This window comes from Dipteris shenzhenensis, chromosome 27 (assembly GCF_047967505.1).
Source record: "Dipteris shenzhenensis isolate YYH24624 ecotype China chromosome 27, Dip_SZ_1.0, whole genome shotgun sequence".
Lineage (NCBI taxonomy): Eukaryota > Viridiplantae > Streptophyta > Polypodiopsida > Gleicheniales > Dipteridaceae > Dipteris > Dipteris shenzhenensis.
In genome coordinates, this window is record NC_141622.1 from 25,421,502 (window position 1) to 25,493,590 (window position 72,089).

General features: G+C 43.1%; 2 protein-coding genes across 4 annotated transcripts in view; one reads left to right on the plus strand and one right to left on the minus strand.

Annotated features, from left to right (window-relative positions):
• Positions 1-22,686: 22,686 nt before the first annotated feature.
• Positions 22,687-49,765, plus strand: LOC147884085 (uncharacterized). Of its 3 annotated transcripts, none has more exons than XR_015543683.1 (9): positions 22,687-23,305; positions 34,704-34,769; positions 47,364-47,430; positions 47,555-47,655; positions 48,007-48,051; positions 48,196-48,699; positions 48,820-48,922; positions 49,098-49,258; positions 49,363-49,764. XR_015543683.1 is itself a non-coding variant. In XM_087398975.1 (9 exons), exons 2-9 carry the CDS (start codon positions 30,763-30,765, stop codon positions 49,178-49,180), a joined length of 1,011 nt encoding a protein of 336 aa, XP_087255101.1. In that variant the 5' UTR covers positions 23,167-23,305; positions 30,721-30,762; the 3' UTR covers positions 49,181-49,765. The 3 variants fall into 3 exon arrangements, 2 of the variants coding, with proteins under 2 accessions (XP_087255100.1, XP_087255101.1); XM_087398975.1 differs by adding an exon at positions 30,721-30,804 and having other exon boundaries at positions 23,167-23,305; positions 49,098-49,765; XM_087398974.1 differs by having other exon boundaries at positions 49,098-49,764.
• Positions 49,766-60,234: 10,469 nt separating this feature from the next.
• The window catches only part of LOC147884086 (ATP-dependent zinc metalloprotease FTSH 9, chloroplastic-like), a 16,854-nt gene continuing 4,999 nt past the window's right edge, over positions 60,235-72,089 (minus strand). Inside the window, exons 7-14 of the mRNA XM_087398326.1 lie at positions 71,984-72,089; positions 71,752-71,876; positions 71,517-71,625; positions 64,713-64,838; positions 64,291-64,614; positions 63,995-64,118; positions 61,136-61,284; positions 60,235-60,900 (exon numbers count right to left, since the gene is read on the minus strand). The exon at positions 71,984-72,089 is cut by the window's right edge and continues 8 nt beyond it. Coding sequence (XP_087254452.1) covers positions 61,166-61,284; positions 63,995-64,118; positions 64,291-64,614; positions 64,713-64,838; positions 71,517-71,625; positions 71,752-71,876; positions 71,984-72,089 — 1,033 coding nt within the window. The 3' untranslated portion in view covers positions 60,235-60,900; positions 61,136-61,165. The remainder of the gene's footprint in view (positions 60,901-61,135; positions 61,285-63,994; positions 64,119-64,290; positions 64,615-64,712; positions 64,839-71,516; positions 71,626-71,751; positions 71,877-71,983) is intronic.

The window sequence follows — 72,089 nt, forward strand, 5'->3', positions numbered from 1 at the left end:
TTTTATAGTATTGCAAAATTCCTTAAGGATCAAAAGTTATGGAAATTTGAAAATCTTTCAAAAAAATTCCAAGGAGTCATCAAATGATGATGTTGCATGCATGGCGATGTGACATTTGTGTGCATAATCTTGCATGCAAATGTGTACCTAGGGAATATAGCATGCTTAGGTGGTAGATGATGATGCTAAATGTTGTATAGTTGATGTCACCCAATGCTGATGTGGTCGAAGATGCGGCCATGTTGATGTGGTAAGTTTACTAAATTGAAGATATGGCGCTACCATGTCTCAAGCACGTGGCTATTGATATGGAACCACCACATGGCTGATGATGTGGCTACCAACTTTGTAGACTAATGTGGATGACACATGGTAGATGTGATGATGTGGCCAATGACCTATCTACCACATGGCCTCTATGGTAAAGAGCCTATGTGGGACAAAAATGAGGCATCAATGGCAATGAAGAAGATGGAGATGAATGAACTTATTGGTGAGCAATGTTAGTTGTGTTGTTTGTTGGATTGGTCTCTTACTACTATCATCTTTTTATATTGTTAGGGTCACGTATTCTATAGTCAACTTATTGTTTTGAGTTCCTCTAGCCTTTTGCATGACATTGTGTGCTTTCTGGTTATTATGTCTTGATAGGTAGTCGAGTCACTCTTGTTGTCTTGCATATGCTTGTTGAGATTGCCTTGCTTGCAATTCAGTGAGCTTAATCTTGTGCTATTTGCCTTTGCTTGATGTGTAATGTGTGATGAGTAGTTATGCCACTATTTTGGTGCCTTCCTTCTATAGTTGCAATTGTTTGTAGCTTGCTTGGTTGATGTAGTATGTTTTGTTGTTATAGTAGTCATTAGTTTTCTATCACATAGGCACTTGCATTGTGTATTTGCTCATGCGTTGGATGCTCTATTGTTTTGAAATTGATGCTCTATGTGCATAAGACTCTTGTTGGTCTTCTCACTTTGCTTGCCATCTTTGGCTACTATTGATGTCATTCATTGTGTTTACCTTGCTATGAGTTACTTCTTTGCTTTGGTGAAAGTACCCCAATATGATCTTCTAGCACTTCATTCATAGTTACAAACATGCTAGAGTGATGGAATAGTCGTGGTAGTCAAACAAAAGGGGTATCAAAGAGGCAAAGAGAAATCATCTCTCTCTCTCTCTCTCTCTCTCTCTCTCTCTCTCTCTCTCATATCTTCTATGGAAAATGAAAGACCTCCTTCACAAGGCTATTGTAGTCATCCAATGGGAAGATGACATATAGAAATCATAGAACCTTCCTCCTCCTCAAAACTAAAATGAAGATAATTAAGGCTCCATAAAGCAAATTTGAGAGCTTTCCAAATCATATTGTAGATGCGAAGAAGCTCTACAACAGGAGATCTTTAAAAATGAAGATGCATCAAGAAGGAGGGCTTGTGCCATGACTAAAGCAATGGCTTGCACCTTGACAAAGCAAGGGCTTGTGCATTGATGAAGCAAGGGCTTGAACTTTCTCACACAAGATAGAGCATGAGTGGCTCTGATATTTGTTGGAGTATTAGAGGGAGAGAGAGTAGAATGCACAAGAGCTTACAAACCATACACTATGTTGTACTAAACATGATAATGAATATATAAATCTTTGGCCTAGGCCCTTGTAGTCCTCTTTAGAATAGTGAAATTTATTCTATCCTTTAAATAACATAGTAAATTGTAGAGACCTTAAAGTAGAATATTTTTTATTAATGCATTATGTTATTTGAGAGACAATGGAGCAAATTTTTTTATGTTAACTTAAAGGTCATATGGTCCTTCAAACTATTATCAAACTATATCATGTCAAGATACACATCACAAATCAATATATTACATATAAATGCCTCATTATAGGAGGTATCCCATCAACTTTTTACTTGCACATATAGAAAGAGCTCATTTTAACATCAAGTACTATAAATTCATTGCATAAGTCATTTGGAAAAAATACCCACCATAGGTATAGAGATTGTTTCCACAAATCCGATTGGGGAAAAATAATTTCAAAAAATTGTCATATCATCATAAGTGCAACTTTACGTATTATTTCCAAATGTGAATGCCGAACCAACTATTTATGATTGGTGCAAGGTAATATACAATAACTCTCATACGCTAGCCAACATCTAGATGGAAACTATCATAATGACAATTTTCACAAGTTACAAATTTTCAACCAAGCAAATGTTAAGCCTCAAGGTAAATTGGGTTAGTCATTGTCATCACAATTTATGACAAGAGACCACATTTATATCCATGGTAAGAACACCAATGCTCATGTATGTATTGTACATAAATAATCATTGCTATATTAAATTGTTTGTCTAGTCTTTCATACATTGATAATCATTGCTATAATAAATTGTTTTTTTGTGCATCAATGATCATTACTTTCAAAGTACCTTCTTGACATTGATAGCTTTTACCATCAGCCCAATAATAGGTGTTTATGTTCATGCAAAAGCACTTTTGACGAAGTTTCCTTCCTTACATTTGTCAACAGTATTTTTAGACCTTATGCTTGCTTTGCATTGGACTAAGCATCAATCATAGATATTCTCATTAAAGTAGCTTCAATGCTTATTGCATGGATTATTTTAGTTCCCTCTTTGGTTTTGAAACTATCATGTACATATCACTTTGTTAAAACCCATGTGGTAGTGATGAGCAAGTGTTTAAAACACTCTATCTTTAGCCTTTCATGTATTTTAGCATAACTGTTTGCCCTTATGCAAGTATACATGTTGGGATGACAAATTGAAGAGTCCCTACATACATCCATATAAATTGATCACATTGGGTAAGTAATTATTCAACCCCTCTCATGTACTTACATGTCACATACCTCTATTTAACAAATTACATCTTATACTCTTAGGTGCTATGTTATATACTTGGAAAGTGGCACCTTTAGTTATCAAATTTAAGTCCCTTAACATGGAATATGGTGAGATAATTAATGTAGGAAGGATTCCACAAACCATCCAATAAGTCAACAGAAATGAAAAAGTAACTTGAAAAGAAAATTATGGGCTATGTAAAAGCAACATGGGAATGCACCTAGATGATTTACAAGTTAAATGAAATGAAAGTGTAGCTATCAAAATGTATGTGCTTATTGCATAGTGGCATAGCTCTTGCTTTGTAATAAATTGGATCTATTGGGATATTTAGTAGATAAGATAGTAATAACATGACTAGGACACTCTCCAAAGAACATAAGGATACCTCTCCAAAAATTTGGTTCCATCTGAATTGATTTGTCCTTGGAAGTTGCATTTCTTTGCTTCCTATACCTACACCCTATGATTATATTGAGGACATGATTGCCGGAAGAGGAGATTTTGCTATATTTGTCATGCTTAAGGATGTTTGGACAAATGCAAAGGGGATGAGGATTGGGAAAGGCGATGGCAAGTGCTGATGCTATCCAGGATCTCAAGAGGATGTTTTTCATGTATTCATGGCATGCCCATCTAAAGTCAAGCATACACGATGGATACGAGCACACACATTGTGGTCTGTTTGGATTTCTAGAAATGAATTTCAATTTAATGTGAATCTTACTAATGCTGAATATATGTTTTCTGAATGGTTAGTAGGTATCTCAGATCTATGATAGTGATCTTGAACTATTCTTCGCGGAGATCAAGAGCCACGAATAGGAGCACCTCAAGACCTTCAACCAAGAATGCAACTTCAAGGGATCCATCTATTATGAGATGATCTAGTTATGGAGTACCATTTGGAAGTTTTGAGTTGTGCAAATTTACTGTTATAACTATAATTTTGTGAGCACAAATGTATATCTTATGAACTGCTTATAATATTAAAAAAATTTCTCCAAACAAAATTTTTGCTTCCATATTCTAGAGAGAACATTTCTCACTATGGGTCAATAGAAAAAGGATGAGATCTCTCTAACCAAATTCCATTTTCATTTTGGTATAATGGATGACCCATTATAAATCAACACATCAAAGCCAAGCATATTTTGATATTGAAAAACTAAGTCTAGAGAGAGTGACCTCTTGAGTGCTCTCTAATACCATATAAAGGTGATCCAAGATATTTTCCTTTTGACCTCGAATTTGACTTTGTTTTATTCAAGGCTAATACTAGGGACAAGATGGAGATATCTATAATCATTAATATGGTTGTCCAATACTAAGGTGGCAAGAATTAGGCTTTGATGTCTTTGATTAACTACACCCAATCGTAGTGATCTATCTCTAAGACGTCATTGTAATACTCTATGCACCACATGTGCCACCAAATGATGGCTTTGCCTAACAAGTGCATGGAATACAAGATGCAATTCGCATTTGCACAATGAAAAGTAGCTCTTGAATTGGTTAGGCCAAGACAAGAGAACTAATTGTTCTAGCTTTATGTCGTATCCACAATCAAAGGTAAACTTCCCTATAAAAAAAGGTGGAATGGTTAGTCACACTCTATTGCTTTGGTCTACAGCCAATAAAAATAGCAAAGCTTAATCCCATTCCTCCTTTTCTACTTGCATTGCTTTGAGGCAATCTTCTTTGGATTCTCTATTCTAAGCAAAGATGTCCTTCTCTGGCCTCTTGGGCCACATGGGCACGACTATCCCTCAATTGTGAGCAATGAGATTCTTTGACTATTGAGCTTGCATCTACATCATGGCTTGTACTATTCCCCAGTTTGTGAGCAAGGAGATTCTTGGACTGCTAAGCTTGCATCTACATCATGGCTTGTACTATACCTCTGTTGTGAGCAAGGAGATTCTTGGATTGCTGAATCATGACTTGTAGCAGAGCAACCGTGTTTAGAGGAGATACTTATGCCTCTATTGAAGAGTTATTGATTATAGAGGATCTGCCTAAGTGGAATCTGTCTTAGCCTCCATGTTAGCATCATCATGTTCTACGGGGTTCATTGTTATCTTGTTGGAGTGGGTCATCACCATGCATTCAAGGCTGTGCTCTTTGGATCTTGGCTATCTCCTAGTGAGATTGAACGATGAAGGGAAAACGTGGAGAGGTGGAAGGTACTCATTGCACAGGATCCAATTGAGTGGAATCTATCTCGCCTTCCATTTTGAGATCAACATATTCACCGAAACATGGTCTTGCCGGAGCGTATTGTCACCATGCATTGGTTGTGCTATTTGGATTTTGGGTATCTCACAATGAGACCAAAGGATGAAGGGAAGACATGGAGAGGCTATCTACTATAGAATATAGTAGGGGTGTCCTACTTCCACACCCTATCCCCTCTACTAGTCACTCATATGTACAAAGACCCAATATTCAACCTCATTGGTTGCCCATCAATTCATGGAAAATGAATTCAAGCTACATGGCTTGCCCCAAGAAATTGTGAGTGACCATGATGCCAAGTTTATGTGATAAGTTTAGTAGAAGCTTTTCAGGTCTATGGGTATAATTATTACCCATCCTACAAGTGGTCCCACAAAATGAAGAAAGCTAAATAAGATAACATTAGGAACCATTAGAAAGGTGGCATAACTTCATTCAAGGTGGCAATAAAAGGGTGGTCAGTGAAAGTTAAACACGTCTACATGATAAAGGATTGTTTTTTAACCCTATAATAAAACCACCACTACAAGCATATAGTAAGTATCGTGATGCAATCTACAACTATGGAGCTTGTATTGTGTGCATTCGTTCCCTAGCTAATGGTTTTAGTGCAATCTTCTTATTTATAAACGTGTTTCTATCAGCATGTGCTGAATGGCAACCTATCAAGTGCTAGGTGGTACTTTGAGGATAAGAGTAGACAATTCATAGTATTTCAAGCAAATAGCATTGAAGCCTACGAGGAGATTAATACACCTATGTGGTCTTTCAATGTCTAGATCATGTTATAATTTTGGTATGTTCTCATCTCCATCAAGGCTTCATACACCCTAACATTGGACTACCCAATTTTTATGTGGGATTAAGCACTTGCACACATTTTCAATGTCAATACTAGGTGAGGTTCTATCAAGCCTCTCCCTTCTTATATTTATGCACTCACTCATGATTGCACACATTCTAACAACCACCCTCAATGATTATTTGGATTCTAACTATCATCAAAGTATATCCTCACATGATCCTTTTGCAATCTATGGGTTGTCATCAGCTTCATCATGTGCAATCTCCTTGTTGCAGGTTGTTAAATTGATTGAGACATTCTTGTAGGGGCATTTGCTCTTTGGAGGATTTTGTATCACATTCATTATGGGTGATTTTTAATTTTTGGAAGAGGGCTTATTTCAAATATATGGTAACATAGTTTTTCACCCAGGTAGTACTCAAATTTGAACTTTGTCTAGCATGCTTGAAAATAAAAAATGATTTCAATGAGACATAATTTCTACAAAGTATTTATAAGTATATAAAACACCTATGAGTGATAGATTTTTTTAAAAATTAATTTTGACAAGATTGATTTAGCAATGTTAGCCTAGTGGGTTGCATTGTAAGTCGCATTTCATAAATAAACATCTTTATATACTACACATAATAGCCACAAGTGTCATATCTTAATAGTACAAAAATTATATCATAGGAAAAAGTAACCACATTATAATAGAGGCTACAACTAAAATAGATTAAGTGCTCTTCATCTCAACTATCAAAACAGATTGTGCATTAAATCTCACTTTATGGTTTTGAATCATCCCATATATAAGTAGTGTTCTACATATAATTTTTGTTTTGCTGGTATGAGTAATTTAAACATTTGAAAGTTATTATGATATCAATTAACTCTTGTATCTTGAAACTAGCATAAATTGCAGCATAATGAACAATCAAAATAAGGTTTGAATTTGGTATTCTACATGATATTAGGTTCCCTAAAAACTCATACCACTCCATAATATCCTATTGAAGATAGATAAAAAGTATGCTTGAGTTTGGAACTCGTTAAACATGTCAAAGAATGTGCAAAAGATCAAATTTTGCCTCATTGGCAGCATTCTTGAGGCCATAGATCATAATAAGTATGATTCTATAGCTTCAAAGAAATCTAAACTATGTGTTATAGTTATCCTTAGATTTTAGGACTTACAAACTTTTAAAAAAACTCATTCTAATAAAGGTGTATGGCCATTTTATCTAAGAATTGAGAAAACAACTTGAAATTTTAGTGTTAGGTTGACCTTAAAACTTAAGGTAGAACTCACACTAATATATGCGAGTTCCAATCCATAATAATTCCAAGTCTTATTCAGTACATAAGATATTATGACAAATAATCAAAACCCCAAAAAACCTTGTCAATGTCTTTGAATAATTCGAGGAAGTGACTAAGGTAAAGAACATAAAAGTGTCCTGGGTTATCTCTCATTCTTGCAAACTAGTGTTAACAATATCTACATAAGATATTTACAAGATGTTGATATTATTATCCTTAACAACTCTATCCCTAGTTGTTACTCATGTTGCAGCTTTAAAAGTAAATAATTTGAAAATTTTGAAATGCATTGCAATGGGATAGGAGGCACTCTTCTTGCAAGATCATAAGTATATTGAATTCATCTTACAAGTCTATCTTGAAAATGGTTTTTAAACCTTAATCAATGGTCATGAATTAAAATTGTTATAAAAGAGAGATAAACATTAACTCATTGACCTAATAAATAGAAATATAATAGAGAGACGAATGTTAACTTATTAGAACTTTCAAACATAAACTTATAACAATTCATTGAGAAAAGAAGTGAGAAGTGCATGCAGGTAAGAATAGCCAACCCCATATTTTTAAAACTTTATAATTAAGCAAACTTTTAAAAAGCAAGAATTCCTAACTTTTATTACCACCCTAAGCAAGAAAGGGCCATTAAAAATAATCAAATCTTGGTCTTGATTAAATAAAGTGAGCTAGAAGAATGCCTATGGTGTCAAAATAGGTCAAGTCACTTGGCCATAAGATTGAATCAATCTTGAGCAAGGAAAGTAAGACAAGACCATTCCAATAGTTAGTTTTTTGGTGACATGCTCTAGTAGGATGAGTAACAAAAGGAAGGGGCGAGCAAAGTGAATAAATGCTCAATTATAGAAAGAAATACTTGGTAAAATCCATCAACCAAGCTAAGCTTCTAGTTGGAGAAAGCATAGGAAGCTTCAATGTGGCACTACATAGGAGTAGCCAACTGTAATGATTGCATGAGAAAAGCAAGCACTTATTGAAAAAGCAAAGAATACTCAGCAAAGACCCTAAGAAACTTAGCCTAGTAGAAACAAAAGGGCTAATAGAAGCACTATTAGAAAGCTCTAGAATAGAACAAGTGATGCTAAGTCTAGTGTGCTACGACACGTGGTTGTCACTTGATCTTGGCTCATAATCACATAAAGTGAGCTCCATTAACTGCCCTTGTAGAGTGCAGTGGCACATGTCTAGTAGGGCTTGGGCAACAAGCTCTTCAAGAAAAAACATCCATTGAGGTTAACATGGGCAAGCTATACAATGTTTATAAGAGGTTTCCAAATGTTGCAAATGGCTCAAGAATTTAGTCATGACTGCATGTGCAGTGATTGGTTTCACTCTTTTGGGTAAGAGAATAGTGCACAAAATGGCTATAAGGGGTTGGCCAACCTACAACTATAGAATTGTTAGATATCAATGCTCCACTCTTGTGTAACTACACGGGAACCAGCTACGGCATTTGAGTAGCTCGGTTATCCGATAGGTCCTAGTTTGGACACCAGATGGGAGCCATGTGTGGCCTGATGGCTGGACGGCTTTAGATGGAGTTGGCACACTACCAACTAGGCTACATGCAAGTGTGGGAAGGCATTTCATGACTGACCGCACTGAGGATAGATGGAGCATTTCCCGGAGCAGCCCACTCTCGAGTTGCGGGGCCTGTTTGGAGCCCCAGATGATCCCGGATGGCTCTGGGCAGAACGAAGCCCGTAGGTTAGTTGCTCTATTCTGTGCCACGGTTCTAACATGTGGTTAGTGGCCTATTTTGACATCGACCTCTAGTCGGCCTCCAATCGGCCATTTTGTGTGGACTAGGTCGGCGATCTCCCAATTGGGTCTAACCGACTGCAACTGGTGGCTATATAAGAATAAGCCCGTGAAGCCCATATTCATCACTGGCTATAGCAACCCTGGTTCCTTAGCATCTAGCCTCCGTCCTCTACTATTTCCAGCATGCCATCGAAGCTTCTCATACAGGAGCACACAGCTGGGAGGCAGCGCCGTCTATTGTATCAGTTTTACAGTAATCAAATTTTTGATTCTCCATACTATCTGCTTTTCTCTCTTGCATACGAGATCCTGTTATCTGTTGAGCACAGACATTGTATTACTTTCTTACATGGTATCAGAGCTTGGGCTCTAGCAAGAAGATTTGGTAGTGTGTTTCTGTTTGCGAGCAGATTGTGAGAGATGGCCCAGCCCGCAAGACTGCGAATCCCACCTTTCGGCAAAAGCGGAATGTTGGACGGCACTAACTATCCACTCTGGAAGTTTAAGATGAAGACCATCCTAAGCACATACGAGCTTTGGGATACTGCTATAAGGGTGTGGACCTGAAGCTTGGTTCTGAGACCAAATCCGACCAATGCAGCACAATAGATAGTACCAACTGTGGATGAGATTCTCGCGTGGACAAGAAGAAATGCAGATGTACTGTGTTCTATTGTTTGCAGTGTAAGTGATTCTATCATGGCGTTAATTCAACATCTTACCACAACGAAGGAGGCATGGATGGTCTTGAAAAATCAGTACGAGATCACGAATCAGACACAGATTCAGAATCTGGAGACTTAACTCACAAACAAGAAATTGTCTAAGTCTGAGATGGTAGAGAAGTTCATCACCAGGGTGAAGAATTTGGGCGAACAAATGACTGCAATTGGCATCACCATCACCAACGAGAATCTAGCACGAAGGTGCATACGGATTCTCCCACCAAAGTATGATGGTCTTGTTATGGTGCTGAATACACAGAATAGAAATCTGCCCCTCAACTTTGAGGATTTCAGTGCAATGCTTCTGAAGGAGGAGATGCGTCAAAAGATGAGGACTGGAGAAGATTCGGCTTTCTGGTCTGGATCAAAGAAAGGTAAGGGAAAGGACTCTGGTAACCCATCTTCTTCTGATGATAAAAAGAGAAAGAAGAAGATCAAGTGCTTCTATTGCAACAAGGCAGAGACAAGGAGAATGAGTGCCAGAAGAAGATTGTAGATGAGAAGAACGGAGTGAAGAAAGAGTCTAGCAATAGCACGCAGGCAGTACTAGTAGAGCTGTTCATGGCAATTCAGGAGATTTGCATGGAGGCAATTCATGTACCTGCAGATGAACCTTGGATTATTGATAGTGGTGCATCATGCCACATGACTAGTTAGAAGGATTAGTATACCTCTCCATATCCGATAGGGAATGACATCCTGATAGCAGTCGGCAATGATGCAAAATGTCCAACAAAAGGAAAAGTTCAATTCGATAAGAATGGCATATAGATTTTGGATCTTCAAGGGAAGGTCATTGGGAAAGGTACACGGCGCAACAACATCTATGAACTCTCAGCTTTTAGTGCTCAAGCTAATGTGAGCAACACTAAGCTGTGCCATGAGAGGTTTGGTCATCTAAACCTTAGTTCTTTAAAGGAGATGCATAAAAGTGGAATGATTGCAGACCTACCAGAAATTTTAGATCTGCCCGATGTATGTGAAGCTTGCATGATGGGCAAGTAGCATCGGTAGCCCTTTCCTAAAGAGGCCAGCAGGGCAAAGGCTCCTCTAGAGCTCGTTCACACAGACCTCTGCGGAAAGATGGAGACGGAAGCTTTGGGTGGTTCCTACTACTTCATGACGTTGATTGACAACCAAGACCAGGATATTGATCCAATACAACCACCAATAGTAGACCGAGCTCCCCCAACACTGCTTGGGAGGATTCAAGATAAAGAAGAGGAAGAAGAGCCTGCAGAACCACAATGGCAACAGCCATTCCCGAAGTGGGTAAAGTAGCTTTTGGACAGCAGAGAACCTCTAGCCATTGAGGAGAAACCATTCGAACACCGCTAGTCCAAGAGATTAGAGGAGCAAAGAAGGGCGCAGGAACACTTGGTCAACTATGCTTTGATGACAGAGGTGATCCGTGCTAAAGAACCCAAGTGTCTTAAAGAGGCACAGGGTGATGATAGGTGGATGGAGGCTATGCAGTCGGAGTATGGCTCCATAATGAAGAACAACACTTGGGACCATGTGGATCGTCGACCACCAAAACATAAGGTAATCGGCACCAAGTGGGTGTACAAGGCCAAGTATAAGTCCGATGGCACGTTGGATAAGTACAAGGCTCAGCTCATGGCAAAAGGATTCGCACAGGTACATGGTTTTGATTATCAGGATACCTTTACTTCCATAGCTCGACTAACCACAATTCATATTGTTTTGGCTTTAGCAGCACAGGGAAGTTGGCCCGTGTTTTATATGGATGTAAAATCCACCTTTTTGAATGGCGATCTCAAGGAGGAGGTTTACGTGGAACAACCACCAGGTTTTGTGATCCCCGGTTCAGAAGGTAAAGTCTGTAAACTGAAGAAGGCACTTTACAGGTTGAAATAGGCCCCATGAGCATGGTACCAGCGGTTGATGCCTACTTTCTACAAAATGGGTTTAGGAGGAGCCCATCTGATGCAAATTTGTATATCTATAGAGAAGGAGGCAGGTGTATGATCGTGGTCCTTTATGTGGACGACCTTGTCATAACAGGGAACTATGAAGAAAAGATCTCACAGACAAAGCAGTTGCTAGGAAGAGAGTTTGAAATGACAGACTCAGACTAATGCATTTCTATTTGGGGATTGAAGTTTGGCAAGAGCCAAAATAGATCTTCATCTCATAGCTGAAGTATGCTTGAGAGATACTGAAGGCATTTGGCATGGCTAAGTGCAAGACAGTTGGTACCCCTATGGAGGTTGACGTGAAGCTCTCAAACGAGGATTCATCACCACTGGTGGACGAAGCGAAGTACAGAAGTCTTGTGGGCAGTTTGATTTACTTATGCAACACACCACTGGACATCAGCTTTGCGACTGGTGTAATAAGCAAGTTTTCCAATGAGCCCCGAGAGAACCATTGGAGGGCAGTGATGCGGGTGCTAAAATACATCAAAGACACACTTGATTATAGTATCACCTATACCAAGGGCAACACCTTGACCGAATTCTATGACTCGGAGACGTGGACAGCAAGAGATCAGTGACAGGTTACTATTTCTCACTTGGATCTAGAGCTGTGTCATGGGTTAGTACAGTTGCTCTTTCTTCTACCGAGGCTAAATCAGCATGTTTTGCTTCTTGTGAGGCAGTATGGTTGAGGAGGATTTTAGGGGACATGGGTGCAATGCAGAACAAGCCTACACAGTTATCATGTGACAATTAGAGTTGCATGGCAATTGCAAAGAACCCTGTGTTCCACGCTCGCACAAAACACATTGAGATTCAATATCACTTTGTACGCGAGCTCATCATGGATGGAGAGGTCAACTTGGTGTACTGTCTGACTATAGAGAATGCTACGAACATCTTCATGAAGTCTCTTGGAAGAGACTTGCTAGAGAGGCATCTTCATTGACTTGGCATTGGGCCGAAAAAGTAAGTTCACTTGCGGGTGGACATTGAGGGGGGGTGTTAGATATCAATGCTCCACTCTCGTGTAACTAGGCAGGAACCAGCTAACTCTACTTGTAAGCCCCCCATATGAGAAGGCATTTGAGTAGCTCGGTTATCTAGTAGGTCCTAGTTTGGACACCAGATGGGGGCCATGTGTGGCCTAATGGGTGGACAGCTTCAGATAGAGTTGGCACACTGCCAACTAGGCTACATGCAAGTGCGGGAAGGCATTCCATGACTGATCGCACTGAGGGTAGATGGAGCATTTCCCGGGGCAGCCCACTCTCGGGTTGCAGGGCTCGTTTGAAGCCCCAGATGATCCCGGATGGCTCTGGGTAGAACGGTGTCCATAGGTCAATTGCTCTATTCTGCGCCATGGTTCTAACGTGTGGTTGACCCAATCAGGACTGAGTCAACCATTTTGGGAGACCGACCCAATCAGGACTGGGTCGGTCTCCCATTTGGGTCTAACCGACTACAACTGGTGGCTATATAAGAGCAAGCCCGTAAAGCCCATATTCACCACTGGCTATAGCAACCCTGATTCCTTAGCATTCAGCCTCCGTCCTCTACTGTTTCCAGCATGCCATCAAAGCTTCTCACATAGGAGCGCACGGTTGGGAGGTAGCGCCATCTATTGTATCAGTTTTATCGTAATCAAATTTTTGATTCTCCATACTATTTGCTTTTCTCTCTTGCATACGAGATCATGTTATCTGTTGAGCATAGACGTTGTATTATTTTCTTACAAGAACATGGTGGTTAACCTTTTCACTAAAGTTAGCCTTTGTATTATGATTAATTTTTTCTACATGGGTACAAGACTTGCTTTTGCAATCTATATTGTTGCTATGAAAACTTTAAAATTTTCTTGAATTGTGAAAAAGTTGATAATATGGGATGAGGCACCTACAACTCATCGATTCGCATTTGAGGCATTGGACAGGATGCTGCAAGATATCATGTCAAATGACCAACTGTTTGGTGGAAAGGTGGTGTTGTTAAGGGGGGATTTTAGGCAGGTCTTGCCAGTTATTCCCAAGGCAAGACGAGAAGATATTGTCAATTCTACATTGTGCCACTCAAGGATTTGGAGATGCATCAAGGTATTGAAGTTGGTACAGAATATGCGGGTTATTCAGGAAGGTGATAATTCAATAGAGCAAGAATTCATACAATGAGTGTTAGATATTGGAAATGGAACTAGCAGGCATATAAGAGAAGACACTGTTGCAATCCCATCAAAGATGCTTTTAAGGACAATCTCTATGGAAGGTCTGATTGAGTGGGTGTATACAAGACTTGCAAGGGTTGTGGATTATGCATCGTATTTTCGAGACCACACTATTCTTGCACCTCGAAATCTTGAAGTTGATGTAGTCAATGCTACTGCACTAAAGGCAATGCCTGGCGAGGAAAAGGAGTATCTAAGTGTAGACTTAGTACAGAGCTCATGTGGAGATTCTTTTTTGTATGTAGTAGAGTATCTTAATATGCTCGATCTTGGTGGTGGATACTGACCTTATCAGCTGGTTTTGAAACAAAATGCTCCCCTCATTTTATTGCACAATCTAAATCCTCGATAGGGATTATGCAATGGGACTTGGCTGATATGCAAAGAGTTCCATAGAAGGTATTGGAAATTGAGATTATCACTGGTACCAATGCTGGAGATAGGATGTTCATTCCAAGAGTAACTTTCATTCCCAGTAACTTGAAACTTCCATTCGATATGAGAAGAAGGCAATTTCCTCTTCGGCTAGCATTTGGCATGACGATAAACAAGGAACATGGCCAAACAATGTCTATCCTAGGCTTATACTTGGCGACACCAGTGTTTAGTCATGGGCAATTATACGTGGCTTTCTCGCATGTTCGATCATCAAATGCAGTCAAAGTATTCCTTCCAGAGAGTGCGGATCGGGTTAGTGATGAGGATGCTGAAATGAGTTGTACCACAAATGTTGTATATAAAGAGGTTTTACAATTGGCATCAAGAAGAACCTAGCAGTATGCCAATGCTCTTTGAAAGCCTCTTCAGACTTTGTTGGGTGACACATTTTCACAGTCTTTTTTGTATCGTTATGTTCTTTTAGGTGATCGAAGGTCTATCAATTGTAAGCCTTTGAAGTGTGGATAAAAAATTGGTGATGACTATTTTTGTATAATTTTCATGAGCTCATTCCATATTCCATTCAAACAATGTCGTCTCTAGAATTTTGACAATGTATGATTTTTGTGAGTTTTATGGGTTCACACATTGTTATTTTTTCTTCAAATTATGGATTATCAAATGTACTATAACTGATGTTCTTTTTAATTTGTGGCTTGGTAAAGCCTTTTAATTTCTTCTCCATATATACGTTGACACATCTATTGTTACTGTAATATGATATGTATTGTTATCATAATATGATATGATAGGATCGCAGCATCATTTACATTCACCACCGAGACAACTGTATGGGTAGCAGGTACATAATTGTGTAGTAGTCAGTTGCTAAGTTGACTTATTTAATAGTATAGTCATTTACCTTTAGGAATATACAAATCCCGATGGTTGGAGAGCTGGGGTGCGCGCCCAGCTGTTGGTTGACATCTTGGAGTTGGAGAGCTTTATTGGGTAGATAACCTATATTTTTTTTAATTTTGTTTTTTTCATATAGGTGAAAGCTACTTAGGTTACATATATAAGTGAATAAACATGATATTATTTTCCTTTAGGGTGGTTCCTGACTCAAGTTTTGCAATGAATCTCCTCAGTCCCAGCATATGATGGGGTGGAACGTCTCAATCTTGGATATTTTGCCGTGAGTTCTTGTTGGGAATAGACCAACTATGTGCGCTTCATTGGGTACCTGGAGCCGATGGGAACTGATGTATTTTATCAAGGGGCAAACAGAGACTTTGTATATGCATTTATGTACCACATACACACTCCTGTGCGCCAGCGTAAGCATTCTAATTAATGTGTTGAGTATTATTAAGACACAATTCTAAATTTTCCTTGATTTAATGATTATAATTCTTAAATGATCTTTTTGCCTTACGTAGGTCGACGCCGCGCGTGTGTGGTGATGCGTGGGGTGGGACATAGACGTAGTTTGTTTTCTTAGGGGTGCTGATATAGACACTCTGTATGTAGATATATGAATTTGTAAGATTTTGTAGTACTCTTTTATAGAGCATATATTTTGTTAAGTATGCTATTTTTAAGTAAATCTTCTTTTGTTGTGTTTATTGAAGCATGCACATATACGTTTATACTCAAACAAATTCATAAATTCTATTTATTTATATTCAAACATGTTTATTTTAAAAAAATTCATGAATTCTATTTATTTATACTCAAACTAATGTATCCCCATAGACCAAGATTGATTGTGTTACAATCTAGCACTACATTGGCATACAATGCATTACGCACGTAATCTTGCAAAATTCCATATATGAAAGGAGAGAGGGGATATGCATACAAACATGTTTAATTCAAACAAATTCATGAATTTTATTTATTTATACTCAAACTAATGTATCCCATAAACCAAGATTGATTGTGTTGCAATCTAGCACTACATTGGCATACAATGCATTACGCATGTAATCTTGCAAAGTTCCATGTATGAAAGCAAAGAGAGGATATGCATACAAACGTGTTTAATTCAAATAAATTCATGAATTTTATTTATTTACACTCAAATTAATGTATCCCATAAACCAAAATTGATTGTGTTACAATCTAGCACTACATTGGCATACAATGCATTACGCACTCAATCTTGCAAAATTCCATGTATGAAAGCAGAGAGGGGATATGCATACAAACATGTTTAATTCAAACAAATTCATGAATTTTATGCACGTAATCTTGCAAAATTTTATGTATGAAAGCAGAGAGGGGGTTTAGGAAAGTTGTTGGACAAAATTACACTGAGTGAGCCAAGCCAAGCTGTTCTAGTGTTGGAACTTCAGAATTTCTCTTTTGAAATTAAAGATCCCACCTTGAGACCCAGCAGAGCGGGTCTGCAACCTGTCGTAGATGGGTCAGGCTACTCGTCTCACATAAAGCATGGACTCACAAGTCTTGTTATGCTTCTTCACTTCTCCACTTTTCTACATGTGGTTCCTTGTTCCCCCCCCCCCTCCCTCTCCCCTCTTTCCCCTTGTATATATATCCTTTATGTTTTCTTTTCCCCCCCTTTTTTTTAAATTTCATCCTCCTCCCCCCTGCGATTCCTTTTTCTTTCCACTCCATTATAATTAAACAAATTAAATCTCACCTTTTAATTCTCCCCCCTTGTCTTTATATTCATTTTCCTTTCTCTTTTTTATTTAGTTCCTTTTCCCTTTCCTTTGTCTGGTGTTCCCCTCTCCCTTCTCTTATATATATATATATATTTCTCTTCCCCTCTTTTGTTTTTCCCTTCCCCTTCTCTGTCTATATAATTTTCCTTTAGGTCTTTTTTAAAATTTCCCCTTTAAAAATTTCGCTCTAGAATTTCCCTCATGTACTTCCTCCCACCCTCCATGCTCTTTATTTTGGTCAATTTTTTCTTGTACACCTATTGCTCCCCTCCACACTTACCTCAAGTTGGTTCATTCCACTCCACAAGCTATAAACCCATCTTTTTTACATCTATAATGCTACATTGAGGTGTTTAATTCTATGGTTAAGTGCCTATTTTATTGTGACCCCGATAACAAGGGAGGAGTGTTTATGACACCTGTCTTGCCAATCATAGTTAAGCTAGTTCTTACCATGTTTTCTTGTTGGATGGTGGCAGGTAGGCAGACTCTCCTCTTTAGTAAAAGTGATGCTTGCTAGGACTTATCCAAGCTTAACTTCTTTACAGTTTCCACAAAGTCATTTCTACAAAATAGCCCACTGTTGGTTTCCTTTATAAACAGGGTTTCACCGACTTGTACAAACTTTTTCGTTAATGCAATTAGTCCTAGTCCATTGTCTAACTTCGCTCTTTTGTCTTTTCACTATGCAAAGGGGTGTTATCAAGTCTTCCACACACACACACACACACACACACATGGCCCTTTAGTTACTAACTTCTCTAACCTTGGATTCTTGAGTCTCCAATATGCAAGTGCCTGCCTCATAGAATTCCATCACATTTCTTTCTTAAGGTAAGCTACACCTTCTCCCTCTAGTACAATGACCATGCCATCTCACTCTTCTACCTTGCACAAACATACACTACCTACCCAACCCATGCTCATGGACCAAGGATGAACCATCCTTGTTTGAATTATGTTTGCATATTGCACGACTTCTTTGCTTTTGTGAGAAGGTGGCAGCCTTGATTGCAACAATGGCACCAAGTAGTACTAGTGCCCAATGCTCCCAATAATCAAGGATGATACCATATAACCATTAATCATCACACTCAAAGGAACATACTTTACCTCCATAAGCCTAATTCTTGCAATACATGTAAGCATTTGGTCATTAAAGACTGATGATACAAACCATGGTCAACAATTATAACCAAAGCTTAACACATTTAAAGAAAAAACCATTACATGCACACCTCATAAAACTAATTATAAGCAAAGTTAACACGTTTAAACGTCTACTTAGGACTTGAAAACAAAACCAAAGTTTTCTCTAATATCTCTTTACTTAAGAGTGACTTTATGTTCAAGCTCTTTAAACACGTGTTAATGTATGATATATTTCTAGGAATCAACATATTGTAGTTATGCCCATGATGCACAAAAAGCAACCCTTCTAACGTGCATGTCTAAGTGTGCTAGCCTATGCTATCAAACTAGTCCCCCTGGTGGTACTTAAGGGCAACAAGGAGGGAAAGTGGGAACCTAAAGTCCATGTCACAAATATCATATGTGATCCCCGTCAACCATTGTTTTTGGTACATTAGTCAAAAAACTAAAAGTTCATTTGTACACATGCGAGTGTCATAATGACATGTGAATAATACTTGATGGACACCTGGTTTCTTGAAAAAAAACATACAACTTGATCGGGGATGTTCAATGTTCATTAACACAAAAATATTGCAATCTCAAGGGGCACATTTTGAGAACCACAAATTTGAAAGCCCCCCCCCCCCCCCCCCCCCCCTCTCTCTCTCTCTCTCTCTCTCTCACACACACACACACACACACACACGCACGCACGCATGCACGCACGCACGCACCTAGAAATTACATAGGATTTTTGGACCAATGACAATTTGCTATTTGTGATTAAATTTTAAGAAGAAGGATGTTGCTGAAATTTTGTGTTCATGTTAGTTTGTGCGCGTGTGTGGGCCATTCTTATTTCACAAAAGAAGTGTGAAGGACATTCTTTTACAAGGGCCTAAGCTCATGGATGGGACTAGTATGGGTTTCAGATAGAAATCTATTTGTGACCATTACTCCCATCTTGAATCAAGTGGTCTAGTATGGGTTTAGGCATTTTCTCCCAGCTTGACCAAGACCCTGACCACAATGGCATGCCCTTTTTTAGGGATGGAATGATGATATGTGTCCTTGTCCCCACCTTGGTTCTCTTGAAAAGCACATGGTGGGGACATAAATACATTTGCATATGGATGGGAAACAAAATATTCCCTGTTCCCTCACAAGTGGTAAGACACTTAGTAATAACTATGAATGTGTGTATAAAGCAAGCAATCACATTTTTGGTGTGTGTGTGCACATGTGAGGGGAACGTGGGCTATTGGGTTTGGTGGTTTTAGGATCTTTTTGAAGGAATTGAACACGGGTAGTGAGCTTAGACGTGGAAGCCAAGGCCAAGACACCACATTTTATGGGATGCTCGGCTGGAATGGCAATGTTCCTCTTGCAATATGCGAGATACGTTGTCGAAAGAAGATCTTGCGGCTCAACATGACATGAACTGATATACATCGAGGAGTTTGAAGGGGCTGATTGGGTCGGATGGGTAGATTCCGAGGAAACATTGCACCTCCTTCATAGACACCTTTACACTTAGCTCAAAACACTCTACAAACTATCATTAGACACAGAGGCCTATAACTTTCAGTAGAGACATGATATCAGAGATTCAAGCAAATAAAGAGATGCGTCTTGAGATGGGCTTCGCGCTGATATAAGTTTCATTGAAAACAGACAGACGGTTGAAGAGATATGGACAGTTTACTGGAAGGGGGTAAAAACTATCATAAAAACAGACTGTCAAACACAGAGACCCATAACATTTTGCAGCAGTATCTGATTCAAGATCTGAGAATATAGCAACATGCGTCTTAAAGAGAGCTTCGCGCTGATATATGTTTTGTAAGAAACAAAGAAGCGGCCAAAAAGTTATGGACAGTTTACTAGACGGGGTAAAAACTATCATGAAAACAGACTATCAGACACAGAGACTCATAACTTTTTGCAGCAGTATCTGATTCAAGATTTGATCATATATAAACATGTGCCTTGAAGAGAGCTTCGTGCTGATATAAATTTCATTACAATCGGACTACCGAGCAGAAAGTTATGAGCAAAACACTAACAGGGGGTCAAACTGTCATGAAAACTGCCCTCCACCCAGGCTAATCTCGCCTGAGCAGGATGCTCCCTCAAGACTCCACCTTCACCAATGATCCATCCCTCATAGATTTAGCCTAGAAGAGGGGAAGAAGTTTGCATGGTGGCTCGGGAAACAGATGGACCATGTATGCACAGTGAGCGACCGAATAGAAAGAACTTTCAAGGCTTTAAAAGAGAAAAGGGACGAGACACTCAAGAGAGAAAGAACCTGAAGTGACCTTTATTACAAATAGAGTGAGAATCCACTCCAACACTACAAACACAAGGGAGAAGAAGAGGTTTCATACATACAAGAGGGAGCAGAAGCTCCAAGACTACTCATAGAGAGAGATGGAGTCAAGAGTCTACATAAGAGAATATCTACAAGAGGGAGAGAAGGCTCATGGAAGAGGCTTGGGGAGACTAGAGCTACAACAACATGAGGCCTAATGGTGGAAGAAATTCTGATGAAAAAGGGAGAGGAGGGCTCCTTTTATAGAGATTTTGTTACCCTCCTTCACCCATTTACAATTGCTGCCTGTAGATTCCTTTCCCCATCAATCACATAAGCACGTATGTCACCATCCATGTCCTTTTTGGCTACTCTTGCCATGTGTCCCATCACAAGATGCTCAAGACTCTTAAAATATTGAGAAAGTTAAGAGTCTTCTCACATGGAGCCCATAGGGACCCTCTCTTTTCCACATGTTCACATCCTCCTTATTCCACATAGAAGTTCTAGAAGGATTTCTCTTGACTTCACACTCCTCCACCTGCCTTCCACACGCTTGGCATGTGATCTCTCTTATATTATTGGAACACATGGACATGAGCCCACCTCTTTATATGACTCACTCTTCCTATTTTCTAAAAACTCCATAATATCCAATACACAAATAACTCTCACCCCATACCAAGGTATTTATAATTCATACCTATGGTATTTACAATGAGCCATTCCACTCATCCTCTCCATCCCATACAATATCATAGAAAATAGAAATAAGTGAGAGCCACTAGGCTATCACTTGATACTCAAACTCTTATCAAACATAGAGAAAACAATACCAATGCCAAATTAAAAATATCAATTTTTGGCGTCACAAGTGTCAAAGAAGAAAAAGAAGAAAAGTGCCATTCCTGTTGTTCAAAAGGTAGACATAGATGTTGGTGATGATGTACCTATGGTTGATGTGATCATTGATAGTCAAGTGATTTCTAATGTGTACATTGATGGAGGTGCATCGATTAATGTCATGAGTGAGAAGACCATGATAGATGCTGATTTAAAATACTCTAGTACTACCTCTCCTTATCGCATCAAATTGGCTGATAACACTAGGGTTAAGACCTTGGGAGTTGTGAAGAATCTAGAAGTGGATGTATGTGGAATTTCTGTGCCGACTACTTTTTAGGTGATCCCTACCAAGCCAGATGCATGTGCCTATCCATTGATTTTGGGAAGGCCTTGGCTACGCAAGGTGAAGGCAGTTCAAAAGTGGGATACTGGAGAATTGATTTTGCAGGGAAATGATAAGAAGGTGTGCTACAACATCAGAAGCCGCAAAAAGGAAGTTGTCAAGGAGGAGTCTTCAACATTAGAGAGTTTAAGCTCTGACTTAACCGATGAAGAAGAAGAAACAGGGTGTAGCTCCGAGGAGTCCAACTCAGAGGGTGAGGTGGAAGGAGTGGCCTTTGGTCTTTGTCTTGGTGCTGATTGGGATGAGTCAGGAAGGAACAAGGTGGTGGTGCAAGAAGATCCTATAGAGACACTTCATGTGGAGGATGTGGAGCACACTAAACGATGCCAATGCAATGAAGAGCTTCTTGGTGATTCTCTATCAGGTAGTGAGAAGCTCCAATACTTGGATATGCTAGATGATTTTCCATGTCTCTTTGCAACAAGCTATTCACAGGTTCGACCAGTCTCTCTTGTGGAGCACAAGATTGAGTTGAAGCCAGAAAGCAAGCCAGTTGTGCAACGCTTAAGGCGATTGGGGGTGATCCAAGCTGAGGCACCAAACAAAGAGGTAACACAACTACTTGAGGCGGGATTCATCTTTCCTGTTGATGATTCAGAATGGATATCTCCTGTAGTTGTCACACCAAAGAAAGGAAATAAGTGGCGAGCTTGTGTGGACTTTCGTCCTTTGAATGCATGCACTAAGAGGGATCATTTTCCTTTGCCATTTCAAGATGAAATACTAGACCAAGTAGCAAGGCATGAGATGTATTCTGTATGTGATGGGTATTTTGGGTACTTTCAAATTCATCCTCACCCAGAGCTCTAGCCTTGCATGGGGGTGCGATACTATGCTGCTAGTGGTGCAGGGTGAGCGGAAAGAGACTAAGCGAGGAAGTGCTGTAAGGTGGAGGAAAGCCAAGAGAGAGAGAGAGTGAGAGAGTGCCCCCCATGGAACGAATTTATATATGAATGTGTGTTTATGAAGTTCCCCTGTGTATATGTCTACCAAGCTCCTTTGAGTCTCAACATGCTACTTAATACATTGTTGGAAACTTATTGTCGGTCATAGTGAAGACTTCTGAGCAGTGGTGACTTTGGCGATGGCTATGGCTATGGCTATGGCTATGGCGTTGCTCTAAAAGCTCCCATCACCGCTCCTAATCCAAGCCTCCCATCATTTTGCTAGACCCCAACCTTGATCTTTCGCCCCAATCCACAATCAGCAATTCCTGTTTCAGAGTTTCCCAGAGCTCACGCTCGCTGTTGCCATACACATTTGTGGTTCGCAGCGCCTTTACAAGCTTAGAAGAAGGCGGCGTGTCTCCCTTTTGCGGATTGTTGATGAGCCTCACTAAAGTTTGATTCTCAATCATCTCTTTTGGTATCCCAGAGGTCCAGATACAATTTGCATTCAGCAGGGCCTCTGAAGCTCATCGGATACTGCCTCAGTGCTGGAAATTTGGACCCTTTCAGTTGGCTGAGCTTGTGTCGCTCCCAGCCCCCAAAAACCCGTCAATGAAATGAAGTCTCACTCGCTATTTGCTTGTCTGCCTGGACCCCATTGTTTGCTTAGCAATGGTGACAAGGGTCAGGGGCTGTATGGATTGACTGAAGACGTGGACATTCCTCCCCCGCCACCGGCAGTCGAAGTTTTTACTTCAGATGTGAGTCCTACGCAATCCTTTCTGCTCATATAAAAGCGTTGCTGATGATATTGGACGTGGACAAGCTGGGCCTTGATATTTCCTCCCGCTCTGCAGAGGACGAACTGGTGTTTGATTGCAAACAGATTTGGTATTCGAATACAGAAGTGAAGGATAGCGTGTGTAGGATTGAGCAAATGCTTTCGCTTTAGGTGATATGTTTGGTTGTCACTCACGAGTCATGCCTCCCTGTCGAGCTACCTTCCATGCTCAGTTTGCTAAAGCAGATTCTGCAGCACTGTCTTGTGTCCACGAAAGATTAGATAGCAAATTTTAAACCTTTGCACAAAGACAGTTACAAGGCCGAATTCACAAATGGTGCGTACACGAAAAGTTTGCAACGGTAGGCAGTGAATGAGAAGAGCAGCATGAAGAGCAGACTTAGCTGTTCATTGATAGTTACCTTATAGAACGTGTTGATGGAAGAAAGGAGCGTGCTTTCAAGCCTTTTGGGGTAAGTGCCAACGATTTTTAATCTGGAAATACATCTAGTGGAATGTCGACTCAGATGAGGCTTGCAGAACTAGGCAAGTGACAGTTGCATATCTTGTGAAAATCTAGCCCTAAAGATTTAAGAATATACATCATTGCATCTCGTTTACTTTGCATACGTAATTAGGGATTTCTAGAAAGAAACACCCACAGAAGGGCTTAGATTGGTTCGTTTCAGCACTCCTTAAACAATGGTTATCACAGAGGGAGTGTAAGGAGCAGCTGCTTATGCAAGAGTGGCCGTCAGCTTTATCTCAATCCGGAGGTCACATTAGAATGGAGACTACCTGGATCTCAGGTACCAGAATTTGCCAGGCCATTGTTTGTTGTGGGGTCTCATTTCAGTGGGTGAAATCCAGGTCATCTTTGTGCTGATGGCCAATTTTAGGATTTGAAGACAACGCGAACTTAAGAACACTGGTAGAGGAGGGTGTGACATTTGCAACTAGCGATGGCGTGATTGCTCTCTTCCCACACACTCTCTCTACATCGCTCTCAATTTTTAAGTCTTTCACTGTTCATTAGCTTAGTGGCTAGTAAGGATGTAAACGTTAGTATGGCTCTAGAGTCATAAGTTTGGGATCTAGTGGCCATTCTTGTATCAATTCACAGGCACACCCACTCGATTTGGATCATTTCTGATAGACATGAAGTCTCATTGTTTTTCTGTGCCTATTGGGCTGAACCATTTCTCCCTGTTGGATTTATATATTTTGTATGTACTGTGGTCTCTAGATGATTGTACCTCTCTCTCTCTCTCTCTCTCTCTCTCTCACAAAACATTAAGCGCCACGATTCTTTTCACGGTACTCGATATCACCGAGTGTAAGGCCCGCACAAAGTGAGTGTAAGGCCCGCACAAAGTATCATGCCCATCGGCTGAAATAAGTGAACTGTGTTTTATGCCGTTCTTAGAGGTTCAAAACGTTTAATTACGAATGCAACACAGAACTGGCACTCAACTTGCCTTGTCTCAAGTTTCAGCTTCTCTATCTCAAGTTTCATGCAAGCATACTGTTTTTCATGTTTCAGAGTCTTCACCTTTTTTTTTTGCGTTTCCTGGTCCTAATGGACATCAGCTGCTATATGGCTCTTTTCATGTACCTGAAAGAAATTTTGGGTTTGCGAAACTCTGGCCCAAATTTTGAAATATTTTGAAATTTGGAACTTTAAAGCTTTGAATCATCTGGTAACTATGGCATTGTCAGTTTTCCAGAGTTTGCCATGACACCCATGAAAAGCGAGATGCAGACACCCATTTGACAATCCTAGGCATATCAACAACCAAGCAGCCTCTATCATTGAGTGTGTGATAAGTCGAGTGCTGGCCAAGAGAGCTCGTCTTTCGTTAAAGTTCTCCATGCTGTTTCCTAGCAGGGGATATACCGAATTTTCGCTACAGCCTGGATATCCCAGGGGCCAACAAGCTCTCCAAACATGACTTGAATTACCTCATCAAATAGAATGTCTTGCAGCTAGAGGTGACAAAGACAGAGAGTCCACCCACTTTGCGGGAGAAGTCCAAGCTCTACCGAGAGCACTTTTCTTCATCTCAGTCTTCGGACTGGATACCAATTATGCATTTAAATGTACTTGAGTGAGAAACGCTTCATGCTTAGATGCACACAGTACTGTCACTTTTCCATATAGATGACTGCTTGACATGTTTCATCCATCATCGGGGCTAGACATCTCAATATAGCTGACGACCTCTTGTAGAAAGTATATCCTCAAATGCTGGATTCCACCATTAGGCGGATAAATCTCAACCTCAAACACTTGTTTTCTTATCAGCTCAAAGCTTGAAGATCAAATGTTCGCCTCACACACCGAGCAAGTCTAGAGACAATTGTGATCAATGAGCCACGAGGGAAGCTGGAGAATCATGCCAAGTTAGTGGGGGTTAGAACTAGGGGTACAATTAGCTAGAGAAGGCTAAATAGGATGATTCGGGAAAAGGACTATGAAAGCCCCACCTCCACTCATTTGTTCTCATGTATCGATTTGACTCCTTATCCTTAATCTACTTCGAGATCCTACCTTCCCCTTTTGAGCCTCAACTTTCATCTCTCCATCTTTGTCTTTCTCTTTCCCTTTTCTCACTCTTCTTGCCTTCCGTTCCGCTTTTCTATCCTCCTTTGTTCCCTTCCACACCTGTTCTTCCTTACATTTCCTATTAGAGAGCCCTTTCTGGGTTCTTTCGCATTCACCCACGTCAGCCCAACTCCTTATGCAACAAAACCTTTGAGCAAGGCAATGAAGGCATTGGAGCACAAGTGTGGAAGCTTCTGCTTGCAAGGTGGATCTCGTACCGGACAAGGATTGATATCTTTCACTATTGTGATTCTGATTGGGTGGGAGATGGGGACACTCAACATTCCATGACCAGATATTGTTTTCTACTAGGGTCAGGAGTCATTTCCTGGCTTAGGAAGAAGCAAGCCACTGCTGCTCTTTCATCTACAGGGGCTTGCGACCATACGGATAGTCATTGCTTTGATTGGCCTTCATGGATGGTCCATTTTTCAAATGATTTGTGAAGAACTGATTTCTCAAGAATGCTAATGTGTGCAATGCATGCAGAATTTGAATGCCAATTGGCCCTCCAATAGGGAAGAGCGCCCTTGTGAGAGTATTGGTTTCTATTTCGACCTACATGCAAGGTGGGAGAGAGAAGGTGGATGAATGCAATGTGGTAGAGAGAATGCTATGTGAGATTCACAATGAAAGGGTGATACCCTTTCATTAATGTCCCTTGAGATCACTCAAGTTCCATCTTCGCATTTCCTCCTACCCTTAGCCTATGACCCATGCATCTACCATTCAATGCACCTTAATGCACCCTTCCCTTCCTATTGCCCCTAGGACCTAGACACGTGTGTGCACATTTTTATTTGCCTCGAACGCCAACCGTCTGGCTGCACCAAAGTGCGAAGTACCTATGATGTTGCCATCTGAAGCAGTGGCTCCAACTCAACTAGTCCTATCTACTGAGATGATCCACCGCCATAACAAATTGGTCGGTGTCCATCATAAATACAAATACGTGTTACACCATTTTCCAACTCTTCTATTTCAGCCCTATTCATCCTACAAGACGCTCTACATGGAGGAGGAGATTCTTTTTTCTCTGTCCATACTCTATAATAAATATGCCTACTCTCTATTCAGTTCGCACATCCATACACCAGTGTTGGCTGAATGGATAGCATTTACTCTTGGTTCTATGTTTACCGTAGAGTCTTGGGATGAGGAGGCAGAAGCCTCACCCTCTTGCTTGGATGCTTTGCCTTTCCATTTTACAGAATTGGCAATTTTGGCTAATAGAGTAGGACATTGATGCCATGGATGCCCTTGCTTATGTTTCTTACATCCAAAACATTTATCCTCCTTAATTAGCTTTTTCTTCTCATCGTCAGTCATGGAAGGAAATGGTATCCATCCAGGACGTGATTGGCTGTTAACATTTTGTACAATAGCTTTTTCTTTTCCTTTGTTGAAAGGTTTTCAAGGATTCAATTTCCTCTCAGCAATCTTAGCCAATTCAGTGAGGTCTTTCAAGGTGGTTGGGTTGAACATTTCAACCTCATACCTCACTTTCGGGGTTAGGGCTGTTAAGTACTTCTTCATTCTATCATCCTCACTCTTTTCAGGTAACTCGAAAGAGAGTTTCTAGAACTTGGCTGTAAATTCAGCGTTACTCTCGTTATCGGATTACCTGAACCTTTCCCAGCAGAAGGTCAATTCTTCTTCATGCCTCGGAGGCATGAAGTGGCCTTAAGCTGCTCTACAAACTTGGACCATTGAAGAATAGGCTCTTTCCCCGTTTGTAATAAGGACCACCACATCAAAACATCCTTTTGTAGATGCAATGTGGCAAGAGCAAGCTTCTCGTGGTCGATCTTATCTTGATGGACAAAATATAGCTCAAAATGGCGAATGCAATTGAGGATTTTATCTGCCTCTCTTGCTTCATCATACTTTGGGAACTCTTTTCTCTGTCGAGGTTGAAATTTGGCTCTCTTTGAGGGGTTACCTAAATCTTCATCAAAATTTAGCACTCTCTTAGTCCCAAAGTTTGTCATAATGGCCTGTTCAATCATATGGCTAAGCTGAGAAACTAGCTTATCAACGGGAGACTCCTTTCTTCCTCTTACTTGGATTATAATCCATGTATACGGGATTTTGAGTTAAAGGCGTAAACTTAGCACCTTGCTCTTGGATGGACTCGTTTCTCCCTTCATTTCTAAAGGAAAACTCCTTATCAAGAGATTCTTGAAGGAGAGATGAAGGTAATTCTATATGGGGGTTATCATACTCAATATGTGTGTAACTCTCATCTACATTATCCTCTTTAGGAGGTGATGGTGTTCTCTCCCCATCTCTTTCTGGTAGTGGAGAAAAAATGACAAGTTTATTGTTAAATATCCCTTCTCCTTCCATTCTTGCCTTTTAGTAATACAAAAGAGAAAATGACTTGCTGTAATTTCAGAAAAGGGGTTTATTTTACAGCAAAAGTCAAATGTTATAGAGTTGGTGGTACTTATCTGACTCCCGCTTTGTTTGTGTTGAAAAAAACACTTAATTTGACCTCTTCTTCCTTCTCTTTTAAGCTTTTCTTCTTGTATTTCTGCTGCAAACTGGTACGCTCCATTTGGGCTACTTATTTTGAGTGGATTGGAGCTCTAGATACCGTTATAGGGGGTACTTGGTGGGTGGATCACCCCCTTAAAATCTTGTTCCGATCGGACTTTCCGTTGGTTTCGTTGGGAAGAACGGGGGGTCTTTTTTCCTCACGGTTTAAGGGTCTATTCGCACAGGGCGGGTCATCCCGTTAGGACACCCCGTTCCCTGTCCAAATAAAGAAAAAAAAAATTCAAAGAAAGCCCTTATCTCAAGGGTTCCAACAAGCTTCTGTGTTTGCAAGAATCGTATAGTGCCTTTTCTCCAACGCTGTTTTCCCAACCGGGGCTTTGTCGGCCCACGGTCCTTCCACAAGGGCTAGATAAATGGCTGTTTCACTTGTGGTTATGCAGTCCTCTCGTCGCTGTCACCTCGGGGATTCGTCGCGTCTCTCTGTCCGGGCCTTTCCACGCGTGACCACCTTGCACGTCGCTCTTCCGCTGCATTTCCCGTGCGGGTTTCTCCTGCGCATCGCCTCCCTAGTGCGGCTCCCTTCCGTTCGGTCTTCTACTCTGGCACTTGTTGCCCATATCTATGTCCCGCGAGCTTTCGCCTTGCGTCCCGCGAGCTTTCGCCTTGCGCCCCGCACGTTCTGCTGTCCCGGTCGTGGATTGTCGTAGCTTTGATACCAAATGTGAAGAACTGATTTCTCAAGGACGCTAATGTGTGCAATGCATGCAGAATTGAATGCAATTGGTCTTGCAATGGGGAAGAGCACCCTCGTGAGAGTACGTGTTTCTATTTTGACCTACATGCAAGGTGGGAGAGAGAAGGCGGATGAATGCAATGTGGTAGAGAGAATGCTACGTGAGATTCACAATGAAACGGTGATACCCTTTATTAATATCCCTTGAGATCACTCAAGTTCCATCTTCCCATTTACACCTACCCTTAGCTTATGATCCATGCTTCTACTATTCAATGCACCTTAATGCACCCTTCCCTTCCTATTGCCCCTAGGACCTAGACACGTGTGTGCACATTTTTATTAATAGAATAAGTGTCACATATCCAAATTTGATGCCAACTTGAAGCAGTGGATCCAACTCGACTAGTCCTATCTACTGAGATGATCCACCGTCATAACAAATCGGTCGGTGTCCATCATAAATACAAATACATGTTACACCATTGGCGTATAATATATAATAATGTTTTAATGTCTACTAATCACGGATTAGTGATTTGTAGTGTCATGACATGATCTGCGCTTTAGCCGGATGGATTTCATGTTCTAGGTTCAAGTGACAAGGTGTGCAGGCAAAGAAAAATGGTTGAAACAGGCACTGAGGGCGTGGTACCACGGTATCGATGACTTCTCAAATAATCTTGGAGTCTATTGGATGCAAACTTTTACCTCCTTTTAGAGTGGAACGGATGAATATTTTCTTGCATGTTGTTGATTTTGATTATTAGAGGTGATCACTAGGGAAAGATTGTATAGATCAAGGGATTCTTGATGCCGGAGGTCGAGATGACTGATTGCAGACTTCTCCACTATTTCCACGGGATAGAACTCAGGCAAAGGCAACATAGAATCTTCATTTCACAAGAGAAGTATTGCTGTGAGATCTTGAAGCGGCTCCAGACGGAGGACTGCAAGGAAAGCATTGACACCGATGAAGTCCGGGAGCTGATCATCGAGGAGATCGTGGAGGTGATATACTGTCCAACTTCTGACAAGCTCGTAGATGAGTTCACAAAGTCTCCTCTCAGAGATCAGTTGGAGTACCTCATACAAGGCATGGATGTAGGCCTGCGGTGAGTTAGTGAGGGGGATTGTTACAGATCACTATCACACTTGTGAGCCCCACATGAGGACTTGGTGGCAGTGGATCTTAGGGTAGATTCAGGGCATAAAAGGGGAGGAGAGTCTTTTGTAAGAAGCACTGACAGATGGCAGCTGTTCTCGGTATCTTCTCTGTTGTTTTCTGAGTGGTGATCAGTGTATGTGCATCTTTTTTTGCATGTGATCCAAGAGAGCTTCATAGTTCTGTTTGATGCAGTTGAGGTGTGAACTTTCAAAGCCGATATTTTTCTAACACTCCTCACATAATTTGCTCCGGTCAATAAAATTCCTTTCTTCAACGGATTACAGCTGGCAATTTGGAGAGCCCTTTGATATGCACTTCTTGCACATATGGTGCATTTGAGAGATTTTGTTCAATGATATTCATTCTTGTTTGATATGTTGCATGCAGATTCATTGTGGGAATGCATGCCACAAGAGAGTTTAATTGAGTATGGATGCGCTTTCTAAGTTAGGAATGCAATTTTGCATCAGTGTAAGTGGTTCCTTTAGTTTTTTATGTTTTAAATAATTGATTTGTTCTGTAAATTCTCTTTCATTTATACATGTGAGAGAGAGAGAGAGAGAGAGAGAGAGAGAGAGATTTTATTCCTGTTTTTGGTTGATTTTGTTTCTTATGATTATTATTATTTTTTGCTTTCTCACCTTCTTCCTTTCTTCTTTATTTCTCGTTATCTTTCTCTTTTGTTTAATTGACGTATTTTAGTAAGCTCTGGGTAGACTCCATGGGTCTTTAAAAACCCAATATAACTGCTTATGCTTGGGCACTGATGACGGCATAAGTGTTGCTTTGCTTGCTAGGTATGTCGACCTTTTGTTTTTCAAAAAAGAAATTTGTTACCTCGTTTTTCTTCTCTTTCGTTTTCTCTTTTATTTTCTTTGTAGATTTTTGGACTTCAGAACAACAAAAATCTGATTTTGTATGATTGGATGTATTCTAGTCTTACAAAGGTAATATGTGTGCCACAAGACCATGCACATCAACAAATGCCATATACAGATGGGACCACATTTTAGAAGGGCAGCGTCCACATTTGCAGCTGCCCATAGAGAACACTTAGTTCATAACAGGGCCTACCTGAAGATGTCAGATTGATGAGATTCGAGGACACTTCTATTGTCTCTTCAGAGACAGTTCTAGGATATTGTCCCGCTTTCTCTCCTTTCCAGACCAGAGCTGCCTAGCTGCCTTCATTCACGAGGCAGTCAGACACCGGGAGTGTCTACTTTGATCACGGACACAGGCCTTCGAAGCAAGTATGAGAAGATATGAGAGAGAGAGAGCTCAACAAGGTTGAAGATATCAGCCTACTACTGCTGCTGAACTCTCATGTCAGGCGTGATAAGAGGCTTATTCTTCACACCTATGCTTTGGTCCATGTAAAGACACAAGTGGGGGTGAAGACCACCTTAACACCGCCTATGGTCAAACCCCCCTTGCTCTAAGCAGGGTATAGAAGGTATCATGAAGCCTTTAGAGGACAAGGCGCACGTACGATTATTTTTGGGGGACTACCCAAGGCTTAGTACCATTATTGACACATACACTTACATTCATTTTATGCTAATGCAAGGGCAGAGGACCCATTATTGACATTCATTTTATGCTAATGCATATCTTATAAATTTGCTGCTTGAGAAAGAGTTTGGAATTATTAAGATCTTCTCCAAAAAGAGCATTCAGATTGTCCCATGCTTCTTCTGCTGTACTATCAAGATTAAGATTATGAATATAATTGTCTGCAAGACCCAGACCAATAATGGCAAGAGCTCGATTATTTTTGTCATTCCATGCAATCATGCAGCTGAATTTCTTTCAGGCTTGGGATTGGCTCCCCTGACGAGTTTCCACACACTGTACTGCATAAGGACTTGGCCTGCCAATATGAAAAGTTTGTACCAGAGAATTTCTTGATCTGAGAAGCAAGACGGGAAAGTTCCATTGGTGGAGACTGATGGTAAGTCCGTGAACTTAAAGTGTCTTCCTCAGTATCCCCTGGGCCATCATTGGATGAGACTTCACTCATAGATTAGGAATGAAGTTGGCAGCAAGCGTAAATATTACTTCCAAAGAATTAGACCAATTTTCGGAGTGACACAGTCGAAGTCTCCAAAAAAATTAGGTCAAAACCTCTGGTTGACTGCACATTAGAGAACCTTATGACCAAGGAGATAAGGGGGGTCTTATTCAACTACCATGTAGAAAAAATTGAATCTTTGGACATTAGAGAAGCAAAGAAAACGTTTCCTGAGAAGAAAATGAAGATGAATCTGTCTCTCAGAATTGTCAAGAGCCGATTGCTTCTGCATCTTAGTTGGATCAGAGATTATCAGAACAGATCTTTCGAGACAAAGATGCCTGGCTCAAAGCAAGCAAGCGCAGGAGATGGTTATGCTGAACGTAGAGGCACACAGAGACTATCGTGAATTTGGAGGCATTAAGGTATGGATCGTTCGCACCTTGGCAGAGACCTTCTTGAGTAAGCTGATCAGAGGAGCAGAGTTTTTTCATGATGCCTAAGCTAAAGCATCGGCAGATGCAGCAAGTTCACGGTACCAGTGCCCAATTTGGTACTAGAGATTGGCAAAAACCAGTCACCTCAAAACAACTGCTACAGATCTGCTAATAAGGGCCTCTGTGACAGATCAGTAGACAGAAGGGAGAATCGACCATGATATATTGAAGAAGAAAAACTCATCGACGGAGTAATAACAATGGGAAGAGGTACCAGCAGGTAAAGGATCGCCCAAAGCTGTATATTATGCTCCCATACTCTCCAATCTCTCAGCTGGAATGTACATAAGAAGAAATTAAACGGTTTGCTTTCGAACAAAGAAAGCAAACGGTTCTGTTGACCACTAGCAGAAAACGTTCTGCGAGTGAAGGGACCGGTGATGAATAAGCGAGATGGGCTTCCTCTGGTAAAGAGAAGCGACAGCCTTCAATTAGAAATGGGCACAAGATTAGAACGTAAGAAACTGCAGGTCCGGTCTGCACTGTAGAAGAAGCAACACGTTCAAAGAATGTGAATCCGGGGTAGAACTCGATGGCACATATCTCTGCTAGAATTGAGACTGGAATAGGCAATCATACAGATCAATGTCTTCATCAAGAGGAGTCACCAAGAGTGGAATCACGCAGCAATGGTGTTGATCAATCGGGAAATCCCTGCTCTGATACCATGTTGTGACATATGGGAGAGGGAGAGGGAGTGAGAAGCAAGGGTGAAGGGACACATTAATAGACTCTCTCTCTCTCTCTCTCTCTTTGTGTGGTCAAGTTAACCTAGGGTTGTGTAACCTAACCCTATGACAATTAAGACCTTGGTATATTTAGGGTAGTCTTAGAGTTGAGACACTATATAAGTGTGAGCCTCAGTGCATTCTTGGGAGTGGTGTCCTGAGAATACCCAGCTAGGATGGAGACCGTCTAGGCCTATGATTCCCTAGTGACATCTCTGCACATATAGGGCTGCATAGTTTGGGTGGTGATGCACTAGCCTACACCGAGTGTGTCCCTGTGTCTGTGTCCTACTTCAGATGGTGTTTGTACGTAGCCCATGGATAGAGGATTGTGTAGATCCCCTAGTAAGTTGTGGCTAACTTGTAAGGGGTGTCTCTCGCCCTACTACTCCCCCTTCTTTGCTCTTTTTGTTCCGCCTCATCTTTGTTCTTGAATGATTTAGATTTTGTAAGGTTAGATCAAATTTAGTCTCATGAAGTATACATATGAAATTGTATGTAAAGTTTTTGGAAGGTTATAGCTTAAAGGTTAAGGAAGCTTCATCGAAATTGACTGTATATATATATATATATATATATAGGGCTGCATTGTTTGGGTGGTGATGCACTAGCCTACACCGAGTATGTCCCTGTGTGTGTGTCCTACTTCAGATCATATTTGTACGTAGCCCGTGGATAGAGGATTGTGTAGATCCCCTAGTAAGTTGTGGCTAACTTGTAAGGGGTGTCTCTCGCCCTACTACTCCCCCTTCTTTGCTTTTTTTGCTTTTATCTTTGTTCTTGAATGATTTAGATTTTGTAAGGTTAGATTGAATTTAGTCTCATGAAGTATACATACGAAATTGTATGTAAAGTTTTTGGAAGGTTATATATATATATATATATATATATATATATAAAATACATTAAAGATTTATCATGCTCTTTATTAAAAAAGGTTTTATCATCTAATTATGTCTGAATATTTAAGAGAGGTGAACATGGTCAGTCCTTATCCGTCAAAACAAGGAAAGCTTCTTCTATGCACATCGACTCCTTATTCAGCATTCTTCAGCATTCTTTAATACTAGCACACATGCTCAGAAAGATTTCTATGTTAGCCATGTGGACTCATTTATTTGATCTTGGCAGGTTGTGAAATCCAAGGCTTTTGTAACAGAGCCTGTCAAGCTACATGGTGGGCTCATTCTACTGAAGGTATGCTTAATCAAGGCAGGAATTTTAGTAACTGTATAGTTAATGTTGAAATCTTTCAGCTTGCTGAAAAATGTTTGCTCTTCGTTTGTGGACCTTGAACCCCAATATACGATTGTATTAGGGATTCATGAGGTGATGATAGAGTGAGAGATGTTGCTCCAACAATGTTTCAAAAGTAAAAGTGACAGATAATTATTTCTGTTCCACTATGCAGTCTGTATTTTGCTGCTGATTGGTTTAGTTGTATCTGTGGAAGCTTTGTGAGCTTTGTCATATCGCAACTTCTATCCTCTTGAAACAGGTTTTGTCTATTGTGTAAGGAGAAAGAGAATGTTAAGATCATCAGAGGTTACAGCTGAGAGCATACGACTCTGCAAAACAGAAAGATAGAGCAAGCGGAGGGTACTTTCATCAGAAGATGAACATAAGACAACAAGCTACCCTTGGGCCAGGTGGGCATTATCCTGAGGCCAAACAATGTCCGTGGGAAATGGAGTGGCCAACAAAGCAATGTTGATGCCTATCTATGAAACGGCTGTACATGTTATTCTCAGTACAGTAGGCATTAACAGTTTTCTAACTTACATGGAGGAAAGAGGCATGTGGACTACTTTTTGATTAGCCTTCTCCTTTAGTGCTAGCCTTTGTCACGGCTGAGTCTGCCCTTCATCTCCGGAGTGCTGATAGAAACTCAGTACGAAAACCTTTGTATAAATGGATGTTCAAGTATGTGTGGGTGTGTGGATTTGTATGTGTGAGAGCATATTTTTATACTATGGTCTACACCCATTGTTGGGCGCTGATGGCGTCAGTTGGGATGTCATAGTAGGTAGTCCCTACTATGTGTGATGGAGTTTATGATTTTTAACCTTTTGAGTGACTATCATGAGATTGAAATTGCACTTTGTGTTGTATTTTTAGAGGATGAGTTTGGGCATGTTCTTGGATTCATCGAGTTATATGGAGGAAAGAGGCATGTACGATAAGGGCAATCAGATAGGCCCTGGCAGAAGTGTGTGGCACAAGGTAGGGTGAGTCACGCATCACGAGCCTAGTCAGCCTCTGCATTTAAAGAAGAGTCAGTTGTTGCCTTCCAATCATGTTGGCCCATTCTAAGGTGTTCTCAAGTAGACCATAGCGTGATCCGCCCTAGTAGAAGGCAACATTTAAGTGTGTAATGAAGGGGGCAGTCTCTCTACCTCATCTTCAGGGGTCAGCAGGATATTTATGGGCTGAAGAGGAGTAATGGGTGGTTTAGCTCATCAACGTAGAGGGCGTGGCTTTTATCGATTCGTTGTCCAAGTCTAATGAGGCATATGATGTGTGTTTACATCAGCATTGTAGTTGTGCCACTAGCATTCTAGGAAATGCAAATACTCGGCTGGAGTTGAGCCTTAGGGTCCATCCACTCTTTGTGCCTCAAGTGTTGAGCTGCCCAGTGGAGCTCTCGAGCAGCCTGTTTGTGCAAAGGTTTTCCCCAGTTGTAGCGGGGCTTTTCCCAGAGATCACTTGCAGTTCTCTTGTGTCTTTCTCTCCTACTCCTACTTCGACCTCCTTGAGTCCTCCTCCTCTACCCTTTTCTCTCTCCGCTCAGCCTACCCTCCCTCCGCTCAGCCTACCCCCCCCGCTCAGCCTCTCCTCCCTCCGCTCCGCTCAGCCTACTACCCCCCTGCTCAGCCTACCCCTCCGCTCCGCGCAGCCTCTCCTTCGCTCAACCTACCTACCCACCCCGCTCAGCCTCCCTTCGCTCAGCCTACCTACCCACCCCACTCTGCCCACCCCCGCTCTGCCCCACCCGCTTGCACTGCACTTCCTCCGCTGGCGCTGCTCCTCCCCCTCCAGCTCCTCCCCGGGCGCTGCTGCAGCTCCTGCTGCCGCCCCTGCTGCCGCTTCTGCTGCGCCTCCCCCTTTGCCGCTGCTGCACACTGGCCCTCCCGCTGGCAGCCTCCCTCCACCTAGGCTCCTTGCCTAGGCCTAGGCCCTCCGCCCTCTTCATTTCACCTCCCCCCCCCTTCCGCCACCTCAGCTTCTCCACCTCCTGGCTGCCTCTTCTTGTTCCCGATCGGACACTAAGACCTGCACCAAAGAAGAAGAAAAATTAGTCCAAGAGAAATGGGGGACAGCCAAGAAAGACAACAAGAAAGACGACAACAACAACAACAACAAAAAAAAAAAAAGGCAAATGACACAACCGAAACTTGAGGATGTGAACACACGTTACAACCGAAGTGGACTCGCAAAGCAAAGGCAGGACCCGCCTGAGCCTCAGTCTCTATCTCTACCTCGACCTCAGCCCCCGCTACAGTTTCAGTTTCAGTTCCAGCCTCAGCTCCCTCTATCTCTACTTTGGCTTCAGCCCCCGCTCCAGTCTCAGCTCTAGTTCTAGTCTCCGCTCCCTCTACATCTCCACTTTCGACTTCAGCTTACACTTCAGCACTAGTTTCAGCTACAGCCCCCACATCCCTAGCTAAAGCTACAACCACGATCAGCTACGTACTCATGCTCGTGGCGCCGGTTGTCTCCTTTCCTTCCTCTCTTGTTACAGCTCTTGTTGGGGTAAAGGCACATTGCCACCCTTTTATTAAAGATATGACACCTATGACTGTCTAGGGTGAAAAACCTAATCCTAATAAAACCTATGAGTTTGTGGTGTGGCTCAACACTTCACACCCACATCTTTTGTGTCTCCCCTCTCTCTCACTGTCTCAGACAGAAAAGAGGGTGGGAAATTCACCTTCATGTGCTGAAGTGCTGAAGTGAGAAAGAGAGAGAAATCCTGGGTATATAAATAGTTAGGAAGGGCCATCAAAAGCTAGGTGAATTTAGTGCTGGATTTAGAGCAAGTGCTTTCCTTGCTAGGGAAAAACAAAAAAGCAACCTTAAAAAAAAAAAAACCAAAAAACAGTCTCGCTTTTAATAGATCTGGTCCCGCTTTTCTCCAGCCAGCCAAAAATAGCCAAAACGCGCTAGATTTAGAGCAAGTGCTTTCCTTGCTAGAGAAAAACAAAAATGCAACCTGCTTTTAAAAAAAAACCAAAAAACAGTCTCGCTTTTAATAGATCTGGTCCCGCTTTTCTCGAGCCGGCCAAAAATAGCCAAAACGCGCTAGATTTAGAGCAAGTGCTTTCCTTGCTAGAGAGAAACAAAAAAGCAACCTGCTTTTTAACCAAAAAACAGTCTCGCTTTTAATAGATCCTGTCCCGCTTTTCTCCAGCCAGCCAAAAATAGCCAAAACGCGCTAAAATCAGGCCATACGCTCCTTCCCAAAGCCAAGCGCCTGCCCCCAATCATATCGCCCCTGTCTCTAATGCCCGAATCTCCTAGACAAGCCGCTTTCTAGGCTTATGAACGCTCTCTCTTTCCTCCTACTTCTCAACTGCAGCAAATCTAGGTCTCTAAGGTAGGAATCTCATCCTTGAGAACCTAGAGCGAATTCTTTCCCTAACCAGCCTACTCTTCCCCACACAGCCAATCACATTAACGACCCAAGCGTGGGAAGTTATAGGTAAAAAACGATCCATCCTCATATCTCTTGCTGAAAGCATCAAGTCTTCTCATCGCCTACCCTTCTCAGGGAATCACGATTTCCAAACACGTAGCAACCGAGAGAGAGCACACAGCCTATGGACTTCTATTTCTTCCACAACTCTCCCAATCATGAGTGCACATCATCAGCCAACGATTCAGCCCATACATGAGCGGAAATTCAGATTTGCAAGAGCAATCTCAAAAAGCGTACCTGGAAGACATCTTTTCTGCATACCTCGCATTGAATTCAATTGTGATAAGACGGCTCTAAAATACCAGATGACACGACCCCGCAGGATTTGACCCTATCACTGACCTAGAATCTCGTCCTCGATACAACCAGAATCATAGCGTAGGTGCCTCGATCCTCCTGACCACCCTCGAGCACGTGGGCTACAGCTCGACTCATCCATAGGTCCGTATCTAACCCAGGCGTCCCATACCACCTGAGCCCGTCCAGAGGACCTTCGATACACCACCTATGATCCGCCATGTAGATGGCCAGAGTCCCGGCCTGGGTCCAAGCCCCATCCATCAGTTGAGGAGTGCTCAAGTGATCTACACAATAGCACTGGCCCTCCCTCTATATAGAAGGAAACCCGCTATAGATAGCACAATGCTATGACCTCCATATAAAGCGAGCACTATATATGAATCAATCTTTATATATAGCAATCTCGGCTAAAAATAGCCATCCAGTCCTATGCTATCCCGTAACCCACGTTCACCTGATATCCAACCCTAGGTACACCATGCACATGACAGTCATACACTGTCCCGCATTACGCTTCACTCTCTCCTCTCCCTCTCAGTCAGCCTCCCACGCTCCCACATCCCATTAGGATTGCGTCATCCATCCCACTGTCATCTCCGTTCCTCACCCAGTTCACTCAGTCACCGTCCAGCTTTCGGACTTAGTCCCACACTTTCATGCCACAACCATCACAGTTTCAGCTTGGACATGGGTGGGCTGATACACCAAAGGTCTGGGAGACGTTGCTCATGGAGATACATAGTTTCCGTGAGCGTGAGATGGAGCTGACTCGCTTCACACAGGAGCAGGTCCACTTCAACCAGGAGTAGAGCCGCATCATACAGGAGCAGGCTCGGGCCATTCGGGAGTAGACTGGTCTCATTCAGGGACTCAGATAGGATATGCAGCTCCGACAGGAGGTCATAGCCATACACACAGTCTCAGGGAGTACCCTAGTGGTCAAGGCACAGATTGCGAGCATGCAATCTGCTATCGAGGAGACATCCAGATGGGTTGACGTGGCCAAACAGGAACCCGCAAGGGTAACCGTTTCGGCTACCCACATGGAGTAGCAACAGAGCCAGTAAGGCTCTCAACATCAGAGTACGCGGGATCCCATGCAATGAGGCTACACCGATGGCAGATGCGATTGCTTTCGTGGCCACTACGCTAGGTGTGGCTGAGCACATGATAGAGAGGGCATGGCAGGTGGGGAGAGATCCCAACCGAGAGCATCCCCTGATCATTATGATTGGACATGTCATGTCCAAGGTTTATGCATCAGTACTTGACTCCGAGGTTAGCAGATTTGCAGAGTGTCAAGGACTTAGAGCAGCAGGACAGGTCGGATTTCAGCGTGATCATGGAACCATGGACCACATTCTCACGCTCAGATGTATCATCGAGGAAGCAAGTGCACGAAAGCAGATGGTTTATTGTTGCTTTGTGGCTTTCCGCAAGGCATTTGACACGGTTTTGAGAGCCCATCTCATACAACGCCTACAGGACTTGCGTTATGACCAAGAGATCATTTGGATTGTCATGGCACTTCATGAGAGAGTTTTAGGCAGAGTTCGGGCAAGATCCGGATGGACAGACGAGATCATGAGCACTATTGGGATCAAACAAGGGTGTCCTTTATCGCCTACCGTATTTGGTCTCTATGTTGATGAGCTTGAGACAGTGATGCATACACAGGGTGGGTAGGTTGCTCTCTTGCGAGCACGCTGATCCAGATATTGCTCTACTCAAATGACATGGCTCTCCTGTCTTCCTTTGCAGAGGAGCTCCAGAGACACCTAGACCCACTACAGTCCTTTTGTGAGTCTCATGATTTGAAGGTCAACCTGGGCAAAACCAAGGTCATGATCTTCAATACATCTCGAGCGATCATGCGCCAAGAGCAGTTCACATTTGAGGGTTCACTTGTTGAGATAGTTTCATCATACACTTATCTTGGGGTTATCTTTTTTGGACCTAGCTTCACTAAGAGATCTGCGATGCATGCACGCTTGAGCAGAGGGTATGCTTCATTGGCCACAGTAGAGAGACAGTGCTTCCGCTTGCACTTTCAGGATCCACATACCAAGGGGTTGCTCTTTGACTCCTTGGTTCGCCCAACGGCGATGTACGGCAGCCCATGTTGAGAGCCAGACTTGTTGGACACAGAGTGGGTCTTGTGAAGCGGCTACAGGTTCTCATGTTATCACAGATGATTCGTGGTGAGCCTTCTGCTCCTCACCAGATCATTCAGGCTGAGTTTGGGTCACCCCCTTTACATCTAGATGTTGCATTTCAGGTCATCACGTATCTGTACCAAGTCAGGGAGTATGAGGATTATACCTCTGGGCGTAGCAGGCTACCATGGATAGCTCTGTCCTCTTCTATGGCACTTGCAACAGGAGGGGACCAGAGATGCTTGTATGCACGTACAGAGAGATGGTTTGAGCGACTGGGGCTCCACATGGATAGCTCTGTCCATGTGGAGCGACCGGGGATTACACCTCTGGGTGTAGTAGGCTACCATGGATACCTTTGTCCTCTTCTATGGCACTTGCAGCAGGGCCAGAGGTGTTGGTATGCACATAGAGAGAGATGGTTTGAGCGACCGGGGCTCCACATGGATAGACTACCTCCCTTCCAGTACAGCATGGATGCTCTGTTTTCTCCCCTCCTATCACACGAGGTCAACCAGGTTATCCGTGAGGATCTACTATAGCTACATGCATTTCGGACCTGGTTGGGACCGAGTGAACTCCTAGTGAAGCTTAGTTTCTACAGAGATCACTTCTTACATATCACAGCGAGGGTTTCATCGATCCATCGGGATACACACAGATTCACCTACCCCACTCACTCAGGATCTCTCTTGGGCAGTCTTGGGTCTCTTCACACAGACTTTGCATCGAGAGCGACAGAGCAGAGCGACTACCCAGGGGAGGCGCATATGCACACTGTGTGACATGTCGGAGGTTGAGACAAAAGAGCATTTCATCTTCAGGTGTCCTGTTTAGTATGAGATCCGAGGGCGTGGCAGATATATGATCGTGGTTCTTTATGTGGACGACCTTGTCATAACAGGGAACCATGAAGAGGAGATCTCGCAGACGAAGCATTTGCTAGGAAGAGAGTTTGAAATGACAGACCTCGGACTGATGCATTTCTGTTTGGGGATTGCAGTTTGGTAGGAGCCGAAACAGATCTTCATTTCACATTTCATTTGACCACACACTGGACACCCTTGCTCTGGAAGTCTGGTCTAACCACATTGCATTTCATCATTTCCCATAAAGTCCCTGCAAAACATACTTTATTGTCTCAAAAAACTATACATTAGTCCATCATGCTTGTGAAAGAAAAACCCACAAATGCCAAAAGCCCATACCTACCCTAGATGTGTACAACTATGTGCCTACCCACAGCTATATACAGTGCTTAAAAACTTGATACATATTTTTTCCTATCATTTTGCCCATCCCCAAGTCTGCAGACATTCATGTCTTGCAGATAGGGGTATATAAGATTTGCATTTCTTCAGAGATATCCTTATCCATGAGGTCTTCTAGCTTGTCTGGTTTCATCACAGTAGGTCCACAGCTGCCCACACTCATGATCCTATGAAAGTATTTCTTTAGTCTGAAGCCATTGACTCTAGCCTACCAAGTTTTGTGACCAAAATAATCTATAAAACAGCCTTAGTTGCCTCTTGCATCACTTGCCTACTTGCTCTGCACAATGCCTGTGAACGTCTGCCTCCAAGTGAAAATCGTCAATAATTCATGAAAAAGAAACGTTTACAAGCAACTGTTCTAGAAATCTTTTTGTCAATGTCTACCTCCGAATCTTATACATAGTACCCTACAGTTTGACAAATCTCTGTTTTACGAATCCCAAAAATGTAAGGAATTTCCCTTGTGTGATCATGCCTCAACCTGACGCTAGAATCTGGTTAAGATGTTGCCCTTGGTATAGGTGATGCCATAATCAAGTGTGCCTTTGATGTATTTCAGCACCCGCATCCCTGCCCTCCAATGGTTCTCTCGGGGCTTATTGGAAAACCTGCTTAGTACACCAGTCGCAAAACTGATGTCCGGCCGTGTGTTGCACAGGTAAATCAAGCTGCCCACAAGCCTTCTGTACTTCGCTTCGTCCACCAGTGGTGATGAATCCTCGTTTGAGAGCTTCGCGTCAACCTCCATAGGGGTACCAACTGTCTTGCACTCAGCCATGCCAAATGCCTTCAGTATCTCTCTAGCATACTTCAGTTCTTTCAGCCAGATCACAGTCGGAGCCTGTGACAACTCAGACAGAGGGTTGACACACAGATCACACTTGGGGACATCCCCTCCTTGTTTAGAGTCAGAGCCCGACCGACGGGGGTCACAATAGCCATTGTTAAGGCCGACAGCACTCTATTGCTAACTTCATGCCTCCAGTGCCTCATCCATCCTGATGTCTTACTGCTGCTGATGATGATGATGATGTTGAGATCGATATATAGTCGACCATCGACATGGCTGTTGTACTTAGGACTTAGTACTACTATTCTACATTTTTTGCATTTTGTATTGGTATGGATGCTCGTTTAGTAGCTCCACTACCACAGCTCGTTGTATCAGGATTTTGACAGTCTCATAGATCCATCGGTCTTCCGAAGACTTTAATAAACTTTCTTTCTTTCTTTCTTTCTGGCGTGTGCGCGGAAGGTATTTCATATCATCCCACGAGCTTGGAAGGTCGTTTGTTTGATTGGAGCTTAAAGGGAGCTACTAACAGCCCGTCGATGAGCAGTAGACTTTTCACTACCACGGCTCATTGCTATGAAGTCCCTGAGCATCGGAGAAGGTCTTGGAGCTCAGACAAGGCTAGTCTCCGTAGATTCTTTCTTTCTCTTACACTTGTGCCAAGCCTCATAAGGTGACTCCAAATCAGAAATATGATGAAGATAATCGTCACTAAAACCAAGAGCAATAATGGCATATGCTCTTTTCTCTCTAGCATGATCTCTAGTTGGGGTTCGGGTAGAAGTGGTTTCTGCTTGTTGAGAGGAAGATGTTCTATCAGGCTTGACCAGCTCCCATAAGTTCTTCCGCATCAAGTTAAACTTGATCTTCATTTGCCATGTATGAAAAGCTTGACCGTTGAACTTATCAATATGCAAAATCATAGTCATGAGAGGGTCTTACCCGGAAGTTGGGCAGTGTCTACTCTCTCAAAGGGGTGAAACAAGTTCAGAACTGAGAAATGATGGAGTCAAATGATAAGCCCCCAACACGTCGAGCCTGAACAACCTCGAAAACCGTAAAAAATGGCAACCAAATACAGCAGCAACTTGGAGGGTGAAATTCGCACAACCATGAATAGCAATGAAAGGGCTTTTTATGCAGAAAGGAAGCTCATATACCAGAGGTTGTCCATCCCAGAGGATGGACGAAATGCTGCGCCAGGTCACCAATACAAACTACTTGAATTCTGACTGGTTTTTCTCCGATTTCTCCTCGACCCGTGGACCAAATGAGTTCAGATTTAAGCTGGAGCTAGCTCATACTATCGCCCAACTATACATAGGAGGACTGGTCGAAATTTTACTCCTACAGGTTTTATGCAGCAGAAGTTTGCTAAGCAAAGAAGAGGGTGGCATGGGCAGCAGAGGAACAATTTTCAAAAATGCTCTGGTGGGGATGTGTACCCTAGTAGGGGGATCTCCAGCTCAAAGGGTTGTGGAATGACGAGGGAGAATCTCGACCTCCAAGGTCTAGGCTGAAAGAGGGAAAATGGGGGAGAAGGTGGAGGTGAAGAAGATGATGAGATGGTGAAAATTGACTCAAGGAGGGAAGTATGGCTCTGATATCATGTTGGAAAAGAGAAGGAGAGGCACAAATGGTGGAAAACAAGTGCATAGATCAAATGAAATGAGGGCCATATGTAGGCAACCTCTACATCCACAATGACATCACATGTGACCTCAGATGAAGGCCACCAACCTCCACAATCAACTCTACCTGCCCCTAGAATCTAGCAATAATCTAGGTGGCCATTTGCCACCACCTACGTGTGAATCTAACACACCCACACACATGATCATAGGTGTGCTTGGAGGGCACTACCTTGACACATCCAACAGATGCTTCGAGAGACTAGAGGTAACTGGGATCCAGGATGATTCGGAGCAAGCCTTCAGTCCCCAATCAGATCATACAGGCAGAGTTCACAATGATGTCGCTCGAGATTGATGCTATCTTCCAGGCAATTACCTATCTCCAAAGGATCTGGGCCTTACTTAGAGAGAGGCTACCGAGAGTGGCGCTAGAGTCATCTATGCAATTGGCGGAGAGTGGAGCCAACATGGCTTGGTATGCACGCATTTCTAAGTGGTTTGACATGCATGGTATTCGGATGATCCTCTCCCTCCCTTCTAGTATAGTTTGGATGCTCCTGATCATCTTGTCCCACGGGATGAGATCAATCGCATCATATGGTTAGACTTGCTCCAACTTTATACGTCGCGGACATGGGGAGGGGATTGGAAATTCCCCACCAAGACTAGATTCTATTGCCACTACTTCTTGAGAGTGTTAGAGGACGGAGTGATCATTAGGCCCCAGCATTTGGAGAATAGGTGAGTCTCACATGCCCTTAGGATTGCCATTGGGCAGATACGAGTCTCATCCCATTAGGTGAGGATTGAGGCGGGAAGAGACATAAGCATACATAGGGAGGAGCGGATCTGCAGTTTGAAGTTTGTGCACATTGGGTGAGATAGAGACGGAGGAGCATTTCCTATGTACCTGCCCAGCTTACGATGAGATCCGAGGAGGCTATCACTGCCTCTTCCAGGAGGGTCTTAGGTTTGGGCCTCTTTCTAGATTGATTCACGTCGAGGACCAAGTACCAAGTCTGCATTGGTCTCTACCTGACAGAGATGATATACCATAGAGAGATCGTTCCGCGCCATATCACGGAGTGAGACAGAGTTTCTCAGTAGGAGATTGAGGTGGTCCGAGCTTAGCGACATGTCACAGACTTCATTAACAACATGAGGGCAATATGGACCAATGAGACGAGACGACGACGACGAGGGATATAGCTAGAGATGCTGGAGCCACTCGTGACGTAGCGATGGACTAGAGGACGGAGGATGGAGGTCCAACCCATTACAGCACTACTAGGAGGAGACCGCCCGATCAAAGTCGTTACCATTGATATGGCCACCCGATACAGAGAGCTTGGAGACCACGCCACTCACCACCGTGTGAGACGACTAGATAGACTTAGATATGAGACATTTTGCAGCTCTTAGGAGAGCCACCACGGCACCGCGATATGTCTTTTGACTAGCACCCTGAGACTGAGTCTAGCTATTAGTACTAGTTTTGGATTTGGATTTGGAGTTTATATGAGGTCTTTTTTTATAATCTTGATTTTAGTCTAGTATGGTGTATTACTCAGCAAAGGGTCTTAGTGAGCCCTTTGCCTCAGCCCTTTGTGGCTTGTATGAGCATGTGTCACTTTGTTACCGCACTTTGTCTCATAGGCCTGTGAGGCCTTTCGAAGACGTTAATGCATCTTTCTTTCTTTCTCTCTCTTTCCAGGGCACAACTCACACAAGGACATGGAGCCTTAGCCCGACTAGAGAGGCAGTGCTTTCAGGCGACTTTCAAGATCCGTCGACAAAGGGCTGGCTTTTCGACACCCTCGTGGCTGACTGGCATGTATGCAGCACCTTTTTGGGGGAGCCACCTCTCGGTGATAGAGTGGATGAGATTTGAGTGACTACAGGTGATTATGGGGTCTAGGATGATTCAGAGTAAGCCCTGTGTTCACCATTAGATAATACAGGTGGAGTTTGCCATGACACCTCTCCAAGTTGATGCTACTTTTCACACAATGGCATTCCTCACTACCGAGGCTGGTACTCGAAATGACTAGTAGAGAGAGGGATTGGTACAATATGGTATGTATGCGTATCCATAGGTTTGCTTGTCATGGTATTCAGATGGACCGGCTCTCCCCCCCTTTCAGTACAGCATTGATGCATCACCCGAGCTGATCCCATGAGATGAGATCAACCATACGGCTAGATCTCCTCTAGCTCCATACGTCTCGGACTTGGGGGGGACCAAGAGCTCCCCACCAAGATCTAGTTCTATCCTGCCCACTTGTTGAGAGCATCGGAGGATGGATTCATCATCAAACCCCTGTACCTCAAGAACAGAGGAGTCTCACATGCACTTAGGATTGCCGTTGGACAGATGCAGATCTCATCCAATCAGCTGAGCATTGAGGCAAGGAGAGCTATAGGCACACCCAAAGAGCAGTGGATCTGTAGGTTATGCACGTTGGGGGAGATTGAGACAGAGAAGCACTTCGTATGTGCCTGCCCAGCCTACTATGAGATTTGGGGAAGATACCACTGCCTCTTTTAGTAGGGGCACGGCTTTGGCCTGCTCTCGTGGCTCTTAATAGGTGTTTTGTTTTGGAAGCGTTTTGGGATCTCTCTTAATAGTCTGTTCTTTTAGAGTTGCGAGAAATACTCCAATCAAATTCCATATGTTTATAACTTTTTGTGCCATATGATTATTGTTTCTCGTGGACACCAAAATAGCTTCAAAATTCAGGTACCATGTCCTGCATTGTTGTTTCTAGGTCCTCCACATGCTCTTCACGATGCTGACTTGTTAACTTAGCCTATTGTTAAAGGCATCGTACTCATAGAGCGTCCCTTTTGCATGATCTATTAATGAATGTTTTTTGGGGGGATTTTTTGTTGGTTTGAGGCTGTATCTGTATTTCTCCTAATTTTTTAATGGCAGGGCCGGGTCAATTCAACAGACATACTTGGTATGAGTAACACTGATCTTGTTCCTGGGAAATATGAAGGTATCTTGTTGACAAATCTCTGCCTTGTTTTTTGCACCTCAATTATGAATAAGTAGTTGCTGCGGTGATTTGTTTCTTGCTCTGAAAGTTGGCACAGCTCTATCCATATGCTGGTGTTTGGCAGGGGGTCTGAAATTGTGGGAGTGCGCTGTTGATCTGGTGAACACTCTACAGGGAGAGATCAAGGATGGCCGATTATCTTTCCGAGGAAAATGTGTTTTGGAAGTATGCACCCTCTTTCTCCTATGTTGAATATGCTTTGTTTCATTTTGTGAGTGAATTTTTTTTACCTGAAACAGGGGAAGATTGCATTATTACATGAACTTGAAGGGGGAATAGGAAAATGATAAAGAATCTATTTCCTGTCAAGTCGCATAAGGGATCAATGATAAATGAAAATCTATTTCCTGCCAAGTCACGTAAGGGATCAATGCTTTAAAACTAAGACTTTTTCTATGGTTTGGCTCATTATCCTGACAGCATTTAATAGAGGTTGAGTGGTCAGTCTTTTATAACCATGTGTACAAGTAGAAGTTCGTCTGTTGTGACTAACAGTGTGCATGTGAATTTAAACAGCTGGGATGTGGCCACGGTCTACCTGGCATTTATGCCTGCCTTAAGGTCTGCCTCTCCGCTTTCTTTTCTCACTCGATGACTGTGTATTTGTGTGCAATAATTTTTGTTGTGTCATCTTATCTAAGTAAGCTCTACGTATAGCTTTGAAGTGATGATTTGATAATATCAATAGTTTGGCTATGATGGCAGGGTGCTTCAACTGTTCATTTTCAAGATTTTAATGTTGAGGTGTTGAGAAGTCTCACCATCTCAAATGTGACCGCAAACCTTGAAATGGCCCGCTCCCAGCAAAGTCACCTGAGCGAGTGTGGCCAAGCACCAACGAAGTCAAAACAAGTTTCTTCAGATGTGCACTACTATGCTGGGGATTGGGAACAGTTGGATAAACTGTTGTCAGTTGTTGGGCCAGATCAGTCGGGAGTGGCAGCTGAAAGTGACTGCAGAGAAGCTAGCTTTAGTTTCCAGGAAGGGGATTTGTTGGAAGACAGCTTGGGGCAAGAATTGTTGGATAAGCAGAGCAACAGCGGTTTTAATAGAGTGTCGGCGAAGCGCACAAGGAAGTTATCTGGAAGTCGTGCTTGTGAAAGAGGTAGTAATGCGAGTGTTTTGGAGGGAGGGTATGACATTATTCTGATGTCAGAAACAGTGTACTCAATGGCATCCTTACCCAAACTATATGCTTTAATAAAGAAGGTATAGCAAGGACATGCATTTTCCTGTGCTTTTGTGTATTTGCCTTAGTGTGTGCTCATTTAAAGTGTAACTTTGTTTTATGTGAATCTCAATGGATTTAGTCTTTTGTTGGCCTTGTAGTGTCTCCGACCACCATATGGGGTGGTATATCTGGCTGGTAAAAGGCATTACTTTGGTATTGGAGGTGGAACACGCCCATTCAAGTCCATTGTGGAAGAGGATGGTGCGTTTATTTCTGAATTTGATGGCCACCTCTGGATGTTTTACAACCTAAGCGTTTGCCACTTTCTACGACTTTTACTGACAGATTGACGACATATTGGGCTTCATTCCTTCTTGTGCTCTCTTTCTCGATTTCATTTCTTCTCTCCTGTTTTCGAGTTTCTTTGTGTTTGCAGGACTTTTGGGAGCTCATCCTCTCACAGAATTTGCCGATGGATCTTCCAATGTTCGAGAAATATGGAAATTCTTTTTTAAGTGACCATTCTAGATCTAAATAGCTGGAGGAGCAGAGGAGTTCCCTGAAACACTGCGAGGACGGGGTACCCTTTCTCTTGAAGTAAACATTTTAGCACTGGATTCCCTCGTTACTAGCGTGGCATTTGGATAGAAGGATTCGCAATCGCATGGAATGCACTCAAATGGTTTTGCTTGTTTTGTCAGCACCAGCAATCAACATTGTTAGCATGCTGTAAAACGAGAAGGTAGCACCGACAGCTCATCCAATCCTTGAAATGTGGCTGTTGTAATGCCTTACACTAATCAGGGTTGTTATAGCCCAAGTCACAGAGACCTACAGTCGATGCAATTGAAGCGTGCAGAAAATCAAGATGATGACTTCTGTAATGACATTGATATAATGGCTTGCTTAATGGTGCTCACATTTGAAACTTGTGGAAGGCCGCATCTTTTATAGCCAACCATGAAAAGCACAAGTTCATGGTGTTACTCGTGTCATTTTAAAGATGTTGAATACTCATCTAACTTTGGTATCTACTAGGAACGTACGTGTTCATATGAGTGAGCAATGAGAAAACCTCAATTAAAAACAAAAGTGAAACTTGAGAAGTAACAATGGGAGTGACTATAGCTCAAATTGATTTGCAGAGCAATGGCATCAAAAGTTAGTTAACTACTACAGATACTAGCACGAGTTTAGGGTGTGGCTTGTCTCGTTTTAAAGACTTTGAATACTCATCTTTGGTATTTACTAGGAACTGAAGTGTTTATACGATGAATGAGCAATGGGAAAACCTCAATTAAAAACAAAAGTGAAACTTGAGAAGTAACAATGGGAGTGAGTGTATCTCAAATCGATTTGGAGAGCAATGGCATCAAAAGTTAGTTAACTACTATAGATACTCCAAAATCGAATGGTGTTGCAAAGAGAGAATAGAACAATATACAAACCTACCTACTATATGTTCTAGGCTTAGAGTTTGTTGACCATACTCGGGTTCAAAATCAAAATGCAACTTCATATATAATCTATTGTGAATCGTAGATTGTCAAGTAAGAATTGTAGCTAACATGTTGATTTGTTCATCTGGTCATGAGTTTGTTGTTGTCTTTGTTCTAGCCTTTGCAAGGTAGAATGTTGTTTGTGGACAATTGAAATCATTATTCAAAGGAACACACGTGCCAACGAATGGTTGCAAAGAGTGGAATGAGAGAGGAAATGCTCCTTGTATTACTTATAAATATTTTGGTCAAGGTAGTATAATTGGCTTGTTGCCTGAACTTAGCACCTAGTAACAATAGCAACATCATTACCCTTACTCTCATATTCATTCTTTTATACATCTCCCTTGTTAGTTGCACCTACCTATCATAAACAAGGTAGGTGCCTTTTAGGCTAGTGTCAAAACTCCTTCTGACAAGATGGTCCATACTATCAGTTGGGATACTATGTTGGCTTGAGTGAATGGGTTGCTTTGCGATTTGCTTAGGCTATTGCTTCATTATGGTGCATTACTTCGTTGGTGCCCTTTGCTCAGCTTCGTCTCTTTGTTCAGGCCCTTCGTTTGGGGGATTCATTGTTACTCGCACCCGACACTCTAGCCATATTCTCATGGCTTGAATATCTCGACACAATATTGCTTTGTTTTTTCATTCCAATGTCGGATGGGTGGGTCTCTGCATCATAAGTACAACTTAACCTTGCATTCGTTCTGTGGAGGGCTTGGGATGTCTTAGATGGTGTCCAGTAGCATCGTGGAATGGTTCACCTCCTTGATCTTCTTTGCTTTTAGGTTTGCAACTGATGTTAATGGTGAGGGAGATTGAGAAAACCAATTCCCTTGTTTGAGTGCCCCATTTGGATTGTTTTTTTAGTAGCGTTCGTAGGTAGGTTTGCAGTGCTACTACAAGGTGCATTGATGGCCTATGAAGTTCAGCTAGATGTGGGCCATCATGTTGATAGCTTGGCAAATGATCGCATTGTACTCATTTTGGCAAACCTTGATAAATTGTTCATTCGCCATTGCGAGGTTGATTTGGGTGACTTGTAGGGACACATCAAGCAGCCACATATCTAGTTGGATATTCATTGGGGTTGTGCCACATCGTACTCCATGGGACAATTCTTCAAGTGGTCCCTTTCCCTTGTCAGTGGTAGTTGGCTATTCTATAGGAGGCTTGATGTGAGTGGCGGCTCCCTCGGCAGCTTACTCAGCAGTTCTTCACCTCCTCGCACAAGTAGGCAAAGGTGTGTGCCCACTTGGGATGCTTGTACTTGCCCTTAATTTCTCCTAGATATGCCAAGTCAAAGGCTCCACCGAATTCACTCGCCCTCTTGTTGTTGCCTTTAGTGCTTTTCGAAGTGATTGTTTGGGCACAGGTGTCAAGGGTCGTCAATTGGATCCTCTTTGATAGGAAATGAAAAAGTTATTAGCTTTTGGATCCTGTGCCTTGTAGGTTATTATAGCTTGGCCAAGCTTCACCTAGGAAGAGTTCATCACACTCCGCATTTGTTGGCTCCTACAAGTCATCATCTTTCATTGACAACTTGAAAGTCGAGGCTACTTCTACCTCGTTGATAGCGATTCATTTCCCCTTGATTTGCCACGTTTTCATTGTGGCATCATAGGTGTCGATGGCCGCAATCACCTCCACATGGTCAAATGCTAGGCTCCATTCATGGAGTCTGCCCCAGACATAGTCGTCAAGGGCCTCGGTTGTCGGTGGAAGAGAAATCTTCACCATCCGATCAAAAGCCTTTCTAAATGGGCTTTAAGGGGCACGCCACCAAACTGAACCGCCCCCCAGTCAAAGGAGAATTACCAGGGGTAAAACCCCCTCGACGGCCCCTTTCCAGTTGGGAAGCTGCCGGTAAAGGCCGCGCGCTTGCCTTCCCGGAGCTTCCCTCCCACGAAAGGGCTCCCGAGGCCCTTTCCCTGCAACCGTCATGGAGCCATTGAGTAGCCTCCAGTGCTGCTTGATCGTCTTAAGAGCACACGCAATTCGAGGACAGTGAGGGGTGTCTCCATTTGCCTCATTTTCTTTTCCGGTATGTGCATCACGACGTTCTCCATTTGGAGCATGGCGACTTCGGACCGCAAGTCTTCCATTTGTTGCTGGGCTTCCTGGTTCGCACCATCACAAACCTGGCACAAGCCTCCAACTGGGTAGGCTACTAAGTCAATTATCACGATCGCCAGTGTAAAACTATCATCGTCTCTTCAACCTTCAGAAGACTGGCGGATATTGTAGAATTTGAACAAGGCACTTGCACTAAAGACACCGCCACCCTTTCCACTACTGCCGTCATCACTCGTTCCGTGCTTAGAGTGACCCACTGCACGACCCTCTCCCTCCGTTGCCTCAAAATAGAACCGAACCCTGGAGAAGACATTGCAGCCGAAGAAAGAGCTGCTGAACTTACCACTGTGTCAAGCTTGGTCCGTAGAGAGCGTAGTTGCCACAGGTTGTGAGGAGTTCACTCTCAAATCCCTCGGAGGCCCAAACACCAATCATGGGAGTGTTGTTGCCCCCTCCTTCATCCTTGCGCCTCCTCGTTGTGCACCCTGAGGACTGCCCCTCTTCACCTCCCTCCCGCGAGCCATCGGGAACCTGCGATGATCTGGGAATGCATGGAACGTGAGAAGTGGCCAAAGCAGGGCTATGTGGACTACACGCAGCCACATCTGGTGCAGTGGGCTGAAGATGACCCAAATGCCAGGAGTGGATGATTTGATGGCACAAACGGGAAGCTAACGAGCGCCGACAAAGACATATGTTGTGTAGATCTGAGGGATAGAGCACCAAAAAAATTTGGTGGTCCTCATTCTAGCCATGCACCACAAGCGTTGCCTAGACAATTAGGCACCCAACACGTAAGCTCAACGACCCACTTGCAAGGGCGGCGCTCTACCAACTGAGCTATATCCCTTGTGCCTGGGCCTGACTCTGATTGATGGAGAGAGTGAGGATCCCAAAGAATTCAAGCAAAAAGACAGTTGTTCAATTGTTTTGGATTTTTATTGTATTGAGGGATACTTGAGAATTGTTCTTCTTGCACAAGTTCTCTGCCTAGGTTATGCCCAAAATGACTATAATGCACTTCATTTGACTTCTATTCGAGGCCACTTGAGCATTTGCACAGTCCACCGTGATTTCCATTTGTTAAGGCATTAATAGTCTCAAGGGTTCAAGCGGGGATACCAAGGGGTACATGGCACAAGCAAATGCTAGATGGGTAGACGGTTGTGAGCTGATCTCAAGTGTTCATACTTCATACTACTAGTGTTTGCAATGTTGGGATCATAATTGCATTCAATTTTAGGGTCAACTTGGGCCTTCTGTGCTTCTAGAGTGCTCGTGGTATAATGGATGCACTCGTAGTGCCATTGATGAGGCCATTAAATGGCTCACTAGTCTCACAAGTTGTGAGAGGACAACTTATATGAGAGAAAGGGTGCTTTGCGTTCACTATTCCATTTCCATGACAAGTGCACAATCATATCACATGCCAATGAAAAAAACTGTGAGTGTATTCTTAGTCCATTTCATCATCCTTGATTAACCCTCTGTTTCACCCACCTAGGATAGAAAATTGTTGTTCATACTTTTAAATTCTAAGACATGCACACATTCAAAACCGTTTCCTAAAGACTTCACACAATTGGTTAAAAGTGTACTACCATTTCATGCATATACCTTAGACCACCAAATTGCCTCTTCTAGTTATATTGCCCACAAAGGCCCTATAAGCTAGGATTATCTAGATGGTTTAACACTTCCTTCCATGACATAACTAGTTCTACAATCCAAAGTTAACCTTGATGGGGATGAGACACATCGTCTTGTCTCTCTAGTCAAGGCCCCTCCAAGGACTTGCATCCTTCGAATTGATTGCTCTAGAAACTGGTTAATAACTTTAGTCCACCATTCTTAGGAGGATGTTATATAGGCAAACCACTTATCTTGGAGAGCAATGGCTGCAAATTGGATATTGGATACACCTACACCTCCTAGCTCTCTTGGCATAGTAATTCCATCCCATGGAATGACATTTTTTTCGTAGGATCCAACCATAAGAATGCACGCAACATCTTCTCTGTCTACAACTAGGAGAGCTATGGCCTCAGCTTGAAGATTGGATACACCTGCCCCTCCTAGCTCTCTTGGCATAGTAATTTGAGCCCATGGAATGACATTTGCTTCATAGGATCCAACCATAAGAATGCATGCAACATCTTCTCTATCATCATCTAGTGGCATTTGGAATCTCTAAACATGAGTCACATATATTTCAATTGATGCCAATACATGCCTAATAAAAACCAATTTCTAGTAAAGGATATAAATCTAGCCTACAAACACTTTACTTTAGAAGCTAGTTTATCTACCATCCACAAAATTCTAAGCTTCAATTGCACATCGACATATCTACGTCATCCTAAATGTTCAAAAAATTGGCCATGGGGGATACAGCCCCCCTAGATCACCCACCCATGTTCATATCAACTTTCTAGAAAACCAAACAGCATTGGACTTGGCAAAATGTTCATGTAGAACGAGTAGCGATAGCAGAATTTTTGAAATATTGATATCAACCATCTAACTTTAGCTTCATCTTCTACATAGAAACTAGAATGGTATCTTCTACAAACATTTGGGCAATCATATCTCTACCCGAAGTTAGCTTGAGGCCCCCATTCTATGCCACATTGTAATGGCCCACATCAAAGGCTCAGTAAAAATTGAAAATAACAATGGGGCTAGGGGGCATCCTTGTCTCACAAATCTTGTAAGGGCTAACCTTCCTACCATTCAAAGTCACTAATGATAACATTTTGACAAAAGCATTGTATGGCTCTACAAATTTTAATCCCAAATCCTAGCCATAAAAGGACTACATTCATATACAAGGAACCCTAGCATATGCTTCTCAAGGTCAAAATTGAGGGATATAGGCTTGCCTCTTTTGCATTGCCACATCAATCCCCACCCCCAAATTTAGGATGCTTTTCATGAGATTCCTCTGTTGCACAAACTACATTGTTGGGCAGCAAGGGAGTCCTAGCAAGAGGAATTTAGTTGTCGATGTGGGTGAAGGGGTATGAGCCACCTGGTTTGAAGTGGGATGAGCCTACTGCCCCTTGGATGCCTTCGCTCTAACTTCTTCATTACTCCTTAGACCATGTTCTAAGATAATTTCTAGAGTATGAGATATTGCCTCTTATGATTTGCCCGTGTAAAAGGATCTTCTTTTAGTTGCTATCCCTATCTCTATTCCATTTTTTAATATCATGTTTTCTTTAAAGGGACATTGCATTGTTGGGTAGATATGAGCAATAGGGGGAATGGTAGGAAATTTTATTTGCTAGGGATAGCAAATTTTACTTTTTATTAAACATTTTTTGAATATGTATTTTTCATTTAACATGGTGATACTATATCAGGGTCAAATATCAAGGTTAAATATCATGGTGATACTATATCAGGGTTAAAATAAAGCCTCATATAAAATGAATCTTGATTAGTTATTGCATGCTATAAGTGTCTATGCCTAATGGTTTTATATCATCAATTTGCAAAAATCACAACTTATTTATGGAGGCCACATTGAATTAGTCAACAAAAAATGGCTTTTCTATTTAATTAGTTGGAGGGGGGAGAGAAGAGGGGTGAAAAGGAGGGTAAGAGAGGAGGTAGAGTAATGGAGTGCACGTTAATGAAGGAGGGCATTAAAGAGGACGAGGAAATAGCATGTTTAAGATAGTGGCAAGGGGGAAGGAACATAAATGAAGGGGGTTGGATATCACTCTCTTATCTTTTAATGATAAGTTGTTTGATTCCTTTTAGGTCCAATATAGTGCTCTATATCTCAGTGGTAGGACTCACGTATAGGGGATATAATCATGTGTCCAAATCTTTTATTGGAGAATAACCTCCCCGTTTTGGGAGGTTTAATATCCCTCCATCCCCCAAACATGTGATGAGGATGGGAAAATAGCATGCTTGAGATGAGCAGAAAAGAGGGGAAGGCACATAAACAAAGGGGGGTGAAAATCACACTTCTTTTTCATTTGATAAGCTATTTGATTCCTTTTAGGTACAATATAGTGCTCTATATCTTACTGGTGGGACTCATGTGCAAGAGAGAAAATCATGTGGGATTCATGTGTGCAAGGGAGAAATCATGCTTTCAAATCTTTATCGAGGATAATCTCCGATGTGAATTTCAAAACCAAAATAAATCCCTCTTGTTCAAAGGTTGAAAAGAACCATGATGATTCTATAGTTGCCAAGTTATTATTCTTTCCTCTTTATGTAGTCATGGTGGCTAATTGGAAAGATCATAGATGCAAGAAGCTAATATTCCCCTTGCCCGTTTAAGCGTCTTTGCATGCATGTGATGCAGATCTATCGACTTGGGGCTTGCCAACTTCCATAGGCCAGTTTGTAGCATCTATTACAAATGCATTGTCATGCTTAGCATTCTTGTTGGTTTGAGCTATTTCGTCACACCCTTTCCTCTTTGTAGACACATGACCATAATAATCTATCACACAATGACAATTGTTAAGTGTAGCATGTGGGATGTCACATTCCATGCCATTGACATGTGCCATCTCATTTCTTTGGCATTCCTTTCCTCTATTCATAAAGGACCTCTTTCTTCTATATTGTCCCTCCTATCTATTCAGTTTTCATTCTAGGAATCACCCATAAGCATAACATCACCATCATTTCTAAAGGTAGCAATAATGGCTCTCAGGTAAAAGGAGGAGTTATGATAGATAACATCGAGTTATGTGTAATATATGGTGAGTCATCGCATGGGATATAAAAATCCATTAAAATATAAAAGTGATATCCCTCTATGAGTATTTTAATTAGAAATGTACCTTTTAAACGCATTTATGTTGATACTTGAAGTTTGTCACCATGAGTCTTGTGGGATATTAAGTTATCCAACTTTCCCCTCTCTTAATCAAGGCATTTTAGGCATGAAACTGGGTGTATCCTGTATTAATCCTTTGGTCTATTATACATGCATCATGTCCCTAAAATATTGTAGTATATCATGTGGGATACTCTTATATATATCCTCCAAAATCCTTAAGTAGATGTCTTTATATTCATAGGACATAATCCCCTTGCACCTCGCTTTCATGCATGATAGGGCTAGAATGGAATGTTATTAATATAGCTTATATATATTATGTGGACTAATAATCTGGAGACCCATCCTTATGTACCTTATGTGCACTAGTCTCCTATACAACCATATACCTAGTTCCAAAAAATGTTATTGAAAGAGAGGAATATCCTTAGAAGTCCATGTCTTGATGTGTCGTGGATGTATTCAAGAAACCTCATCTCACGATTGAGATTGAGAGTGAGATTGAGAGAGAGAGAGAGAGAGAGAGAGAGAGAGAGAGAGAGAGAATGTATTAGCTGCTTCCCTTTGCTAGTTGAAGCACTACTTGATAGCTATTTAAACATGATGTCTTGCACCCTATAGTAGTGCTCGCTCTCTCTTCTCAAGGACCTACAATTTTCGTGACTTAATGAGGATTAATGATTTTTGCAATAGCCTTGTTCTTATTTTTATTTGTAGCAGGTGCTCTTGAGGCAAAGCACAATGCGTATTTACTCCAGATTATGAATCCTATGAAATGGACACCATCAGGAGAAGGTCGAGAATATAGAAGACAAACTATAAAACCTCGATCATGCAATACTTTTGCAACTTTCAACCAAGGTCTCCCAAGTAGAAGTGGATAAGCAGTCTTTAACATAGGGATCACTAAAAATGATCAACCTTTTGCACCATATAAATCACTTTCTTATTTCCTAGAAATATTGCGCCAAAAAAGTCCTTAGAAGGCTTCACATAGCAATGAAAGAGCCTAAGGCTTACTCAAGAGGATTAGGTCAAGCCAATGGAATACTCAGAGTGCCACCAGGTTACCTGGATATATGGAACCTGAGCATGTACTAGGAGTGCTAGCCCTGAGCGCTTGACACGCTTCTGTTACTTTGCTACTCTAGTACTTTGTTCACTACCTGAGCATGTTAGCGTTTTAGCTTTTGCTTTCAGTTTTCAGCTTTTCGTTCTCAGCAAGGGTCTTAGTGAACCCTTTGCTTCAGCCCTCAGTGGCTTGTATGAGGTACTTCTTGGATTCGCACTTTGTCTCATAGGCCCGCGAGGCCTCTTGCAGAAGTTAATATATCTTTCTCTCTCTCTCTCTCTCTCTCTCTCTCTCTCTCTCTCTCTCTCGGTTTGTTGGCTTACAAGTGACTCAAAAGACTCAACTAAACGACCCTATCAACTAGCAAGCTGAGTTTGCACTATAGCAGAAGAAACCACAGCTGAGAGTCAGCTCATATGTGCAGCTCAGCACCATAGACCAATGCACGGGCCAAAAGAGAAGAAATCAAACCACCGGCGAATAATAGGAACCGCACCACGTATCCCAAAGGTCCCCCCATAAGGTTTTTGCCAACAGTAAAACCGGCATTGTATCCTAAAACAACTATTATATTCTTAATACCATTCTAACAAAAAAGAAATCCCATGTGATTATAACAAGTACATGCTAACATCTTGTATCCAGTTTAATAGTGGGACTACAACATTGCTGGGTCAGGCTCCTTAGATTAATGTATTTGCAGGTAGTGTTGAGTGTATGCTAGGATGCCTAGTCGCTTGTGTGTTACTATGGTGTAGTAAGTCTTTTCAGGCATATACCCCTAAAGCTTGTTTATGAAAAGGGGGTGCACCGGCCCTTTGGAATGTCAAGCTATGCAAATTTATGCACACACAGGTTTGCTGTGGTGGGCAGATATTTGAAACCCTAGGGAGTTGGATTGTATGTCTTATATAGAAGCCAAAGACAAATTTCAATCTAAGACGAACGTCAGGACCTTCATTGTGACATGATGGAAGGGGTGGCCAGACACTGGCCCACCAATATTGCATTCAAGCCTAGCACCTGGGAGAAATGTTGGAAATGGAACAATGGTCAACGATTTGGGAAGACAAAATCAAAAAATGTGTACATGCTCATTTTGGACTATGATGATCCCTTGGGATAGGCTGAACAATGTATGGAACTCTAGGATTAGCCTAGATGGATGGGAAAAAAGACACTAGCATGTGTGGAAAGCAAAGCTTCCCCAAATCACCTTGTGGAGAACAAAGCAGTGGCATGTGCTGAGAGGAAAACTTGGCAATGGGTTGACATTTCCCCCTATGCGAGAGCGCGATATTCACTTGTTTTGGCCATTACCAGGTGCCATGAAGCTATGGTTCTACATAGTGGAATGGATAAGGGCAGTAGGTTTTGGAGTCAGGATTACATGGAGACATTGTGTGCTATGAGACATCAATACATCTCTTCAAGAACTGCCATGATGTGGCTAGGCATCAGAGGAGCTGTCATCTCTTATGTATGGCAGGTCAGAAACTCACCAGTGTTTGGGAAACCGGAGGCTTCAATGATACTTAGCACCCAAGTTGCAGCTGAGTTAGCATCCGAACATGCTCAATCCCAGATAACAGAAGGAAATAAGGAATGGCAACAAAATGCCAAATACCTTGGGAATCACTTGCATGAGCACGATTATTGCTTGCAAGCCTTGACGAGGCTGCACCTTTCTTTCTTCCTGTAAATCTTTCCTTCACTTTAATACAGACCTCTGCTCTTAAAAAAAAAAGAAAAAGCAAAAAGAGTAACAATTTGAAGCCATTGCCAAGTGAAAAGAATTCCTACCTTGCAAAATAAATCCTACTCTCTACTAATAGCTGTCTGCTGCTACAAAAATCCTTAAATCTGCAAGTGAGGTTTGTAGAATGAACCCATGGGTTCTGTACTCTTTGGAATATGAACAGTTGCACCATCCACTTTGCCTATGTTTGTTTACAGGAATACATTTATTGCTTAATCAAAGCCATCAAACTCTGATGTTTTGAATACTGAGCTTTTCACATGCAAAAGTTTGCCAAAAGGCGAGGCCAAATATTACTCCAAACAGATTTTTAAGGGGTAACAGCTGCTACTGACGAACCGATAATTACTATGCCAAACATTTATTCTCAATTTGTAACAAAGAGTTACATAATATATACCTTGATAGCAAGGACGGAAGCATTGCTTGGCAGCACACCATCCAAGCTCCCAAAAATAGTAGTTACAGCACCAGAAAGTTTACAGAGTGGATTCTATACATGCAATGTATCTTGCTGATGGAAAGAATGGCAGTTCTAACCTGGCAGCAGCTCCCAAAAAATAGTTGAATACAGCATCAGTAAATTTCCCAGATTGAATTATGAATCCTCCATATCATACAAAATAGAGTAACCCCACGGTCTCCATGAAGGAGCTTCTCATTCTATCACAGCTTCTACAAGGGCCTGCAATTCAAACTGCTGAGCCAAGCTCCCAACAGAGCAACTGAGTTTATATCACACACAATAGCCATCATTGGTACAGTTTATCATGTAGCATCAACACAATACCATCCATTTTCTTGATCGATCTTAAAGCATCGGACATCGAAGTTAACTGCATATCATGGTCCTCGAATCATCTTTAAACTCCACTGGATCATCCAGTCGTGATTTGTTGACTCCCACATATTCTCGTCAAACTTTTCAAGGGATCTCAACTCAGATATGACAATCCAGGGTCTTCCCAATCAGCATATTTGTCTGTGGAAAAAAGCACTGCTCATTGTCCAATGTACCTGCAAACCAGACCAATGAACAGCAACTGCGGGTCAATCCATGATACCTCAGTATATTTCGAAGTCTGACATGAAAAACCATCCTTGAGTTCAAACAGGTATAGTGTCCACTCAAAACATTAAACAATAGCTGCATGATGCACCGAGGTATCCCATAAGCAGGCACAGGTTACATCACCAATAAATGCCTACAAAACTTGTCTGGCAAAGAAGATTCAGAGCTATAATGACTCACCAGATGTCTCCTGAATGCAACCACCCCCATTTACAGACTCTTTTCAGAAGGCAGTATGTATTCTCCTTGAATGAAAGCTGCAAGTTCCATAGGAGCTACAACAAGATTCAACCACTCTTGTAACACCTCGCCTTCCACCTTATCATCAGCTGTTCACATCATCATGGGCTCAGCAGCAGCATCATTAACATTCAGATATTAAAAAGGTCCAAACTAAAATTTCAGATCCATAGGGCAAGGATGTGAGCATTCTATGCTCCGTTTCTTACAGGTCCCTAGTTATATATGTGAAGGATATCCATAAAAGTTTCAAGCAAGACACGACAAACTAAGAAAACCATTTATTCGTGACTATTTTGCCCGCCCTCAGTCACTTGTGCACATGACACACAGGCATGCAGATCTGAACAATCATTCCATACCACCCATCCAGATCTGCATGCGAACATGCATGAATGCACATCCAGACCCACCAATGGGTGCACATGCATGCACGCACACATACTTTTCCCTCCCCTTCTGATAAGAGTATAAATCACGTATCCACAAAGTGTTATGTGAACCAGCCCCTTGCAGGCTGTTTCCCTTCACGCCTTCAAAACTACACCTCCATCCAAGGACCAATAGGTAGCCCTCCATGGGCAGCTAGCCAAAAGAAGATATGCAATTAAGTCAGCAAGCTGAGAAGATATAGATATCTTTCTGGACTGCTCCAGCCACAGTCTCACATCCATGGTAAGAAGGTAAGTTGCAGGTGCCTGTCAAAGCAGGTCGTGTAAGCAAAGAAGGGTTCGGCTTTGTCTTAAATGTCTGGCTGAGCCAATGCCACTCCCGAAATCCCACTCCATCTTCTGAAGCAGTTTGGACTTAGTACTTTTTATCTTCGTGCTTGCTTCATAAATCCTATTAAAGTGGGAGTTAATACTGCATCTTGAGATTAACTGCATCTTGAGCTAGGCCTAGAGAGCTTGTACCCAACCTAGGTGCCATGATAATTAATCCTTGAGGCTAGAGGTGTGGTAACTTCATGAGAAGGCCTAGGGTGATGTATTCAGCCTGACTAAACATATGTATACAAGCTATTGCTATGAAAGCGGCTTAGCTCTCCTGATTTGGCTATCAATCATTGTAGAGCCTCACTCGTCGATGTTAGCTCATGAAGCATGGTAGCAACACACAATCCTCTAGGTGTGCCATGGTAGTATATGATGCCTTGGCTTTCTAATGCAAGCCAGGGGCCGAGAATGAAAATCTAGACCTTTGGATCGAGGGTGATCTGATGTATTCTTCAAAGTCTATGGCTGGGAGGTGAGCCTTACGCCCAATAAGAATCTCTCATCTAATCCTGTGTTTCTTTAGCAAAGAGATGGTTACAAGGATTGAGACTCAATGTTGGAATGGTTACCTCCCCAGCTGTGAGCCCCCAAATGAGGAGTGCATCGGGGGGGTGGCCCAGAGATGGAATGGCCTGCCACATGGACAGCATCTTGTCTGTCATGTGGGCAGGAGACTCATAGTGGAGAGGGGGCTGCCACATGGGCAGCACCTCACAGAAAAAAAAAGGCAGAAGGGCTGCATGTGGGCAGCACACAGTTGTCTGGCAGAGGCGCAGCATGTTGTGGATGTGCGGGCTGGAACAGGCCCCTGATAAAGGCGCACAGAAGGCGGGAAAAGAGCTGGCACATGGCACAGCATGGCAGGGCAAAGGCGCCTGCAAAGAGGACCACAAAGGCCCTTATGTAGGGCAGGAGAGCCAGCCAACCAGGCCAACCAGAAGGTCGGCTGGTTAGGGCTGGTCAGACTGGCCAAGTCGGCCTGCATAAGAGGCTGGGCCCCTGCATAGAAATAAGGGCAAAAAGCCCTGGTTTTAAGGGCCCCAAGGGGGCGGTTTTGACAGACCAAGTCAGCCAGGGAGGGGCTGACTGAGCCAGCTATTTTGCCCCTCCCCTGGTCGGTTTTTGCAGCAGGCCTTGGGCCTATAAAAGAAGAGGCCCTGGGCCTCATTCATCATCCAACAGATCAGCCATCAGAGGAGCAGCAGGAGCAGCTATACTCACACCCTCAGGCCTACATCCAGGAGGCAGAGGAGACTAGGAGTTGCTGCAGACAGAGTTCATCTAGGGCTGGACCTTGGCTGTCTTCTAGGGCAGCAAGGTGTTTGGATCTTTGGACGGAAAGTCTACTTACGCTCGAGGTGGAGCATGCGGGCTCGAGTCTAGAGATAACCGGCAGATAGGAGGAGGACCTTGTGGTAAGATCAGAGGACCACACCATTGGTGGGACTCTAGATCTATCTCTTTTGTATTGTGTCCATAACTCTTTTGGACGGATATATATTATTTTGGTGTCTTCTATATCTGGCTGGTTCATTGTCTATTGATGAGTCTGTAGCTACTCACGTCGATCCATGGTTTCAGCTTATCAATTATGCTTCTACTTCTGACTTGGCGGATCTCACAAAATCAAAGCTTCAATTCATGACATGCTAAACAGAATCATGTGATTAGAACTCAAGGAAAGAGGCAATCAATCCCAAATTGTCCTTCAATAAAGTATAGCAATTCATGAGAAACACTGCAAATAGCATTGTTCGAACAAAGAGATATAGCATCCAAAGTCTATCAGGATACTATGATACCAAGTCTAAGCAACCTCCTACACAATCCACGACATATATTTTTAGATGATCTGCCTTAATTAGGTCAGATCTTCAGTTTATGTTAGAAGACCCTGAACTTAAAGTTCTTGAATAATTAGAAAAGGTAGCCTTGAAACATGTGCCACATTTCAAGGCATCCACATCTTAACAGTTAAATTTGTTGGAACTCTAATGCATCCATTTCAATTGAAATTGCATACCTTCAAGCTGTGCACCAAGACCCTCCAGTACAGTAGGATTGGAACGTATTACAAGCAAAGCCATTGACAAAGCTGACTGCAGTAAATTTCTGACTTCTCTTTGCACAAGATCAACCATTTGACCCTGAAAACAGGTTTTAAAAATCATTATGGTTTGTGATTCACCATGCACATGATTACATGGCAGGTCTCAAAAACCAATCAAAACAAAAAGAAACACTATAACTAAAGCCTTGGAAAAGCAAATACAAGAAGACACACATGAGTTCCACCTAACATATAAGCAAGAAAGGCACCTGATCTTTGGCCCATGGAAAAGCAGATCCTGAATCATCCAATCCCCCACTAGACAATGTTGCAAGTGAGATGGGACCAATTGACGAGTTTAGTCCATACTCAGCTACAGCTTTATATGCCACATCTGTGGCCCTCTTAATGTCATCCAGTGCACCAGTAGATACCCGACCTGAATAAACCACCTCTTCTGCAGCTCGCCCTCCCAACAATGTCACAAGACGACCACGAAGCTCATCCACAAAAAGCAGATATCGGTCCTCGGTGGTAGGAGGAATGTAAGTAAAACCAAGAGTTCCTCCAGATCTTGGTAAGATGCTCAGCTTCTGACAGATTTGCAAACATTGACAGGAAAAAAACAGTATAAGGATCAAAGGAAACAAACTAGCCAGTAACACAGAAGCAGCCAGTAACCAGGTTCTACCTCTACGCGGGCCTGTCCAGGGAGAAGGTTCGCAACTGCAGTTCCTACAACAGCATGGCCAGCTTCATGCCGTGCAACGACTCCTTTCTCACACCCATGTAAAGTTGACCTCTTCTTTTCTATCCCCTAATTCACCAGAAAAAAAAAAGAGTTATGACATCAACTAATGGAAACAAGGCCTAAACATAAGCAGCAAAGTCTGTCCAGTTTACTAAAAGAAGATTGACACCTTAGAATATAGGGATAAAGACAAGGTCAGTTGACATAGCATTATGAGATACAACTGGCACTACAAGCAATCCCTAGCTCAAGCAATTCCATTACAATAACATGATGCTTTGTCCAGAGATGCATTTGAATAAACTAAATAATCCGCTACTATATTCCCTGGGAAGGATATGCAAACATATAATAGTACTGCCTGTGTTTAGCATCAGTTGACAAAGCACTAAATAATCTGCTGCTATATTCCTTGGGAAGTGCGTGAAATCTGATCTCCCATAATAGCATCAAACACCACTGGGGACCACTTCTCCAACCTTGTGGAGGCGAACTGGAATCTCCAAACGGGGTGTGTCTGGGAGCCCACTACACTGATCGAACCCCCTTTCCAGGGCTGCAAGATCACAAGCGTTACCTCTAGGGGTAGAGGGTAAGAGTCCGGAATCTCCAGATAATTCCAGGGTCCCAATCTCCAAAAGTCCCGCGGTAAGGGACGGGAGATTGGGAGCTGTTGACCGAGAGGACAAGCCCCTTCCCTCTGGCTCCCTCCTTGAATGCACCGGATGCTGCGTTGAGGAAGCAGAAGGGGACGTCGTCTTATCCTTGCCTGCTGGTAGGGGTGTCGAGACAGGGGAGGGGAGGGAGGCTGAAGAACCTGCTAAGGAGGTGGAGAGGGGGTCATAGGGGGAGGGAGGGAGGCGGAGGGAGGGGGACGGGTGGTGAGGGTGATCATAGCAGGAAGGGCGAGGGTGGGGGAGGGGGCGGGGGGAATCCAGGAGGGAGGGGGGGAAGTGGAGAGGGAGAGGGAGAGGGATCTCGAGGGGGAGGGGGGCGGGGGGGAGTAGGGGCAGCGACAGTCCCCCCTGTTGATCAGGCTCGCCGGGGCTCTGGATCCGCTCCTCCTCAGCCTCCAACACTGGAGGATCATCTGGCTGGGCAGAGGCCCCTTCTGCTGGGGGGAGGCGGGTCTCCACGTAAGGGCTCCTGCTGTTGCTCCTCCTCAAGTGCCTCTCGAAAAACACTGTCTCTCTCTTTGCGTCTAGCCCTCTACCTACGGCACTTGTGGGCTTGTTTGCTCGATTTATTTTTCTTAACCTAGGTCTAGTCCCCTTCTGAGGGGATCACCCGGGGGTCTGAGACTCCTGCTACTCCTGTCTGGGGGGGTGCTGGGCTCTTGCATGCTGACTCTGCCTGCTTTGCGGGGGTGGGGGGGGGAGGCGCTTGGTCTTCGCCAACGGGGCAATCTCTGGCTAGGTGACCCATCTGTTTGCAATGAAGACATTGGCCTAGTAACCCAGAAATCTCCACTCGTTGGCAAAGTGTTATCCCTTCAAGGGTCTCTAGGAGAATCAACTCTGGGAGGGACTCTAGGCTCTCAACCACCAATCTGATCCTAAGGACCCCATCATCTGCTACCACTGATGCGGCCAAATCTGGAGGAGACTGGAGCACGGTCAAATGCCCGACCAATGGAGGGGAGGATGGCTCTATACTCCTTTGGGAGCCCTGGGAAGCGAAACGTAACTGAAAAACAGGAAGCATGGTGTGTCGTGTCCATGTCCTCCACTGTAAAGCCATGGTACCAAGGAAAGAGGTACACCAAATGCGGGCCAAGGAGGATGGGGCTCTGCTCCATAAGTGCCGAGGCAGTATCGGGGGAGCTCAGTGGATGAGGCAGACGCCTCTTCCATCATAGATAGTGACCTCCTAATGGGGTCACCCTCTACTGCCAAGCTCGCCTGGATCCACTCTCGCACCTGTCGCCTTGTGGGTGTAAGACCCACAATTCTACCCACAATCGCCTTGTCCTAGAGGGACTGAACTGCTTGCTGTACCTGTTGTTTGTCGGCTGAAGAAAGAAGGACCTTAACGGCTGTGGGATTCAAGGGTACTACCATAGAGCCCCTCTGACCAGACCAAAGGTCACCACCAAGATCTTCTTCCTCCTAACAAACACAAATGCTCTTACTGCGAATAAAGGAGAGGAAGGAAGGAGAAGAAGAGGCGGAGAGGAGGAGGAGGTGAGGCGAGGGGGGATGGAAAAGGCGGGAGGGAGGAGGTGGAGAAGAGAGGCGGAAAAGGAAGAGGCAGGGGGGCAGCGTGGAGGCGAGGCGAAGAAGGAGGCGAAGAGGAGCGGAGTCAGAGGCAAGGGTGGAAGGGCGGAGAGGAGGCGGAGGCGGAAGGACGGAGGGAGAAGGCAGAGAGGAGGCGGAGGCGGAGTAGAGGCAGAGAGGAGGCGGAGGCGGAGAGGAGGCAGAGAGAAAGGCAGAGGCGGAGAGGAGGCGGAGTAGAAGCGGAAGGGTGGAGGGAGAAGGGCGAGCAGCGGGAGCAGCCAGGGAGCCGTTCTTAGCAAAACCTGATCATGGCTTTTGTTTTGTGCATGCCATCATGAGTAACAAGTGGAGAGGGAAGAGAACCTCAAGGATGGGAGTCACGAGAGGTGATTGGATTTGAAGGATCAGTATGTGGAATTTGGATTGCTTGGGAATGGAGAGAACTTGAAATCCAAAAATCCATACTTGATGGTAGCAACTCTTGAGATCGATTTTTGAGAAGTACTTTGCACCGTTGAGTCTTTCCAAGATATACTCGATGCGGCGCATAGGGAACTTGTCACTTACTGTAAGTTTGTTGAGTGCTCTCTAGTCAACACAATTATGTGTTGACTTATCCCTCTTCTCCACAAAAAGAATAGTCACAGCGAATGATGAAGATGACGGTCTTATAAACCCTGCGCGTAGTAACTGAGACAACTTTTGCTCTAACTCCCCCTCCACAGACTCGGAAAGTCGATAAGGAAACTTACCCAAAGGTGTGGAGTCCGGAGTTAAATCAATGTGATGGTCTTTGGTCGAGATGGAGGTAGCTGAGGTGGCAGATCATCCTAGAGCATAATGTCTTGGAACTCCTGGAGTAGATCAACCATTGCTTGCCCCATCGGAGGAGCGGCTTGAATTGAATTGATCTGGCAATGGACATAAACAAGTGCACACATTGCACCCTTGTGGATTGCACGACCTGCTTGGATATGAGATATTAAAGGAATCCCTGGTATGCTCTAATCATAGTGTATCACGACTGGCTACAATCGTGAAGGTATCTTGCTGCCAATCAAGAGTCGGTACATGCTCGCGAAACCACTGAAACCCAAGGATCATGTCACACCCCATCAAAGTTGTTAGTATAAAGTCCAGCGTAAAAACGGCCTTTTGAACTGAAAAAGTAAATTGTATGGTCTTATGCGTGATGTGTGTACAAAATCCGGGCGTGAACCCATCCACTGCAAGCTCGCGAGGCACCAAAGTGCGCCCCACTGTCTTGGCAAGTAAAGGAGAGATGGCATCTTCTGAACTCCCCATATCAAGCAGGACAATGAATTGATGCCATATAGCTGTGCCATACGCTCGTCTTCTTTTGGTCTGAGAGGTCGCCCTCCTTATCTTGAAAGACCACCAAGGGAACGGCATTCAAAGCAGGCAAGACTGCATTTGTACCTACGGCTGGTGGCAGAGCTAGAAGAGCCAATGTAGTGGCGATGGTAGAAGTGGGCGCTTTTGTAACCTTTTCAACAAGCCACTTAGGACAATCCTTCTTGCCGTGCCAAGCAATGCGGTGGCAATGAAAGCAATGATGTTCTTGGTGGTACCACTTCTGTTCGTCGAGCTGTAAATAGTCTCCCGTAAAGCCCGCTTTAGCCTTCTCATCTAGAGTCATCTCGGACTTGGACGATGACTCCTAACCAGATGACTTGCCATCTTTCTTTTGGTACTGGTTGTCCTTCTTCAAATCCTTATCCGCTGGGTTGGTTGACTGCTGCAAGGCTTTGGAATCCTTCTGAACCTACTTGGGCTTTCCCCTTTTCAATATCATTTCTTGATTCTGGACGAGAGTTAGTGCCCGCTCATAATCGGGCGGGTTAAAGCTCCAGATGGAAAAACGAATGTTAGTGTCCAATCCCCTAACAAATTGCTTCAACTTATTGCTTTCAGACACGCCCAATTCTTGTGCCAGTGTGATGACCATATTACTGTACAACAACATAAGGCAACCCATTTTGGGAGAGACGAGAAAACTCATCCTCTAGGTTAAGCGGCGGTAGAAAATGAGCTTTGAGATTGGCGGTAACAAACGTTACCCAAACGAAATTCATCTTATAAATTGTTGGGTCAGTATGCTTACTAGCCCAATGTTGCCACCAGGTACCGCCTCCCCCATAAGATGAGGGGCTGCTAGGTGGACTTTGTCTTGCGCATCTTGAATTCCCGCTAACGGAAAGTGAGTGATGAACTGATGAATAAACTGAAGGATAGCTAAGTGGTCACACTTACCCTCATACTTAACAAAACAAAATTTGGCGTGGACCAAGTGAATGGGGGTTACTTTTGTCGATGATGAAGTTGTGGCGGTGATTGCTGCCGCGCTCAGACCGGCCTGAGTAGTGGCTAACATCTGTTTGTGTTGGAGAAGCATTGCCTCTCGGTCTAGTTTTTGTTGCCTCTCTGCTTGGGCGAGCTCTGCGCGTCACAGTCCCACCTCATTTTCGCGGTCCTCGTGCATCACAAGAGTAGTTTTTCAAAATACGTGGTTCCTCTTTCTTCAAGAGGTTTTTCTGCCCCTCTTTCTTAAAGACGTTGTCTTTATCTTATGCTTTCTTCCAGCTGTTCTGCATGTTCTTTAACTTAATGTAGGAGGATCTGATTCTGCTCTAGAAGATTCGCCATCATCTCTTGAGCACTAGGCGGAAGCATTTCTTTTTGGTTGTCCTTCTCATGTTCATAGTCTTCAAATCTGACATCTTTCTCAAGACCTTTAAACCTTTAGTGAGGAGTTAGAGTTATGCACCATAGAGAGAGAGAAAGGGGATGAGGGTAGACTCTAGAGAGAGAGTAGAGATGACAACCGATTGGGTCCCCCCAATTAGGGGAGAAATTGCTTTAATACTTGGAGAATTGAAAGATACAAATAATATCGAATACAAAAATGTGTAATCAACTAGTGACAACAAAGTGTTTTGCCACGTTGACATATATAATGGCGACATAATATTATTACAGCTAAGTATGAAGAGAGCACAGAAACGCGCTTCCGAAGAGTACACTGTGCACACGTATTGTAGACCCAATGACCCGAGAGGCAACTCCAACCAATACCGAGACTTTGATGCTGTCCACACTAACGATGTAGGGCCCTTTTGCAAGGCAAGGAAGAGGCTTGTGCTGTCCACTGGAATGCGGGGTTACTACATGAGTGAGAGAGTGAAAGCTGAGAGTAATAGAAGCTGAGAGAGAGCTGAGATATGACTGAGAGATAGAGCTGAGAAGTGAGCTGTGCAAACTGCAAAAGAGAACCTCAAAGAGCTGATGAAATAGTACCCAAACCTTACTCTGTTTGCTGCTCCGAATCCTCTGACTGTAGTGCTACGTGTACACCTTCCAGGCAGGCTGATCTGGACTGCTGAAGTCTGCTGCTGTTCAGGGCCTGTTGCACAAAGGACTGGAGGGGAGCTGCACTAGGGGAGACTGAGGCTGGAACTGAATGAGAAATGAGGGCTGCAGCCCCCCCCTTTATATAGGGGGCTGTAGGGTGAGCCAACCAGCCCCAAACTGGCCGACTTCTAGTCGGCTGGTTTGGGCTGGCTGGTTGGGCCCTTTGCCCCATAAACGGCAGCCTAGGGAGGGGCATAGGGGAGCCTATAAAGACAGCCCTTCCCCCAGCCCATTCTCCCTTGATGGGAGCTCATTGGCTCAGCCCTGAGGGGGCCCTTCTGGGCTCTTATCCTAGGCTGAGACCTAGACCTACCTACAACCCTAAGACGGAAACACTAACCTACTGTTCTCTAGTGGGTACTAGTGAAGTCTTTAAAAGACCGAAGAATCTATGAGAATGAAAAAACCAGATGCAAGGAGCTGAATGGGTGAAGCCTCTAAGCAGGCATTTGCAACCAAGACAAATACAACAGAAACCCTGTAATAGAGCACTGATGTTGGTCCGTATCCGTGGTCCACAGTGGACTCCGAGCTGTGGCCCTCCGTCGGATAACTGCCACTGTCACACCCGTCGGCCGTGCCTTTGGTCTAGTGGAGGAGATCTCGCAATTCGATGATAAGGTGGAGATCTCGCAAACTACAGGAGTCAACGGCCATGAACTATGCATTGATGGCTTAGATCTAGGAGATCAATCAGCCGAGGACCTGTGAGGAAGCGCAGGACAAGCAAGAATGGCTGGCTGCTATGGAGGCAAAGATGGAAGCTATTTCAAAGAATTGCACTTGGGATTTAGTTTATAGAATCCCAAAGCAGAAGGTTACTACCTTTAAACTACAAAGCCATTCAACTGATAATATGGGAGACTTCCACATCATATTCCTCAATCTCATGACATTGTGAGGCACAGCTTTGACAAGTTAAATTAACACGTTCTGTAAGCACTAGAAAGCTAGCTGTACAAAAGTGTTTCATATCCAAATAAAATAGTCCGTGGTCGATTCCGAAACATGACAATGGAGAGCAAACCGTTTCAAGAATTAGACACCCTGTGAAACTCAAAAGTGAACATGTAAATCAGATAAGCCTGATACATACTGCTACAGCACGCTCCACCGCACGTGCAAAATCATCTTTTCCCACCTCCACCTTATTAGCACGCCCAGCAAGAAGAGCAGCTTCATTAACAAGGTTTGCAAGGTCAGCCCTGCAATATCAAGAAACAAAAAATTCCAACACCCAAGTTAAATAGATGGGCTATAACCGTCATCCAAACAAGCACATAAACTATTTGCACACTCATCCAAATCTGTAGATACAGATGGGAGGATACCCTGTAAAGCCCGATGTGGCTGCCGCTACAGTATGAAGATCTACATCAGCAGCTAGAGGCAGTTGCTTCTTTGTGACATGCACAGTTAAAATCTCCTGCCTGCCATGTCTATCAGGCGGCTCCACCTACAAATGCAATTGTGAAATGGGATGACTCCTTATTGAGAAGGCACACAGAACTCTAGGAACAGTGAATCAACAACAAGATAATGATGAAGGCGAAAAAAAACAACCATCACAATACGATCAAAACGACCAGGACGTCTCAAGGCAGGATCTAGCACATCTGCCCTGTTTGTAGCACCCAACACAATCACCGTTGACATGCTATCAAACCCA

Bases quoted from the DNA above. Each gene is read 5' to 3' on its own strand.
- LOC147884085 (XM_087398974.1), top strand. From the start codon at position 23,162: ATGAAGTCTCACTCGCTATTTGCTTGTCTGCCTGGACCCCATTGTTTG. The intron at 47,656-48,006 runs GTATGCACCCTC...GAATTTAAACAG, and splicing joins GAGGAAAATGTGTTTTGGAA to CTGGGATGTGGCCACGGTCT. The intron at 48,700-48,819 runs GTATAGCAAGGA...TTGGCCTTGTAG, and splicing joins TATATGCTTTAATAAAGAAG to TGTCTCCGACCACCATATGG.